At 34.4% G+C, this 62,888-nt stretch overlaps 6 protein-coding genes and 1 pseudogene across 8 annotated transcripts; 3 read left to right on the top strand and 4 right to left on the bottom strand.

The window, feature by feature from the left end:
* The first annotated feature begins 4,236 nt into the window (after positions 1 to 4,236).
* Positions 4,237 to 8,417, top strand: LOC11430656 (interactor of constitutive active ROPs 2, chloroplastic). Its single transcript, XM_003625535.4, has 4 exons — positions 4,237 to 4,402; positions 5,342 to 5,428; positions 5,954 to 6,140; positions 6,618 to 8,417. The coding sequence occupies exons 2-4, from the start codon at positions 5,409 to 5,411 to the stop codon at positions 8,241 to 8,243; spliced, it is 1,833 nt and encodes a 610-aa protein (XP_003625583.1). The 5' UTR covers positions 4,237 to 4,402; positions 5,342 to 5,408; the 3' UTR covers positions 8,244 to 8,417.
* Positions 8,418 to 9,671: 1,254 nt separating this feature from the next.
* LOC11434751 (40S ribosomal protein S23-2) lies at positions 9,672 to 11,168 on the top strand. Its single transcript, XM_003625534.4, has 4 exons — positions 9,672 to 9,824; positions 10,355 to 10,510; positions 10,619 to 10,745; positions 10,861 to 11,168. Exons 1-4 carry the CDS (start codon positions 9,820 to 9,822, stop codon positions 10,999 to 11,001), a joined length of 429 nt encoding a protein of 142 aa, XP_003625582.1. The 5' UTR covers positions 9,672 to 9,819; the 3' UTR covers positions 11,002 to 11,168.
* Positions 11,169 to 15,214: 4,046 nt separating this feature from the next.
* On the bottom strand, positions 15,215 to 19,182 carry LOC11432929 (uncharacterized). 2 transcript variants are annotated; one of them, XM_039828300.1, is made up of 8 exons: positions 18,918 to 19,182; positions 18,664 to 18,828; positions 18,299 to 18,574; positions 18,153 to 18,184; positions 17,509 to 17,607; positions 17,200 to 17,350; positions 16,460 to 17,103; positions 15,215 to 16,264 (listed from the first exon to the last, which is right to left on the bottom strand). In XM_039828300.1, the coding sequence occupies exons 1-8, from the start codon at positions 19,045 to 19,047 to the stop codon at positions 15,509 to 15,511; spliced, it is 2,253 nt and encodes a 750-aa protein (XP_039684234.1). In that variant the 5' UTR covers positions 19,048 to 19,182; the 3' UTR covers positions 15,215 to 15,508. The 2 variants fall into 2 exon arrangements, with proteins under 2 accessions (XP_039684234.1, XP_003625580.2); XM_003625532.4 differs by having other exon boundaries at positions 17,203 to 17,350; positions 18,918 to 19,181.
* Positions 19,183 to 21,859: 2,677 nt separating this feature from the next.
* Positions 21,860 to 30,760, top strand: LOC11434746 (probable DNA helicase MCM8). Of its 2 annotated transcripts, none has more exons than XM_003625530.4 (18): positions 21,860 to 22,214; positions 22,532 to 22,672; positions 22,754 to 22,871; positions 22,990 to 23,212; positions 23,320 to 23,483; positions 24,242 to 24,505; positions 25,006 to 25,101; positions 25,278 to 25,430; positions 25,982 to 26,052; positions 26,139 to 26,257; positions 26,648 to 26,777; positions 27,480 to 27,531; positions 27,639 to 27,822; positions 27,924 to 28,098; positions 28,574 to 28,744; positions 28,828 to 28,941; positions 29,126 to 29,198; positions 30,529 to 30,760. In XM_003625530.4, the coding sequence occupies exons 1-17, from the start codon at positions 22,020 to 22,022 to the stop codon at positions 29,174 to 29,176; spliced, it is 2,421 nt and encodes an 806-aa protein (XP_003625578.2). In that variant the 5' UTR covers positions 21,860 to 22,019; the 3' UTR covers positions 29,177 to 29,198; positions 30,529 to 30,760. The 2 variants fall into 2 exon arrangements, with proteins under 2 accessions (XP_003625578.2, XP_024625684.1); XM_024769916.2 differs by lacking the exon at positions 30,529 to 30,760 and adding an exon at positions 29,724 to 29,977.
* A 956-nt stretch (positions 30,761 to 31,716) lies between these two features.
* LOC11433418 (E3 ubiquitin-protein ligase UPL4-like) lies at positions 31,717 to 35,269 on the bottom strand (annotated as a pseudogene).
* A 10,012-nt stretch (positions 35,270 to 45,281) lies between these two features.
* On the bottom strand, positions 45,282 to 53,010 carry LOC11421480 (nuclear transcription factor Y subunit B-10). Its single transcript, XM_003625527.4, has 7 exons — positions 52,849 to 53,010; positions 52,500 to 52,726; positions 52,290 to 52,419; positions 52,049 to 52,054; positions 51,665 to 51,739; positions 51,497 to 51,547; positions 45,282 to 45,694 (listed from the first exon to the last, which is right to left on the bottom strand). The coding sequence occupies exons 2-7, from the start codon at positions 52,712 to 52,714 to the stop codon at positions 45,656 to 45,658; spliced, it is 516 nt and encodes a 171-aa protein (XP_003625575.1). The 5' UTR covers positions 52,715 to 52,726; positions 52,849 to 53,010; the 3' UTR covers positions 45,282 to 45,655.
* Positions 53,011 to 56,701: 3,691 nt separating this feature from the next.
* Positions 56,702 to 61,823, bottom strand: LOC11432928 (probable LRR receptor-like serine/threonine-protein kinase At1g67720). Its single transcript, XM_003625525.4, has 15 exons — positions 61,546 to 61,823; positions 60,594 to 61,125; positions 60,008 to 60,513; positions 59,684 to 59,816; positions 59,497 to 59,568; positions 59,338 to 59,406; positions 59,189 to 59,260; positions 58,936 to 59,004; positions 58,589 to 58,743; positions 58,260 to 58,501; positions 58,028 to 58,154; positions 57,885 to 57,953; positions 57,576 to 57,762; positions 57,305 to 57,440; positions 56,702 to 57,222 (listed from the first exon to the last, which is right to left on the bottom strand). The coding sequence occupies exons 1-15, from the start codon at positions 61,637 to 61,639 to the stop codon at positions 56,887 to 56,889; spliced, it is 2,799 nt and encodes a 932-aa protein (XP_003625573.1). The 5' UTR covers positions 61,640 to 61,823; the 3' UTR covers positions 56,702 to 56,886.
* Positions 61,824 to 62,888: the final 1,065 nt, after the last annotated feature.

Here is a 62,888-nt window from a genome sequence, read left to right as displayed (position 1 = left end):
ATCTTGCAAAATTAGGACTTGTAATTAAATTGTTTTAGGTTTACTTATTTATCATTCAATAAATATTATCTTTTACACCAAAAAAATGATAAATAACATAGAAAGTTGTTGTTCTTACATCCATAGTTTATTAGAAACACATGAAAATGACCAAAAAAAACTCTCAGCGGTAGTTAACTATTGTTGTCTTCAAAACAAAAAATTGATGGCAGTTAACTACCGTTAGCTTTGAAGTGTGTTTTAAGGTATTTTAACGAGTAATTGAAAGGCGATTTAAAATACACAAAAACAACTTGAGAGAAAGATGGTTTGAAGGTATGTGTATGCAGGCTACGTGGACACTACAAAATCTCTGTCAAGTTTTGTGTATACGTTATTTGACACGACGATTAATTGGGAGGCAAAACAATAATTCGTGGTGGTGGATCTACCACTCGAGTGGAGTATTTTGCCCTTATTGAAGGGATCAATGAAGCCATATGATTGAAAGAGATGATCGATGAGTTTTAAATTGCTCGAGAATGTTTGAAGATACATTTAGATATTGACTTTACAATCGATTTAAAGCCAAAGTAAAACATATAATGATCTACAGTCCCATAATACAGGTAACACTTGGGTGACATAACTTTTGGGTGATATTGGTGACATTAGTACATTTTAGATGAAATAGAATGTTAGATAAATGATTAAAATAAATTATTTAGATGAAAGAGAATAATTGATTAAAAGAGAGATATGAACAATGTCATCAATATCATCAAATACAATGTCCCAAAATAACTGAGTCATTTCACTTTTAAATACAATATTAATTACTTTTTTCCTTTTATAACTCTAATTAATACTACTTTTATTATTCTCATTTCAATATATTCTACTTTGTATTTATGATAGCGGAAAATGCACCAATACTTAACAAAAACACAACTATTTTTCTCTCTTTTTCGTTTATACATTTTTCTTAAGATGTGTGTGAAATGAGCAAATGATTCAGCCAATTCGGGAAGAAGTATTTTACATGATGAATTTTTATCATGACCCGTAACCAAGAAGCCAAGTTCAGAGCCTCGCAAATGGAAGTAAACAAAGTTTGTGAGTGCAGTCCTTGTTTGTTGGTCCCATAATAAAAGAGAATTGTTGTTCCCACATTTGATAAGGCTGAGAAACACGAATAAAATACGTTTTTGCCCCCTCGGCAGTTAACTGCCGAGAAAAATGTTATAAGAACAGAACAGACATAGGAGTTTCCAAAATTCCATTGCTACGTTTTTTGATCTCCAAGGTGCGATTTTGAGCTATTTCAAGCCATTCCAAGCCAATTTCAATCGCAAAAACAAGTAAGTTTTTTTAATCCTATTGCATTGTTGTTCTGCGGTTGAATTGTTTGTTTTTTCTTTCATTAAATTTCGATTATATAGGTTCGACTATATTGATTTATTGATGTTATGATATGTTAGGATAATTTAGGTTAGAATGGTTAGAATTGTTAGAGAACTTTTATTGAATTGTTAGGTTTAGGTTTTGATGAATCGTTGTAGAATTGTTTAGGTTTAGGTGTATGTTTTGATGATAGTTTAAGTTTAGGTTTAGTTTTTGATTTTATGATTTTATGGCATTGTTGTTTAGTTAGTTTTTGATCGCCATTTGTTTTTAATGTAGATATGTCTCAGAATCAGAATCAGGGAAACGTTCAGGGTGATGAGAAGAACAAAGAAAAATCGCCTACGACGTGGCACAGAATTGTTTGCGATGGTTCCGAAAAAAAGAAGGGTTCGAAGATGCCGGTGTACAATCACTCGAGGTTGAGGAGGAGCGGGAGGACATGCTATTTTGGTCATCAACCAAAACAAGGTGCCGCAGGGACCGTAGCAGGAAACCCGATTGACTTGTGTGACGAGGATGAATGAATGCCTAATATAGTTCATTCTAGTTATGTAATACTAATTTTATGATGATTATGGACCTAATTAACAAGTTACTTCCCTAATATAAAGTTTAAATTAAGTTCGTCTCCAAATGAGGAACCTTTGGTGACCAAAATTTAATCCGAACTTTTTTGGTTTGGATTCTTGCCAAATGCCTAATATAGTTCATTTTAGTTATGTAATACTAATTTTATGAATGTAATGACTTTTAATGCCTAATTGTTTTCGATTTTTTTTATGTTTTATTTTTGCGTTCCGCACATTTTGTTTGACATTATGGTACTTAGAATAAAATCGCATTTGGAATAATTCCGATTAAAGTCACGTTTTTAATAATTGCGTATTTGAATAAAAACTAATTAAATCTAACGTGAATCTAACTAATTAAAATTGCGTAATGAATAAATAAATTCAAAAAGTGAATAAATAAGATAATTATTGTTTCATTATAAACAAAATATATGTTATCACATTACATTGCATTACACATTACATTACATTCCGGAATGTACCTTCCAACTGCAACAATCATCTTACCACTGAATGGGGCAAATTCAAACTTGCTAACCAGCAGGACTCCAGTATTCGATCAGCATCTTGAACGGTGGTATTCAAGTGTCAAGGAATGCGGACACTTGAATACCAGCGTTCAAGACGCTTATCGAATGCTGGAGTCCTGCCAATTAACAAGTTTGAATTGCCTCATCCAGAGTAAGACAGTTGTTGCAGTTGGAATGTGCATTCCAACTTCAAATTTTGTCTTACCTTTGAATGAGATAAATTCAAACCTGTCAAACAACAGGACTCAAGTATTTCGCTCGACATTCATGTTTTCCTTTGAAAAGAATAAATTTTTGTTAGGCTTGCTTTAGATGATGATATTCAATTGCCAACGAAATGAGGTTCATTCCTTGACACTTAATACCTTCATCTAAACCAGCCTAACATGAATTTAATCTTTTCAAAGGAAAAATATGAATGCCGAGCGAAATGCTTGAGTCCTGTTGTTTGGCAGGTTTGAATTTATCTCATTCAAAGGTAAGACAATTGTTGCAGTTGGAATGCACCTTACCCTGACTAATGACGATCTTCTGGCCGAATCAAGTTGTTGATGATATCTTCAGTTGATCTCAACAACGTTACCCGCATATCGATCCACTGGAACATGTTGTGCTCCCAAAACATGCTCATCATGTTTTCGTCGTTCGTTAATTCCACCCAAGCGAATGAAACTCTCCCCTCGTCGAGCGTTGGACGTTTATACCGAAGGTGTTCCACCCTCCTTGTGTCTCTAGGGTTGACTCCTTGGTTGAATTCAATCAGTTCATCCTTGAGACCTCTTAACGTTACACCAAGGCACCGAACCTTCAACCTCTGAGGTTCTCCACCGTTGAATTGCGCATGAACGTCGATCCACCCGGTCATTGTTTCAAATCTACACAATAAGAAATTAAAAACAATCAATGAAAAACTCATTCAAACATTTCATCAAACACTTGATGTGCACATTATACATAGACTCTAAAATTCATAAAAATAACCCTAAAATTATAAATCATATACTCTTACTAAAATAAAAAAATTAATCATATAATATAACATAAATCATTCAACTTATGTTTAATCATATAATATAACATTAATCAACTAACATCTAATCTAAAAATGATTTATAACATGTAAATCTAATTAAAAACTAAAATTAAAAAATAAATATAAAACAACAAAATAAAAAATAACCGTAAAATTCTAAATTATAACACAAACATCATGCAAATATTTTAACAACATTAATCAACTAACATTCACCCTAAAAAATTCCTTCCAAAAAAAAAAAATTCACCCTAAAAATTAATTATAACATGTAAATATAGTCAAAAACTAAAAAAATAATAAATTTACTAAAAAACTAAAAAATAAAAACATTTATAACAACTAAAATATAAGTTAATAGCATTATAATTACTTACTTGTGATTTTGTTGAATAAATTTGGTTGGATTTGGTTGTGTTTTTTTAGAGAGATTTGTGAGAGAAATTTGAAGAAGATGAGATGAATAATGGATGAGAGAGCTTCTTTCAGATTTATAGCATAAGATCCTCGGCAGTTAACTACTGAGGTTTTCCTCGACAGTTAACTGCAGTCGGATTTCTAATTCCTCAGCGGGGGCAAAAACGTAAATTACTCGTGTGTCACATCCTTATCAAATGTGGGATCAACAATTCTCATAATAAAAAGAGGAGCGTGAGGAAGCGCGTGAGGAAGAGAAGGAGCGTGTAATTAACGAAAACAGAGTTCCAAAGTGTTTTTGCTGTGTTGGTTGCTATGCTATGCTACTACTCTTCTGTCTGACACAGTGAGAGTAACTCGGGAAGTGAGCTACCACAGTACATCACAATAATCCAAAACCCATCTTCACCAACCCACACTCTCTCTTTTGCTAGGGTTTCCTCTCTTCACATTTCAACACTCTTGTAAGTTTACCCTCTTCACATTTTCCTTTTCTTTTGGGTAGTTTAGTTTATTGTTCTGCATTATTGTAGTTTCTGTACTTAGTACACTTGTGTTATTTATTGTTATGGTTGACCAGTTTGTTAAATGCTTTCTTTCTTACTAGTATAGTGATGTTTTTTTTTTTTTTCCATCACCTTTTTATGAGCCAGGTTTGTGTTGTTATGACATGAACAAAGATACATTATCTTTGTTTCAAAATCTGGATTTTGTTTTTGCTATTTATTATTATATTATTAAAGATTAAAGACAACAATTTTGAGTTTATTTATTTTGTTTTTTAGTTGTTTTTTTTTTTTTGTTTAAAGTTGCTTGGTGCTTTCTCTAGTCAACACAACATGCAGACAAATTTTCCTATTTTTTTGGGTTTCTTTCTTAGAAGTATAGTAGCTTGCTTTTCATGTTGTTGTAACAGAATCTATGTTTTATTTTTCCTTTATGCATTTTATTATTCGTTCTGTTCAGTTGTTTTGTTTTCAAAGTACTTGTAGATCTGGGTCAAAGTTGGTCAAAAAAATGGAACCTTTCAAACTTGTGTATTTTCTTAGCTCTAGATAGAAAAACAGGGAAGTTCAAAATGAAAGTTAGAAAAGTTGAAGATTGTTTCTTTTGTTAAATTTATTTAAAGATGATAGTTATTTAAGGATTTTGGTGTGAGGGTTGTGTTTATTTATTTTACCTATTTATGTGTGTTTTGAATTTGGTTGGTGGTAGTGGAGTTTGTTTACTTGGAGTTTCCTTGAAGGGATTATATACATTTTGTTTGTTGCCCTTTTTTGTTGAATGCTGATTCAATGGGGTCACATAAGCTGCAAACAATTGCTTTTTCTAGTACTATATAAAGAATAAATCAAATTCCTTATTCTTTTTATTTCTTACTTAATCTTAGATTCTTATTGCAGGAATAGTAGGTCAGGGGATTTGAAGAGGTACTCTCCATTGCATTTCTATCTCCTGAGACATTAAATTATGCAGACACCAAAAGCAAGGTAAAGATTTTTGTATCTTAATTTTAACTTTTTTTATGCATACCATTCTTTGTGCTATCTTATGACTAAAATCAGCATGAATGAGTCTCTTTTATGAATCTGATTTTGATTTACCTCTTTCAGATTGTTTTGTTCCAAAAAATATATTTGAAATTGAAAAGTTAACAGTGGACAAATTTATTTGATCAGTACTCTGGTTCTATTGCATTGTGTATGTTTGTTAAAACAAATTCGTGAAGGGATTTCTCTATGTTGTTTAGTGAAGATTGAATTCCTTTAAATAAAACTTCTTAGTATGCTTGTGTGGTCCAATGTTTTGGTTTCATTTACTTAAATTGGAAAATGTGATGTTATTTAGCAAGTATAATGCTTATGAATGGCGGTGTAAACGATGTTTGTAAAAAGCGTTGCATAGCTTCCTCCAGATGATTGATTCTCCTCACTTGACCACTTCAGCGTTTTATGGTTTGGATTTATGTTTATTATACATTTTATTATTCATTCTAATTGGCTTATTGCTGGCAGATCCAGTGCTCCAGAAATGTCCCAAAGGAAATCACCTGCTGCAACCCCTCGAACTGCTCGCCAGTTGAAGACACCAAACTCTGGTTCTAACTCGGCCTCCTCCTCTCCAAATCCCATAAGAAAGACGCCAAAAGACATGAGTCCGAGAGTAAACGAACGCAGGTTATCACACAGTCCAATATCTGAGGTATTTGAAACTACTCCCTCTGAACTCAATTATTACAAGTAAAAATACATATTTTTACACTTATTATGACATTTAATTATCTTGAATTCATGTAATATAGGAAATACATTTACCAATATGCCCCTCGTTATAATAATTATCGCTTACCAACTTAATTGATTAATTTATGAGTATTTTTGGAATAATAACATTAAATGTGGATAAATTACTTGACATTTGCTTATATTTGAGTCCAACAAATTTAGGCACTCTTTTCCTAATAATGTGGATGGGTTAGTTAGACTTGATGATATTGATAGATGCTTATCGTTTAGTGGCTCTTGCATTCAAATTTTCAAGTTCGTAATTTTTTTTCCAATGGAAGTTCTTAATCTACTATCTGTGTTCTATATCTACATACAAAATCCAAAATATTTTTGATATTCATAGTTTTATTTTATTATTCACTTTATAATGTGTCTCCTTTTCTGGCTTTAGAAGAAGCGGCCTAGCAAGGTTCAGGAATTGGAATCACAGATTGCTAAGCTTCAAGAAGATCTGAAGAGTGCTAAGGATCAACTTAACTCATCGGAGTCATGGAAGAGAAAAGTTCAAGAGGAGGCTGAAGAAGCAAAGAAGCAGATACTGTCCTTGTCAAAAGAGCTGGAAGAATCCCGTCAACAGTTTTCGGACCTTTCCGCTTCCGAAGAAACACGGCTTCAAGAACTCAGTAAAATATCTCAGGATCGAGATCGTGCATGGCAATCTGAACTTGAGGCTGTCCAAAAGCAACACTCAATGGATTCATCCGCTCTGGTGTCTGCCATGAATGAAATACATAAATTGAAAAGTCAGCTTGAAAGAGCAAGCGAGTCCGAATCTTCTCAGGCTAACAACGCAAAGTCTGATCATGCTCAGATTCAGGACTTGAGGATGGATCTTAGTGAAGCTATCTCTGTTATGGAAAAACTAAGAAATGAGGCAAGTGATTGCAAAGAATCCGAATCACGAGCTTTAGAAGTGATTGGCAAAATGCAAATGCAATTGGAAACGGTAAATAAGACAGTGGAAACACTCCGATCAGATGGTCTAAAAGCAACTGAAGCTTACAAGTCCTTAGCTTTGGAGTTGGAGCAATCAAGATCTCAAGCAAAGTCCTTGGAGGAACTTGTGAGGAAACTTGACACTGATTCAACCAATGGAAAGGGACTTTCTCAGGAAAATGAGGAGATAAATGGGCTCAAAGCCGCGCTTATCTCTGCCAAATCTGAAGTAGAGCAGTTGAAATCTGCATTGGATGTTGCCGAGATAAGATACCAAGAAGAATACATCCAGAGCACATTGCAGATTAGAAGTGCTTACGAACAACTGGAACATAGAAAATCAGAATCCAGTGGGAGAGAGGCTGAATTATATGAGGAACTGAGGAAAGCTATAGCTGGTATTGAAGAGCTAAAAGCAAGCCTGATGGAAAAGGAATCTCAATTGCTGAGTTTGTCGGCGGAGAATGAGGGGTGCAATTCCAGTATCAATGAAAAGCGATCTACTGAAAGGGAATCTGAACTTGCTGCAGAACTCAAAAAAATGGATACTGATGTTGCAGAATGGAAAGCAAAATTATTAGATAGAGAGACGGAGTTGAAAAACGTAACTGAAGAAAATAGTATCCTCAAGATGGAGATAAAAGAGTTGGAGCTGAACAAAATCACTGACGAGGCTATTGAGGTTGAAGCAGCAAGGGCTGCAGAGAAAGAGGCTTTGACGAAACTTAGCTATGTAATGGAAGAAGCGGATAAAAGTAACAGAAGAGTGGCTCGTGTAACTGAACAGCTAGATGCTGCTCAGGCTGCGAATTCAGAGCTGGAAGCCGAATTAAGGAGATTGAAAGTTCAGTCTGATCAGTGGAGAAAAGCAGCTGAGGCAGCCGCGTCTATACTTTCTACCACTGGAAACAATGGAAAATGTGTAGGGAAAAACGGCGCACTTGACAGTAGTTTCAACTCTATTTCAAGCAAGACAATGAATTCACCCTATTTAGAAGACACGGATGATGAGTCCCCAAAGAAGAAAAACAAAAACATGCTGAAGAAGATTGGAGTGTTGTGGAGGAAGAATCATCATTAAGTAGATTTTAATTGTATGTTGTTTCATTGTACTCTTTATTTTTATTGGATGTTGTTATTATTCTTAGGTATTACTAGTGTCTGGTACCAACTTTCTTGAATCAAGCTGTTCAACCGTTATAGGACCCTACTGTATTTTGTTTCTACAAGTAGATCCTGTTTTATTGTCATCAAATCCTTCCGTCCTAATTTATAAGCAAAATAACACTAATTCACACTTATTAAGAAAACTAACACTTAGTGATTTGAGGTATAATTTTTTGTGTTCTCCTTGGAATAAATTTTCTGGAAAGATGTAAAAATAATTCTCATTGGTTAAAAATTATGGAGAAAATAAAAAGGAGAATAAATTGAATGCAATTTGCATTTAATTTTACATTGAAAAATATGATTTGTTTGAAAAAACATAATAATAACATAAAAGTTGGTATTTTTTGCTTATATTTTGAGACAGAAAATTATGAAAATTATGGATGAAAATGTGTTTTGAAATTGTTCTGAGACCAATGTCAGCATTATTTTCATTCAAAAAGAAAATCGATATTTTTTTTGACTCAAAACATAGTGAGTTTTTAAATATAAATAAATACATTTTAAAATGAACAAATTGAAAGGAGCGTGATGATTTTTTACTTTTTTTATTAGCTTAAATCCATGAAAAATTCATGACCATTTAATATTGTTTGGTGAAAATTTCTTACTCAACTGTGTCAATAGCATTAGCTTTGGGACGAGGAATTTGAAATAAAACATTTACAGATGTTTTCTATGAAGGAAAATAATTTAGATTAATGGGCACCGAGAACCATAGGATGTGAACGGAAGGCACAACTGTTTATATGGTTGAGTATAATAGTTCGAACTCCGGATACCTTATTTATTATCTTTGAAAAAGGTAAATTCTAGCAATTAAGCTATTTGACAAAAAAATGTTAGCATCTAAAAGTTAAGATATATTTAATCTCTCTCATATCAAGCGCATAGTTTGATGTCACATATTAAGTGATATAGTTTAACCATATGTACTATTCACATGACACCCTTTGACTATATTTTTCTACTAATATATATAAATAAATGGTAGCATATAAGTTATTGTTAGATTCATCCCGATAAATGTTTTTAATATATAATTTTTAATTGATAATTAAAGATATTAAATGTTAAAATTATGCATTGACATGTGTCATATGATGGAAGGAAAAAAATTGAAATATGAAACAATTGGTCACATTGCCAATTTAAAAAAAGAATAGAAGGATAAATAATATTGAGAAATTAATAAATTTACGTTTTATCCGAAATAAAAGTTAGTAAAGAAAAATAAGAACTAGTATATTTTTAGGTATACTAAAAATGTAGGTATAATAGTAAAACAATGGGTGTTAATAGGTGCTGTTTGATTTGAAACTCAAATCAGCTGAAGCCCAGCCCAAAAATAGAGGGTTTGGCTCAACAGTGCTTCCTTTATATAACCACAGAACTCCATCGAAAACTAGGGTTTACATTTTTACACTGCCGCTTTAGCATACTCTTCTTCTCCGATTTTCTCCAAGCAGAACTAATTCTCGATCACCATGGGGTAATACAACTTTGCATTCTTTAATTTCATTATTCTCATACTTATTTACTTGTGTTAATGTTGTTACGCCCTTCGGATTACTATGTTTGATTCTGAATCTGGATTTTTGTTCTTGTATCATCTTACTCTGTTTGCTTTCTGAGAATTTGGAATACTAAAACATGAAATTGGTAATTAGCGTAATTGATTTGTGATATTCTTATTGACTTTGTTGCTGCTTAGTATGGATCTGCGTACTGAATGCTCTCACTGCTTCGTTGAGTATGAAATTTGTATTTTTCTAGTATTAGCAAGATTGTGATTTGTGATTCGGTTCATATGAAAGTATGGTTTAGCATTGTTCATTAGTTTAATTGAAAATTTATTGTTAACTTTTTAAGATCAGTGTAATTTTTTTTGTATAAGATGAAAATTTTTAGTTAATTTTGGGCATGGTATAGATTGATTTTGCCGCACCTAATTACTAATTTATTCTTATATGCATGAGAATATTAGTGATAAAGATTTATTGTTTATCTTTTTTTCTGCAGGAAAACAAGAGGAATGGGAGCTGCCCGCAAGCTGAGGAGACTCCGGATCAAGCAAAGGTGGGCTGATAAGCAATTTAAGAAGTCTCATCTTGGGAATGAATGGAAGAAACCCTTTTCTGGTTCATCCCATGCTAAGGGAATTGTTCTTGAAAAGATGTAAGATTTATTTAACCTTTTGCTATGAATTATATCTTTTTAATTGAATGTATTGTCTTACTTGTTATGCATATGATGCTAAGAATTTGTATGGTATTTTATATGCAGTGGTATTGAGGCTAAGCAGCCCAACTCTGCCATTCGTAAATGTGCTAGGGTTCAGCTTATTAAAAATGGGAAGAAGATTGCAGCCTTTGTGCCAAATGATGGTTGCTTGAATTACATTGAGGAGAATGTAAGTGATGATCATGTTATTTGCTGTTTTGACGTGTTACTTCCTTTGATCTGTTATTTTAAGTAAACTGCAATTTACATCCACTAATAATATGGTTGTTGCTGATGGTTTGTAGGACGAAGTCTTGATTGCTGGATTTGGACGTAAAGGTCATGCTGTTGGTGATATTCCTGGAGTCAGGTTCAAGGTCGTGAAGGTTTCTGGTGTCTCTCTCCTTGCTCTTTTCAAGGAAAAGAAGGAGAAGCCTAGGTCTTGAAGTTGTGGGATGGCTATCCTCTTTTTTCTTTAGTTTCGTTTAAAAATTGTTATGAATTATGCTTCCTCAGACTAAATGAGTTCTATGGACGATTTTGTATCTGTTTTAGTACTAGTAATGTTTCTGAATTTTGTTTGATTTATATGATAAAATGTTTTATATCCTCCGATCTTGCTGGTAAATAAACTGCAACACTTGATTATTCAATTATCTTTCTAGAGCAGTCTCTAGTTTGAGTAATCAAATGCAGATTCATGTTAAGGGTTAGAGTTTGTTGATATGTACTTTTGTTTGTGACGATATCAACTATTAGGATGTCCGCCATCCTTCTTAGATACCAAAGTGCCGCCGTTATGTGTGTAAAAAAACTATTAGAGGAGGTGGTTTAAGATTATGTATTGTGGTTGCATGCAGCTAATGGTCATATGAAGAAGCAATGTCCCAATAATACTGGCATGTGGTATGAGAGAAAACGTAGCTTAAGCTGGTTTAGTGGATTCAATCAAGTCTTGCAGTTGCTATATCTTATGATAGAGAAAATGATAGACAAGGGGATGATGTTTTTTCCCACCTTAATGCTAGAAATATGGATAAGAAAATGATAGAGCTAGTTGAGGTGTTTGAAGTGGGAAGTAGCATTTAAGTTTGAACTAATGAAAGTCTAGAACTGAATCGAATGGGACTACCCTTGAGTCATGTTTATTCCTAAAATCTACCTAATTGTTTTTCACTGTTTTTGTTTCCACCAATTTCATATTACCATTTGTATCAATGTGATTGTTTATCTGCGCACAAATTTGTCATGAATTCTTTTATGTAAACCCAATTTTTTCTGGTGATTTTTCTATTCTAGTATATTTAATCTACACTGAACCGGCCTAGAAATGTTTGCATGCAAAATGTTGTGAAGGTTTCTGGTGCATCTCTCCTGGCTTTTTCAGAGAGACGAAGGACAATTTAGTATCAGAATAGTAATCTTTCCGAACTATCTTATTCACATTTCTTCTGCTACATTTGGTTGGAGCTGTATTTGATATCAACACTAGACTCCGTATCAAATAAACTCGATACTGCTGTCAGATACTGACGGGCAAACCATGTTTAAGCTGGCAGTGCTATATGAGGTTTAAGGTGGTGTATGATGGATGCTGGGTAAAGGACATGGACATACATGACTTGTTTGTCTGGATTTGCTCATGAATGCTTCAACAATCATTTAAGCTAATATCTAAACAATCTTGCTTATCCTGTTCACTAAATTAAAAATGAGTTTAAGCATTCATCAATCTAGATTCCCTTAGTAAGGCACCTCGTCCATATGGCCTTGATACATATTTTTATAGCCAGCCACTCCTAGCATGTGATCACTCGAGAATTTTAGCCTAGTAGACACTCGCAAGGATCGGGAATGGTTCGGTTCTATCCTAGAAGAGAATTTTTATTTGGACATATTTTGTTGTCGGTATAGATACTACTTTTTTTTTTTTTTTTTTTTCCTTCTTTCATGGAATCCAATCAATAGTAATGAATAATGTATTTTTTTTATATGGTGTCAAACATGTTGTCAACTTTTTTATAAATAATATCCCCTCAGAGATGCCCCTAAATCACGGTATATCATGACAAACAACATTTTAAAAGAAAATATTTGATTGAGTAAATTAAGATTTAACTTGTATGAACTAGTTTATGTAAAAATAAATTGGTAATTAGAATCTTCAAGAGAAATTTTAAGGAATACGATTAAAAATGTACTCAAACATACTACAAAGCTTTTAACGAGCTTTGTTTATCTCAACTTAAGTTATTTGTTATTTATATTTAAAAATTAAATTTTACATGTAAAGCCTAGTTCAACTGACAATGTTAAAATTGTTAGGTTAGACGTATGTTAAAATTGTTAGGTTAGACGTCTTCATCCAAGACCTTAGAGTGTGTGCGAGTTTCAATAGTCTTTACAATATTTATAAGTTATGGCTTATTACTATATACATTTTTTTTTAGGGAGCATTTATTTATTTCATGTTATTTAAAAAAAAAATATTATTTCATATACACCGCATTATAATTTTGAATACCTTAAAAAAAATTCCCAAACATATTACAAAGCTTTTAAAGAGGTTCGTTTCTCTCAACTTAAGTTATTTATTTTTTAAATTTAAAAATAAAATTTATATTTATCACACTTCATTCAACGCATAATAAGAGTTTATTATAAATTTAAAATTTTGGTTCTGCATTTTAAGTGACATGGTTTTGGTCCTTGTATGTTCATTTGATTAAGTTTAATTGTCCCCAGATTTTTTTCAACCAAGCAAGTGCCAATGTCAATATTACATGTTATTTGATAAAACAGTACTCAAATGAAGCAAATATCCCAATTGCTGTAATTGTAATAATTATAATCCAAATGAAAAAATTGTAATCCGATGTCATCTGAAAAAATTGTGATCTAAGTAGGAATATTTTAAAGGTTAAAATATGTTTTTGGTCCCTATAAATATGGCGAATTTGAATTTTGATCCCTGGTAAAAAAAAATTGAAATTCATCCCTGTAAATTTTTTTTGTTTTTTAAAATAATCTTTGACCTCACTTTACTGATAATTTGACACATTTTTGCTTATGTGGCATTAGCTGACTGTACATAAGCTTTACGCATGGCAATTACAAATTATATTAGCATTTATAAAATAAATAGGTAAAACAGAAAATAATTTTTCAATTATTTTATTAACAACATCTTGTCAAAAATTAACAACATAAATACAAAACAGAGATAATTTTTTCTTCTTCATGCTAGGTTATCCCTCTGAACCACTTCTTCTTCTTCATGTGACCACTTCTTCTTCTTGCAAAGCTTCTAAAATAATCTTGGAAAATCATTTTTGGATCTAAACTCATCATCATCAATCCATCACAAAAATCAACTCAGTTTCAGATCTAAATATAAACCCATTTTTATGAACATGAACACACCATTCTTAAACCTTAGAATTTGTGATTTTCCCAAATACTTGACTGCCAATTCCAGATTCGAATCGTCACTTGCATTCACAAGCCATGGACTTTCGTGATGAAATTGAATGGTTCAGATGTAAAAATAATCATTTTTGTGTTAAATATTGCAGATTCAAGCTTAACATAGCTACAATTTTCTATTAGAAGCATTTGTTTGTCTTATTCCGTCAAAAAAATTGTGTATTTTTTTTTTTTGAAATTTGTTTTTCGTGGATGATGATGAATGATTGGTGATGAAAAAAGTTCACATTTTTCCATAACTAATTCGAATTTTCACAAGGGTTTTCATTGATTTTCATGTAACAAACGGATCCCAAACAAACTACTGCTTCTCATAGTGGTGGTGGTTTCTTTGTTTCTATTGTTTCAACTTTCTCCAAATTTGGCACTTCTGTATCTAAATCCGTTAATGGGTATGTTTTTTGTCACTCCATAATTTTGAAGTTGTTGAGTTTATCTTCTTTTGGCACTCCTGGATTTGTAGTTTGAGGTTATTTGAGTTATTTCTTGGGAGTTTTTTCTCACTCCATAATCCGAGATTTTGGCACTTATGGATTTGTAGTTTGGGTTGATGATGAATGTTTAATATTTTTCTTTTGATTTTGTTGGGTTTTAATGGTGAATATGATGAAGGGGAAGAGAAGGAATATTTAAAAACGATTATTTTTTTAATTATTTTTCTTGTAAAAAAAAAACATATTTGTTATTTTTTAATTTCGAAAATAGATTTTCTGAATTATTAAAATAATATATAAATAATTAAAATATTTTAAATGACAGATGTTTGACACGTGTGCATGATTACACAGTCAACAAATGCCACATAAGTAAAAATGTGTCAAATCATCAATAAAGTGGGGCTAAAGATTATTTTAAAAAACAAAAAAATTTGCATGGATGGATTTCAAAATTATTTTTTACCAGAGACCAAAATCCAAATTCGTCATATTTGCAGGGACCAAAAGCATATTTTAGCCTATTTTAAATAACTCCTTATGAAAACTTAATGTAAAACTAAAACCACACAGCTTTTCCAAACTATAAAAACCAGAAATGGAATTAACCTTTTTTTCCCTTAAGAGGGGAATGAAACCTATTTAAAAACAAAGAAACTGAAAATTTAAATTTATAAAGCATTTATATGATGCACCATTCAAATACGCTACATAAAAAATTATTAAACAAAACGGCAAATAAATAACATTACATGGATTTAAATCTTCAAATGTTAAGAAAATGAAATAAGATTACAACAACACCAAGTTCATTTTCTTCTTGTTCAAAATATCCGATGCTAACAGGATTCATGGCAATGAACCCAAGGAAAAAGAGACCGCTCAAATACAAATAAATAACAGTAGAGCAAGTACTTAAAGACTTGGTATTCGTAATCTGAACACCATACATCAAGATCAAGACTTTTACAGTTGCACTTTTAGCACAAAGCGGCAAGTTAAAAAAAAAAGCAGTTCAACTTATCATATCATCTCAGTTGTTTTCTTTTGTAATGCTTTCCAGCACAGGTAAGTTGGTTGATTTTATCTCTGAAGTTGCTGGTTCTGTCAAAACAGTACAATCCATGTTGCAAAATGAATCTTTTGCTGCAAAGGGTATCCTTGCTGAAGTTGCCATATCAATGCTGGTAGGGGTGACACATTGATACGGGGTAGACAAACCTTTGCTTAATTCTTGGTTTTTAGGATAATCAAAAAGCTCCTTGTGATTTGATAACTCCATACCATTGGATTTATCTTGGAAGCTGATATCAGTCTTACAAAAAGAAAGAGAATCACCGTTGATCTTTTCCTGAGTCTTGGAATTTATGTTCACGAGTCCAACTTGTTCGATCAAACAATCAACTTGATTATAATGATAGACACTGTCCTGGTGATCGACACGGGTCAGTGGACACAAATCATAATTAGTTCTCTCCATTTCATGCGACAGTGATGTATATTCAACATTTTTAACAGCACCCTTCAGCATTTCAGAAGGGCTTTTGACGTTCTGCTCTGCACTAGATGTCTTAATTGCAACATCTAATGATTCATCAATATGATTTAGATGTGGGTTTTGCTGGTTATCTACTTTTTTGTTTGCAATTGGCGTGATAGATCTCACTGCTTGCAGCTTTGCTTTGATTTGGCCTTCACTTGAACTTCCTGCTCCATGTTTTAGCAAGCCATGAGACACAGAAGTGTGTGGTTGCGCTCCACCACGTGGAGTGCGCACTGAGGATTTCGCCTGCATAAAGAGATGAAGATTAAATTGGAAAAATGAAAAAGCCATAGTTAATAGAATCACATATTACACGTGGAAAAACCAATACATGGCTTTCAAGTGTGTCACCAAGGTCATAATGATACAAATTTCTTCAGAAAATGCACTCTCAAACTATTTTTTGACTATGTCAAACATAAAGAAGGCGGAAAAACTCACCCCATCAAAGAAACCAATCTTTGGCGAAGGCAGTCGCAGGCCTGAAGGTTTTGCAGGAGCTGGGGGATTAACTGCTGCCACAGAAGCAGTCCTTACACTTTGACTGATAATTCCATTTTGCTGAGCCTCCTGCCCTTCTAAGTTAAAATCACTCCGAGAAATCTGAGAATTTATACCTTGATCTGCATTAGTGTCTGATAAAACCTTTCTGCTGGAGTTACTATCAATGCTGGACCTTGAACTATCACACATGTGTTTAGGCATAGAAGTTGATACAGATGCCTCTGAAGACCAGTCACTAACAGAACTAGCGGGTGAAATACTAGAAGAAAGTTTGTTAGCAGAAATCAAGCTTGAGAGACTAGAATTCCCAGATTCAGTTTTGTTTCTTGAAGCGAAGCCCAATGGTGTTCTTGCGGGAAGGCGAGATGAGGGAGGCTTTGAAGTTCCAGCAATAACGTTTCTTCTTGCGGAATTAAATGGAGATTTACCAGATAAGTTGCTACCGGAAGATTTGGAAGTTGCTGATTTTGTCTTGGTTGATATTGACTGGCCAGAAGTTAATTTGGATAATATTGTGGACTTAGGCTCCGTACCCCTTGAACCTCCAATAACAGATGCTCTTGACACTAAACTGACTCTATCTGAAGAATTAAAATTTACTATAACTCAGAAAGGCATTCCTTATGCAAAAATGAGGATTAAAAAAAGAAGTAAATCATGCCAATGCAAGTACTAACAACCATTTGTGTGTTTTGCCTTGTCCTTTTCGCTTATGATATGTGGAACACTAAGCGATGCTCTCTTGGATGAAATTGTGGAATTTGCACTAGGCTTTGTTGGCACCTTCGACGGCTTTGAAATAGATGACTCCCTCCTTGCAGCGACAGGCTTTTTCAAAATAAGAAAATCAGTCAAGCGTGTGTGTAGACAATTAGACATAGCCACTTAAAAATTAATTTCACAATTTATGAGTGCTTCTGTCTTCTGCTAATCGTAAGTTAGTATAACTAGGAAAGGCATTTCGGCAGTTTAAATTAGTTGCATACCTGTGGTATTTGTGTAAAAGTAGGATTATTCTTGTTTGTCGTCTTCCCGATTACTCTCGCAACAGCTGGTAGATTCCTTGAAGCAGGTGATGCCTTCATCTAAAATCAATCGAAAGTTATTGCACACATCATTTTTATAGTTTATCAAAATGGAAGGCAATTAGGATACAGTTACACAATTTCAGTCTTCTCTTAGAGAGGACAACATGGCACCTATCCTAGAATTGATATTGCACTTCTGGGATGGGGTTACTTTGTGGACATTGATATACATTCAGGTCAAAGTTCCAAAGGTGGAATTACATCCCAAGTTTTGAAAGGGGGAATAGCCTACCCCCAGCTGAATCAGCCCATTGGGGTGGCACATCTGGCATTTTTCTTCAAGTAATCTTGAGATGAGACAGGGTTAACACTTAACAGTAGGATCATAAGGCATTACGTTACAATTTGATCAATGTAACCAATGTCACTTGGTAAGAAAATAATCACGTTGTCGCAATAAAAAGGATATGTGCGTACCGTACATGTGAGAGCAACAAAAAAAAATCTAGTTTTGGCCTTTTAAAAAAAACAAAAATATTCTAGCCACAATCATATGTGAGAGCAACAAAAATATTCTAGTCACTCTCATTAATGTAAGTTACCTTGTTGCGAGGAACCACACCAACCTTTCCAGCTGGAATAAAAAAAAAAAAAAAAAAAAAAGGAGTCAAAGAATCATCAATTGAACTAATTAAGCATAAATCAACACACTCAATTTTGAATAAGCATTATGAATACAAAGACTCACAATCTCTGGTTGGCAACCCCGGAATCCCAGAGCTAGACGACATTCTGGTAGCTGCACTAGCAATTTTGGACTTATTGCTAGATTTCTGAATCGAAGCTCGAACATCCTCAAACAAATCACCCTCCAAATCAACACTTTCAGTTTCAAAGGTTAAACTATCGCTCCCTAAGGTCGAAATGGATTCACATGATTTGTATACATCCTCTTCAATCCTTGGTAATGTTTCCTTCTCAACACCTTCAATTATACTAGTTAACTCCTCAGCATCCAAAACCCCTAAACATTAACACCAATAGAAAATAAATCAAAAACAAAATAAAACTTAAAATCCTATTTTTATGAAAATTAAAATTAAATAAAAGTACCAGCATTAGTGAAAAAAGCAGTGTCCCAAGCTAAACTCTTTCGTAAATTGAACTTAGGGTTTTTCTTCTTTGTTTCAGATGTTTGAGGTTCGTTTTCCCACTGTTCAATTTTTGTAGCAGCATCTTCAAATTTTTTTGAATTCGGAGTGTACCAAGCTTCGTTTTCTGAAAATAAAATTTTCATACAGATTCAATTGAATGCGATTGGTTTGATCTGAAAAAATGAAATGAAAAATTAGGAAAAAGATGTGAACCTGAATTTTGGTGGTAATTGGAAGACACGGGATCGAGAAGAGAATCATCGGCAGAGAGAAAGTCGATGATGCTGAGACGTCGATCTTTGACATCGTTCTTTATCGGAGAAGCGTCAGAGTAGGAAGTCATCGGCGGTGAAGGGTTCTGATTCCGCCGTGAAACTGATGGGAAGAAGTGAGTGAGAGAGCGTTTTCTGTTTCAGAAATTTGAACTTTGGAGTAGCGGCTAGTAGGATTTCAAGACAAACAAAAAAGATACGTTAAAAGTTAGAAAAAATATATATTGGAAAGAAAAATGTGACTTGGCGAATAGATGGTGATGTAATAATTCGCTTGCATGTGCTGGCTCGCTCGTTGGAAAAAATTAATGGTGTGTTTGGATTGAGGGTTTAAGAGGGGAAAGAAAGAAAAGTTTGTTTTTATTTTTAAAATTACGGACTATATAATATGTTTCTCTAAAATAAATTAAGCGTGATTAAAGTATTATATGACCTTTTATCATGTTAATATGTTAACTTTTAAAAAATATTTTATAGCATCCGTAATTTAAAAATGAAATCTAAACTCTCCCCTTCTAAATCCTCCATCCAAACACACCTAAAGATTTATTCATTACCACATAGTTTTGAGTTTATAGCTGTCTTATAATTTGTTGTAAAAAACTCATTTGAAAATAGTCATTTTGTTATGGGTTTATAATTTATTTTTATTAGTTTATTGCATTTTTTAAAAAATAATTTTTTTTGTTATATTTTTAAGCAAAAAATTATTTTTAAATTTATTGAGTACCTAATATATTTGATATGTATTATACATTAGCTATCAATAGTTCAATACATATCAAATATATAAGGTATTCAACGAACCTAAAAAAATAATTTTTTTTCTTTAAAAATATGATTGAAAGGAGTAAGCCTTATATAGTTTATATCAATTTTACCATTATAATCTTAATTGAAAACAAATTTATTTGGTGAGTTTGAATGACAAATGTTTTTATCATAAATCGCATATTTATAATATATCATTAAAAAAAATTAGATATGAGAGGGGTCAAACCAAAATACTCAAACACAAAAAAAAAAAAAAAAAAAAAAACAACAAAAAGGACCAAGAAGAAGAAAAGTCGTACATTTTCAATTCTTTAACTTAAATATTTACACATATATTTGTGTGTGAAAACGCGTATTTGTAAAAACAATAATACCCTTTCCCTAAAAATAATAATTAATACCCTTAACCCATATGTTCTTACTTGTAAAATCAATTTTCCTCGTCCCTTCGTGTAAGACATTGTTCTCACATTCATCTATAATTGTTTTACAAAATTGTCCTTGTTAATTTATCATTTGAAAATGTAGTTTCTTCCATTTATCACATTATAACCCTGTCGTTGAAAGCTAAAATTAGTTAAGGTCAACTAAGTTTCCTCAATCGTGATTCCTTTTACATCAAGCGATCGACGTTGATGGATAAACTTTATCCCTTGGTTATGGGTTCTTTACCTTATCCCGTAGAGTGATATGTACAATTGTTTTGAGGTTCAACCTACACTAAGAAATGCATAAAAAAATAGAAAGATAAATAAATAAAATTGCAAAATAAGTTTGTTTAATTGTTTGTGTTAATTATATAATGTATGAACGTAAAGTGTGACTATTGTCTACTATCCAAACGGCTGGCCTACAATGCTTAAACCTCAATTCAACTAATTTCGCGAGTGTTGTGCAATAACTCCGTATTTAGTGGGATCATGGCGTCCTACGTTCGAATTCAATTTTCTCTATTCGATATAATTTGCCGACAAGATTCTTTTGTGTGATGCTCCACTGGAGATTGTGTCTTCTCTCTCGTTCATCAAAGTGGTTATTGCCATTGAGAGCATGGATCATGAGTTTGTCGTGTCATTGTCCATTTCCACTGTATTTTGACTTGGTTATGAGCATTTAACGACTGACATTTTGAGTTAACGACCTTGAGAAAGAATCAGCTCATTCACTCAACTGTTATATTATCGCATATCCTCCCCTAGCAGTTTAATCATCTATTTGGCAAGTTTGAGTAATAAGATAATTATTCTAAGGTGCAAACAAAACAAAATGCGCACATAGAAGTTTTTTCTTTCTCAGGGAGCCTAATATCGAAACTAACACACTACAAATGTAAAGAAGTTGAGAATCTAGGATTCAAACCCCCGACCCTTGGATATCGATGTCCATAAAGCTACCAACAAGATAACAACGACATGGGTGTTTTAAAAGACTCAATTGCAGTTCTCTTTATATAAATGAAATATGAAATTTCAGCTGTGTTATGTTTTGAGGTTGTGGTAAACTTTGTCCTTTTGAAAAGCACAAATGAAATTTCAAAATTTATGAGATTTTATTTTTCAGCATACCAACTTCTCGCGCACCCTTCAAATTTCCCATTTTGCCATATATTACGAACCATTTATTCGATATTCTAGGAACAATTTAAAAAGTCAAATTACACCTACAAATTACCGTGATTCCTGCAATTATATTGGGTAGCATGGCTACCCCGACAGTCATCCCTCCCATAGCCTTCCGTATATGCTCATCATCGTTAACAATTGTCTCCTATTCAAAATTGTCCGAATTATCCTCAACCTCAACACGGTGTTGTTGGGGCTCGGGTTCAGTCTCGTGCACTAGAGATGGTCCAGATCCATCGGTACTACGACCCATGACCGCCCTACTCACTGTGCCTTTCGCTATAGGCGGCGGCATCTGCTCTCGCCTAGTGAACATAATCATGTTAGTTATGCCATTTCTAATGTGCTCTACGCGATCAACATGCAAAATAACATATATACACAATTAACTAAAATTCACAAAATAACAAAAAATAATATATAACGAAGCATCTCGGATTATATAATCCAAACAAAGAACAATTTGGTTCGAATTATATAATTTTCGAAAAAAGAAATTATTTCAATATTTGGCGGTTTGTGCAAAAAGACCCAATCGTGACTCGGATGAAATCGAATTTACCTTTTATTTCAATCTTCACATTTTCCCGCGGTTATCAATCACCGTGCACGCAAGGACACGGAGACGGAGGTAAGCCGGAAACGGAATGCACGGAACGGCGGAAGAGATGACGGAGCAGAGAATCCGATATGGTTCCGAATCACTTTCCACGAATTCATTCGAGTTAATGAATTTTTACTTTCCTCAGCAACTCTTCACTGTTGAACAAACCTGGCTCAACCTCACTTCTTCTCTTTTTTCCTTCTTCTCTTCTTCCATAGGCCAAAACATCGTTTCTCAGGTATTTCATTTTCTCCACTTCTCATTTCATTTCATGTTAGTTAGGAATTTCAAATTTCAACTATTATAAGTCAATATTAGGTTTCTAATTTGTGCAATTTTAGTCGTATTTGTTTTTAATTAGATTTTGGTATCTTTATACTGTGATCATTTGGATCTTCTATGAATAAGTGCTTATCACGTTCGGATATACAATTTTGTCAAGTGCTTATTCAATAAGTGATTATCAATTTAAGTGTCTGAAATGGGAAAGTAATTTGATTGCTGTTATCATCCATCTTTGGTGTAAGTTGTATAACTTTCAAATTACGTTGACAGGTGAGAAATGAATATGGAAACTATGTATTGTCACTTGATTTTCAGCAGCTCAAAAATACGTGTCACGTCGAGGAATTTTACGAAATGTTAACGGAGAAACCTAAAATTGCTCTCTTATGCATGAGTGTTGCCGTTCATACGGTATGTTTGAAGTCACTTCTGTTATTTTACAAATACGTGCATGTCTTACGCTTGACCAAGGTTTTCTATGACTTGAAACAGGTTTTGCTTTCTAAATGGGAGAGTGACAAGCCGGAGCTTGCTGCAAAAGTAGACATTCGTCTTCGTAACTGTCCTGAAACCATGATTGCACTGAAGAACTTAAAAGCAGCTTACATTGGTATACCTAAAACCACTGTAGTGTTTTTCCCCCTTCCCAATGCTTGCTTGCTATAGTTGAGGTTTTTCCGTTGTATAGAAAAAATTAGGCATTTTAACATCATTTGCTGATTTGACAGACAAGCTTGTCTCAGTGCGTGGCACTGCTGTGAAAGCCAGCACCGTCAGGCCTCTTGTGGTAGAAATGAGTTTTGAATGCATTAAGTGCAAACAAAGTATCACACGTATATTTCCTGATGGAAAATTTTCACCGCCATCAACTTGCAATTTGAATGGCTGCAAAAGCAAAAATTTTAATCCACTGCGATCTACTGCTCAAACTATTGATTTTCAGAAAATAAGGTGAGGCTAGATCTTGACTCATAATCTCTATTCATTTACATATTTTGGCTACCTCCTGTCCCCACTCATTCATTTTGAAACCCATTTTAAATGCACGTCCAAACTAGGGTTCAAGAATTATTAAAACATGAAGATCACGAGGAAGGACGAGTGCCTCGAACAGTGGAATGTGAACTTACCCACGATCTTGTTGATTCATGCATTCCTGGAGATGTGGTGACGGTTACTGGAATTATTAGAGGAATTAACAATTACATGGATATTGGAGGAGGTATGATTTTCCAACTGCTTGTGTTAGTTATCCTCCCTACATGCTGGCCTGTATTACAAGTTACAACTTGCTTGGATGTTTATGTGAACTGTGAAGGCATGCTAAAGTTTGTGAGCAAAGATAACTAAACTATATTAATGTCACTGTATTGTTTAGACTTTAGACAATAAATGACGAATAGCTTTGGTTGAAAACAGATTAATTTTTACTAAAGGTGAAATATGTAACATGGATAATGACAGTGTCTTAGCATCATATAATATTCTCCTGTAAAGCACACATTCTTTATGAAATCTGATTGGACTAGCTTCTGCTTAATTCATAAAGGCTACATAACTCCTTTCCTGTTGTCAAAACCTGATGCACAAGAAGTATGCTAAAATGATATAACTTTAAAACTTACAATATTATATTTTAAAGAAAATTAGTCCTATTAGCAAACCTTTATCTAAGATACATGATACCAATTATTTCATAATTTAGTATACTGGTAGATGTGGTTACACCAGTTATTTAGACTTACCTATCAATATCCGACAGTATCACTTGGCACAAGGATTTGTGTATTAATTTACTACAAAGTAATCATGTGCTTGTTCTTTATTGGGTAATTGGGTTAGTTTATACAAATATTTATCGTTAGGTCAGGCTAAGAGTTATACCTGCTTTAATTATCTCAACTACTTTAAATAAAATGTAAACTTATTCTCTTTTGAGCCATATATCGTATCTGATGTAGCTTGCGGGTATCTATTCAGGGAAGTCAAAGAACAGAAACCAAGGATTTTACTATTTGTATCTTGAAGTTGTATCCATAGTGAATTCAAAGTCGCAGTCCATACCTGATGATTCACAAGACTCTCATGCCAAAGCTAGACCAACTGAGCTGTTTGATTTGTTTTCCTTCTCTTCAAAGGATTTAGAATTTGTTGTGAAATTTGCAGAGGAGCATGGTTCAGATTTATTTCGGCAAATCCTTCACTCTATATGCCCTTCAATCTATGGGCACGAGCTTGTTAAAGGTAAATATGCATCTCATTATGAAATGTGCCTCCTCCCTCAGTCACCTGTTTGGTGAGAGGGTGAACCTTAGCACAACGACGTAATGCATCATTACTGTCTTGTGACTTGGTTCTGGTGTTCATTGGTTCTATTGCTGGAAATAGCCTCTCCATTCAGGATAAGATTGCGCACGGCTTCTTTTTCTCAGACCCTGAAGTGACAGAAGTTTCATGCCCCTGTCCACTCTTTTAGTCTCTTGTTTGGCGACATGTTTCTTATATCTTCCGTAATTGTTAGTATAGCCTTGGTAGTAAGTTCATAATGTCGCTAGCCCATCATATTTTTGTTCATTTCCATGACTTATTAATCTCATGTCTGGCATGTACATTGTTAGTAATTGTTTGGGAATAACGTGACTCAAGCTTTTTCTGATACTTCAATGTCATTTATTTGGGATATATGTTCTGAAACTGGCAATCAAGGGGGAAATCAAATAATAGTTTGCTGTTGTTTATGACAGCTGGGATAACTCTATCATTATTCGGCGGCGTACGGAGGCATTCTATGGATCAGAATAAGGTTCCTGTGAGAGGAGACATTCATGTCATAGTTGTAGGTATGCTTAATGTCTTTCTTTGCAATTTTGAATGGAATCAAACCTTCAGAAATGTTTTTTTCTTACGGAGAAGTAGATTTATTTGTATAAAAAACACTTTCTTCAATTAGAAGTTTGCAAAATGGAGACGGGATATAAATTTACAAACTGGCTGTATTGCGATTTCTGTTTTCTAGGTGATCCTGGTCTAGGTAAGAGCCAGTTGTTACAAGCAGCAGCAGCTGTTTCTCCACGTGGTATCTATGTCTGTGGTAACGCCACAACCAAAGCTGGCCTCACAGTAGCTGTAGTGAAGGATCCTATGACAAATGACTATGCTTTTGAGGCAGGTATATGCTTTTAATTTTTTTTAATGTTGCACTCAATGAAATTGTGAACTCAAGATTCAACGTGTACTGTAATATTTCCAGAATTAGTGGATAACTACTCATTGGTCATGATTGACAGTACTCTTCATGTATATGACTTTGAATTGTGTTTGTGTTACCTTTTATTGTTTATTTCTTCAAATTGTTCTTCTGTGTATGTTGAAATCTTTGTTTCTATATGATAAACGTGGATCGTAAAGAGTATATTCAATAAGTCAGGAAGCTAAGTTAGCTGCAGTTCTTTTATGGCCAATATGGGTTGCTTCCTTGGTGGTAGGCTGAATGATGACATAGTTGATAGTTTTCTGGTGCTTGTCAATATTTCCTTAAGCTCTGCAGATTTTTGTTAGTTTATCTGACGTAATGAATTTTTATGAAGTGGAGAAGAGGGGGAAACTGTTACTTTTTGTATGCTATAGATAAGGATATGATTGGGTCTAACTGATTTCGCTCTGATCGTTTGCAAAAATTAGTTATTATTTTCTGTGAATAATTATTGCAATTCCTGACAGGTGCTATGGTGCTGGCTGACAGTGGATTGTGTTGTATTGATGAGTTTGATAAAATGACATCAGAGCATCAGGTTTGTTCTCTGGTAACTGGTGGTCAATTTCTGGTTACTTTAATATATCTTAACTGAAGCGTTATTGCAAATTTCTAACTATGCAGGCTTTACTGGAGGCAATGGAGCAACAGTGTGTTTCTATTGCAAAGGCGGGATTAGTAGCAAGTTTATCATCCCGTACTTCAGTCTTAGCGGCTGCAAACCCTGTTGGTGGTCATTATAAGTAACATTTTTAACTTTCATTATCCCCTCAATTTTCCTTAGTGGTCTATTTTATTTTAGTAGCAAGATTTATATGTATGTATGTGTGTGTGTGTGTGTGTGTATATATATATATATATATATATATATATATATATATCTATATATATATTGTTGTAAGTTATATAAGTTCACTTATATCCCTTATTTCGAATTTCTCCTTCAATTGGTTGTGTAGGATGGAAAAGAGTGGAAAGGTATGGTCTGACATGATTTTTTTAAAATATAACCAGACTATTCCATTCCATCCTATACCACCACTCTAAATTTTTCCTCTTTACTATCACATAATGCCAGTCATGCAACCAAGCAAAGAATTTGTTCTGACAGTTTCCTTAAATGAAAATTGCAGTCGGGCGAAAACTGTAAATGAAAATTTGAAAATGAGTGCTGCACTATTGTCCCGTTTTGATTTAATTTTCATATTGCTTGACAAGCCTGATGAACTTTTGGACAAGCGAGTCTCAGAGCACATTATGTCAGTAAGTTTTACCATCTTCTTTCTTTGTGTTGGCGTTCACTTTTGTACATAAACTACACGACGTTCATATCTTATTCATGGTTGATGGCAATGGCTTATTTGCTTCTCATATTGATGAATTTTAATTAATGACAACTTTAGCAATGATGATTAAGTGCACTACTGACTGAGTTTTCATTAATGGTTTGACTTTTCAGTTGTTAGACGAGGCTATCTCCAAACTGTAGTTTCTTTAAAAATTAACAAGAACATTTATCTGCTTGTGTGTATTAAGGATATGAATTATTAGCTGTTTTTAATTTCATTTCTGCAAATTATTCTAGGATTTCTTGATCTAGAAGCTACTCTTCTTTTCAAGTAAATGACCTAAATCTGTAAATAGTTTTGAACTTATGGTATATTAAAGATACGGCATGGTACATACACAGATCAACAGAAAAATGCGGGAAGAGTTATAACTTATAAGAATATTGAAATAGAAAGAAATATGCCAAATGACTTAGATGCAATCATAGTGTTCTCTGCATATTTTATTTGGGTGTTTATGCCGCAGGACAATATATTTTCTCAGTGTACAAAAGCTGAATGTTTTCACATTTCTACCAAATCAATGTTGTTCTTGGTTTATTATTTTTCATTTGACCCTATGTTTCTACATGGTTTTCTGGGCACTAAAGGTTGACGTTTCAAATGTATCTTGCAGCTTCATGCTGGGAGCGGGCAACACTCACAGGCATCTAAAAAGCGACGTGGAGGTTATCTCTCCTCTCCCTCTTACATTATATTTTAGATTGGCTAGAATAGAGTATGCTGCATTTTGGCAATTCCAGATTCACTAGTGGAATATATTCTTCTTGACCAGATCCACCTTCTGATTCAAGAGCTTCTGCATCACAGAATGCTGAAGGCATAGATTTGGGTGTAAGATCTGGTTCTTTAATTTCAAGGTTGAAACTTGACAGACGAAGAGACAGTGATTTTGTTCCATTACCTGGTCAACTTCTTCGCAAATACATTGCATATGCAAGGAGTTATGTCTTTCCCAGGTGATTCAATGTCATATCTACCTTCTGACTCTGGTCTAAGTAATCCCTCAGGAAATTTTGAAGTATTTATTTTCTGCCTCTTCCTGATTTCTCTTAATAAGGATGTCCAAGCCAGCAGCAGATATCATACAAAAGTTTTACCTAAAACTTAGAGATCACAATGTTTCTGCTGATGGCACTCCTATAACAGCAAGGCAGCTGGAAAGTCTAGTAAGGCTAGCCGAAGCTCGAGCTCGGCTAGACTTGAGAGTAGAAATAACGGCTCAGGATGCAATGGTTAGTATTACATTTTAGTTTGACCTGAATAATGTTAATAGCACCAATCCTCTTTTGGTTCTTCAAGTTTAATCAAGAACTTGTAAAGGCTAACTTGGAGCTGCCAATATGCTGCCATTCATACATAGATAGATGAAAAGCTCTTCGAAAAATTAATAATCTTTGCAAAGTGTTGAAAGGGAAACAATTTTAGTAGGTTAACAAATAATAATATTTCCAGTCCTTATTTTTTTAAAAAAGAAAACTAGGAAATCAATGTATTCTGTTCATAATTAAGGTTTCAATACAACGTGGAACATGCCAAAATTATATTTCCAGCCTCTACTTTAAAGTCATACAACAATAATTTTATCGATTCCGGAATATCAATTTGAGGAGTATGTCAACAGCTGAATTGTTATGTTCATAAAGTTTAAACAACCATGTTTTTCTTGTCATGAATTCCTTTAGTCATTCCTATAATTACATCGTGCAGGATGTTGTTGAAATCATGAAGGAATCCCTGTATGATAAATATATTGATGAGCACGGGGTTGTTGATTTTGGTCGAAGTGGGGGGATGAGTCAACAGAAAGAAGCGAAACGCTTTCTAAATGCCCTCAATAAGCAATCGGAGCTGGAACAGAAAGATTGCTTTTCAGTATCTGTATGCACTTCCTATTTTTCCCTGCATTTGCTGTCGATTGTTTTTGTTCTCGACAAAAGACGTATTTGTTGTTTACTTTTCAGGAAATATACAGTCTGGCTGATAGGATTTCCTTGAAAGTACCTGATATGGATACTTTCATCGAAAATTTAAACAGCGTTGGTTATCTACTCAAAAAAGGACCAAAGACATACCAGGTGCGATGAGATTTTTACTCTCCACTCTATAGCGGTTTGTTTGATGATTTCCATCTTATTAATGTACAACTCTTTCTTACACCAAGAATCTATAATGCCTTACCTATCCCTTCCCAGCCACCTCTATAAGGGGAAGAAAAGTGTTAAAATTTTGGTGACAAGAGAATGCTTTTGACACATGCAGGTGTTATCCTCTTCGTACTCACGGAGTCAATCGTCTAGGTCAAGGGGCTAAATTAAAGTTTAGTTATGTACAGGTCAGTGATTAAATGTAAAAGCTTTTCGTTAATATGTTGTGTTTAAGAATCTGATAAAAAGGGTGTTCCTTATCTTATACCAAAGTTCCCTTTCACGAAATACTCCGAGAATGTGCTTCGTCTTATGATGATTGTCATCGAATATACAAGTTCAAGGGGACGAGAAAATTAATCTGTTAATCTCCCATGTAATTACAGGACAGTTTTGCTGTATTGTGCAATCTTTAAAGATAGACAGTCCTTTACCAATCAGATTTTTTTCATTCACAATAGTTAGAATTTGAATCTTTAACCACTTATCTATTTGTTTGCCATCAAGTAAACAACCATATAATGAAAGATGAAACAATATATTTTATCAAAAAAAGAAGAGAAAACAATATAAGTGCACTTTCAAAATATGTATTGTTGATTGGGAGTTAATGTGGCGACAGTGTCTCAATCCTTAGTCCTTACATCACCATCTCATTTTTACTCAATTTTATTTAATCTAATTATATTATTTTTACTTACAATGTTGGTTAGGAATTATGGTGACGAATATGCACCTAATCCATGCATCACCTTCTTGATCCTCACTGTTACTCAGCTACCTATAAGATGAAATGTATGTTTTGTTCCACTAAAGGAGACAAAATTGATTCTAGCAGATCTACCCAAATAAAATTTGATTTTGACATGTTTGGTTCATCTAGAGTATAATTTATTTTTCTTCAAGAATTGATTCTACTTGAAGTTAGAAATTGTAGTTTGTAAGTCTAGAATTAATTTATACACTCAAATATATTGTTCAACTCACTTTTACATGAATGTATCCAAACATAAATCACTTTACTTTCAACTCAATTTTTACTAGAATCAATTCACTCAAAATCAACTTTTGTCATGGTAGAACCAAACATTCACGCAATCTATTTTATATAGTGATGCGTTTAAGGATCTGGATCCCCTGCATTCAATTTTCCTCTACTTCATTTACATTGTGTTGTTTTTTTTCCCCTTCAAAATGAACCCTAAAACATTCTCTCTGTTTTAAACGTTGCCGATTCAACAATACCAAAAGACTCAATTCTCCTATTAAAAGCCACCTAAATAAGCTCTGAAACATTAAAAAAAAATCAATTATAATAAAATTTGCTTAAAATTTGTATAAATAATAATAGTTTTCAAAGAAGTTGCTTAAGTAACCAAAAAATAAGTTGCTTAAATAAACTAAAAAACAATCGTACGATATCTCTTATAAATTTTCAACTAATTGTGGTTGTGTTCTTATAATCATTAGTAAAACTTCAATACAATTTACTCACTACCCTGCATTGTTTATTTCTAGGAACTATGAATACAACAATGGTAACAATCGAGGGAGAGCTTTGCTGGTTAATGTCGATCTACCTAACTTGATATATATATGTATGGCTTGAGATATTAGTCTCTATCTATGAAGTATTGACAATGCAGACATTGCATTGATACTCGGTAATAATTTTTAAAAAATGAAATATTTAAATGTAATTTTGTGTCTGACTCCATAGTCTAAATATGTTTTTGATGTGAAGTATCGGTGTTACATATATCTCTTTAGTTGAATGTAGAAGATACTTGATTTATTTAATTTTTTAAAATTTAACTCGTGACTAAATGATCAATTTCAAAAAACATACTAATCTACTTAACCTCAACAAAATATATTTTTTTAAGAACTAAAAAACCAATTTCAAATAACGTATTGGTTTTACTTAAGGATAAATGCTAATGCTAATTGTTACAATGTGCAAGAATCTGTACGAATGAATCTAAGCCGTTAATTATAATGCCAACTTCATCATGATTTCCTCTAACCACAGTTTTTCCTTGCTTCAAAACAAGCTACTTGCATTTCTTTGCATTCGTTGTTCCTTTATTATTTTAACCACGTGGTTTAAAAAAAAAACATAAAACACTACCCCACCATGTATCGTATCCCGTTCCTCTAAAAAAAATACTCCCTCCGTCCTAATTTATAAGCAAAAAACATTAATTTACACTTATTAAAAAAACTAACACTTAATAATTTGAGGTATAATTTTTTGTGTTCTCCTTGAAATAAGTTTTATAGAAAGATGTAAAAATAATTCTCATTGGTTAAAAATTATGGAGAAAATAAAAAGGAGAATAAATTAAATGCAACTTGCATTTAATTTTACATTGGAAAAGATGATTTGTTTGAAAAAACATAAAAATAGCATAAAAATGGGTCTTTTTTGATTATATTTTGAGACAAAGAAAATAAGATTTTTTTGCTTATATTTTAGGACGGAGGGAGTATGTGTGTCTTGTGCCCTTTGCATCATATAGCAAGGTTCTACTTTAAATCATCGCTGGTAAGATAGTGCATGGAATTTCTAAAAATGGCATGCGAAGAATTTTCCTAAAATGAAATTATAGTAAAAATAAAATATTTACGTTGATAACCAAATGGTTAATGAGCTTTACTAAAAGATAGATCATTCGCGAGAATTTGAGTCCCATGATAGAACAATTCTTAGTAAAACTTTACTTATCTCTCGGTCGAACTTCATATTATTGTGACCACTTCTTCAAAAAACCGAAGGATCAACAAAAAAAATCTGTCTATGCATCCACGAAAAATTATAATTAACGTCGCGTCCTTAAGCAACAAAACTACTATCCATCTGACACCACATGACATCAAGAGAATGAAGTTATGAAAAGAGGAAACATCCTCGTCCCTCTGTTATGGCATACAAGAGCTTCTGTTTCATCCTTTCCTGAAAATGAATTGCAGCAAAATATTGTTAGGCTCAAACTTAAGAACTCTTTCTTTCGAATTTAAGTTGAACATAGTAAAACAAATGATAGTATACTTTTGATGAGTACGGAGGTAGCTTGAGATAGTTTGCACAAGTCATCACACTAGGCAGGTCTGTGTCTGTGTGGTTGTAGGAAATCTGTCAAAATAGCAAATGAAATCAATTAGATCAATACATTATAAAAAGTTTGTTATAAAAAAATATTAGTAAGTTAGTTTCAAAAGTTTGAATTGTGCTTAGATTAGTTGTAAGAGTTTGACTTTTGAACCTACTTCAATTCATTTATGGTTAATTGATTCAGATTTTTACTACTTTTGTGTTGAAAATAACTCTTTTATCTTTTAAAAAGTTGAATACAGAAGTTTCAAGATAATATTTATATATTTGACTGCACTTGTTAGCACTCTCTTTTTTTAAATTAAAAAACAATGTTTATGCCTGTGCTTTTTGCAGGTCCCATTCTTAATTTTTAAAATAAGACATTTACATACCTTTTGGACAACCGTTAGCTTGGGATCTAGTGATGCTAATCCTCCTGGAGGAAGTCGAGGCGACCTAGTGACAAACTGTACAAACGCTCGTCGTTCTTCATTATTAAACTCTTGAAGAATTTCTAGCAACTAAGATATTCCACAACATAATGAGATTCAAGTTAAAAACATTAATACCACACTGTACAACATAATTGTCATGCTTACATTCATGATGGGAGGACTTCTAGCAGTGTATCCATGGTCAAACTTAAAGTGCTTCAAAAGATCATTGAACTATTAACAAGACACCATTACCGTTCAGTTTGTAAAAATGTAAATGTATTTTGCTATCTACAACGTTATAGAAGAAGAATGATGCATGCACATGCAATTTGATAAAGAAAAAGGTAAAATAAAAGTTATACATACAGTCCAAGAATTTGGTTCCCCACAGAGTATAAGCTCAAGTTCTTCTTCACTAAATACGCGAAGATGTTCGATGGGGAATACCTGAAAAACAAGTATTTCATGCGTGTCATCATTTATTAGCACCATTAAACTTGAATGACAAGTATTTTGCAGAAAATGAGTAGTAATACATACCTGGTTAAAGCCAAGTCTAAAAGCTTGTAATTGACATGAAATTCCAGATCCGATGGTGGCATTCTTAAGAAGTAAAATATAGTCCTCCAAGTTACTCATATTTACCTACCAACAAGGAAAAATGAATACAAGTTTGTAATTTAATAAATACTGAATGGAAGTAGAAAAGTTTGATCATACCCAGGCAGAGAGAAATCAAGACAAAGATCCTCAATTTTGGAATTTCTAAAGGTTAAATCACTTTCCAACATGGAGTTCTCTTTACAATCAGATTCTAATTGCTTTTTCCGATTAATAAGCGCATGAAACTCCAGCAGCGTACTGCCAAGCTCAGGATCAAATGACTGAATGTCATATAGAGAGAGTTTCTACAGTGACAGTTAAATTTGGGTGATAAGTTTCTTTTGAAGGAATGTATTAGTATGTTAATCAGTCCAAATATATATCCTTTAATTATTTTTATTGTATTAACCAAAAGCGTCAACTGATATAAAATGGTAGCTTGTTTGATAGCAAACTCATATGAAGTCAAATATTAAACCATTTACCTTTCCACAAATAAGTTTATGAAAGGCTTTGGAGATATGGAGATCTAGGTGCCTACCATCTTGAATAGCTTTAGCAACAACTTGACCTAAAAGGACAAATTTCTTTTGTACTTCAGAAATCTTTAGGCCATCAGATTCATCTTGCATTTTCAACCATGGGCGAGGAAAGAGACCATACTGAGTATCCTCTCTCCACAGGCCTAAACCGGGATTTTGAAACTCCTTACAGACCAAGGTATAAAATTCCAAAGTCGGTCCGAAACCTGAGCCAACTTCACCATCATATTCCACTTCAAGAACGACTTTTCGAGAGGCATTCTGGTTCATCATTTGTGCAGCAGACTCCAAAATTCGGTCGCGAAAAACTAGACATTTCTTGCGCGGCAATCCACTGAGGCTCAATCTTCTGTCTCTCATTGTTCTAGGGTTGCTATTAGACCCTTGAGCTTGGTTCTGTGGCTGGCCATATGTCGCCAATTTAAAGAACTTGCATCTTGTCACATAACTGAATAGGAAGGGATACGAGATCATCAATTGATAACACCAAAAGGGCATAGCTCCAATGCACAATGCCAAAGGATCCCCCATTTGTTGTTCCAACTTCTCTATCAACTTCTTGTTCAAAAACTCATCCTGTTCAAAAGAAGGTAGTGGTGATTTTAGGTTACTCGGGATTTTAACTTCCCCCACAGAATAAGCATGAACTTTTTTAAGAAGAAATAAAGTAGCTGCAGTTTCAATATTAGAAACATATTCTGGAAGGATTGTGATGTTAGATTCTACAGCCCTTCTAAAGCATAATGCATGCACTTGATTCCACAGTTTAGCAACAGAAAAAGTTTTGTCTTGCTTTTGCATTTGGCATAGAAGTGTCTGATACAGCGACAATTCATGAACCAATTCTTGTCCATCAAGATAGAAAACAAGTTTTTTGTGCTTCTTTTCCAATTGTTGTCCTGCTACGTTTAACAGTTGTTCTTGCTTTGTATTATCCTGGTAGATATGATCACAAAAATTAATATATGTTAAAGTCCTCACAACATGACGAGAGTGGACAAGTAATTAATTAGGCTACAAAGATAATTAAATGGATGATGATCTTACTTGCTTAGGGTTTTCCATTCTGACCTTTGGCCACAGGTATCCTTCAATGGCATGCAAAGAAGAAAAAGGATCAACAGTAAGATACTTAGCAGGGAAGTCTTTAAGGCAAGCTTCTCTCTCATTCTTAATAAATTGGGTATTCAGGCAAGGATACGAAATGTGACAATTATTAGGGACAGTGGCAAACGAACTTGTCACTTCTGCTCCATGTGGACCACTCAGAATAACAGGGAAAGCCTCCGAAATAGTAAGTGCATTTTGAAAGTTCTTCGTTAACGAAGAAAGGGGCGTGTCTCGGATATATGCTTGGTACCAGACAAGGATGCCTAACACCTCGTTTTCCCAACTTAAAAATTTCACATATAATCACATATAAATCAGAGTATTTTCAATATAAACGGAATGTCACACTACTTTTCATAAAATCATAAACTGAATAAATAACTATTTATCAATTATTACTTCGCAGCGGAAATTATTTCAATATTTAATCTTTGGCACCAAGACCTCAACATAAAATCTCATAAAATTGTTCCAACATCATGTTCTTAAACTTCATAAATAATACGTAAGGAACAGAAAACAATAACAAATTCTCATCCCGTTACACATCAAAGCACCTAAGACACACGCGAGGGAAAGTCCACTCACGATAGCAACTAACAACAACTATTCTCGATCACCTGCAAGTTACCCATACGAAGGGCAACATTTTCAAGCAGAAGGGGTGAGATTCACAATCAATAATAATAGGTATATAAATCATCAACTGTATTTAACAACCTAATTAACAACGGATAATTCAACAGTCTTGTTTCATACTTCATCAACATTAACAACACCTACAAACTCAACCAACAACAACGACAACAACTCAACCAACAACAACGACTATGCAACGACAAATGCGACAATGCACATGCATGTGGTACCATTTTAACGCGTTTGAATGAACGAGCATTCACAGGGCATAAGCCCTCAACAATTTGAATGAACTAGCATTCATATGGCATGAGCCCTCAACAATTTGAATGACAAGGCATTCACAGGGCATAAACCCCCAACAATTTGAATGAACTAGCATTCACAGGGCATGATCCCTCAACAATTTGAATGATTAAGCATTCACATGGCATGGACCCTCAACAATTTGAATGACAAGACATTCACAGGGCATGAACCCTCAACAATTTGAATGATTAAGCATTCACAAGGCATGAGCCCTCAACAATTTGAATGACAAGGCATTCACAGGGCATAAGCCCTCAACGGTTTATGAGTATGCAATGGACTCAACTTTGTGTATATCAACATACAACTCAGCAACATCAACGACATCGTGGACAACGACAACGACAACAACAACTGTGCATAAATAATTATGCATAAATAATTATGACTTACTCCACAACTTGGTCAACTTAATGATATTAATAATCAACAACAGCAGAGACAGCAACATAAGCAACTTGCAACATAGCAATATTAATAATAACAACTTGAATGATATAAACAACGATATTTTCTATATCATACATTTTCCATATAATATAAATATCTTAAACTAACCAACAATCATTAATCATTTGATTTAGGCTCTCTGTAAGTTTATAACTTATTAACAACTTCTATTCCTATCCCAAGATCAACTCACAATATGGGTTAAATACACTTAAACACCTTAATTGAACTCATAGTACTTCTAGTTTTGAGCTTTGGAATTATCCCATAAGTTTTGGATTAACTTAGAAATGGTTATGCTGAATTTTCATAAGATTTCACTAAGACTTCCTTGGAGTATTTACATCATATCTCAAAAATCAAAAATCATTTTGAAGTCAAACCAAAGCCATTGGAAAGTTAACAAAATTATCTAAAACTTTCATGTTTACACCAAAACCCGGTTCAAAGAGGAAAGAGGTGAAAAATAGTGAAATATGAAGGATCTGGTTCATAGAAATCGTGTCACGATTTTAGAAATCGCGGCGCGTTTCTTATGTCCAGAACCACCGAACATTCTGCCATCAAAATCGCGGCACGGTTTGACAGTATCAAGTCCAGACTCAGCTTTTCAAAAAGTGCGATTTTCACCATTTCGCACGTAAAATTCAAACCGTTAATCGGATTTTGATGCTGTTTTCGCCTACACTCTCCTGACACTTGGCTCTATCATAATCTACAGCTATTTCAAGTCTCAACCACCCCAAAATCGATTTCCCAAACCTCACATAATCTCTTGTTTGCAAAAACGTTTAAACTCCGACTTTTCAAGCATAAATTCCAATTTCCATCAACCCAAACCCCAAAACTGATTGGGAACTTAGTCCGTGATTAATCTGCAATCTAAACATCCTCTATCACCCTAATCCATCAGATTACCTACTTCTTCCAACAATTCAATTCTACATTCTAACCCTAATTCCCAAATTCATAAACAACTACATGTTAAATCAATTTCAGAATTTTCATACACTATGATTATTGAGAGTTAGCCTCACCCTTACCTTAATTCTGACAAACGAAGCTCTACGATCTCTCCGGTTCTTCACTTGGCTCTTCTCCCTTTTTCTCCCCCAAAGGCTTGCTTTCACGTGAAAACTATTCTGACCTATGTTTCTCCTATTTATTTCTTCAATCTTCTTTATCTTATTTCCACTTATTCCACTAAACTCTTCTAAATTCCAAAACAACCCCCACAACTTAATCTTATTTTATTTCAAATCTTATTCTATTAAATATTAAAATAAGCCACTTTAATAAAACAACAACACCACACAAAAATCATATAAATCACATAAGTTATAAAAATAGGCTCTAAACTCAATAAAATAATCAAATAATTAAATAAGGCATTACACCTTTGCCAAACCCTCAAATTGTTTTTCCATGAGAACATCAAAATCACCAACACCTATAACTAATCTTCCATTTTCCTTCACACACTGGCCATGAACTGAATACTTAACTAATGAACCTATAATACCACTATGAACAAATTCAAAAGCAGAAACTTGTTTTTTGCAACTAAGCGTTTTCAAAATTTCACACAGTGTACCATTGATATCACCTTCAATTCGAGAGCATGTGTTGTCATCATCAACAAAAATGCTCACCAATTTACACAATTCAACAGAAAGATATCCGAGCTTCAGCGGAATATTGTTCATCGACCCTTTAAAAACATATATTGGTTCCACATATTTTGCTTTAATGTGCTTTGAAAGATTATACATAAAATCTTTGTCAAGTTTGCAAATTCGAATACTTGAAGATGCAGGAGATAGGCCATAAGAAAATGCATAACATGGACACTCAACTCTTGAATGAGAGTTTTCACGGAAATTCAATCGTGAAGATGTTTTCCCAGGTGATGAAAGTGACTTATGGCAAAATAGACACCTTCCTCAATAAACAACTTTATGAACTTGTCTGAAAAAAACTTCTGAAGGATTAACTCAACAATCTGTAAGGCTAATATTAACACATGATTATCCTTTCGAGTGAATACTCTGTCCAAACAACTGTTGTATAAACCAGATAATGTCAATTACATAAACAATTATATTTAATATTGTGACTCAAATGAACCAGAAAAGGATGCATGATTCACCTTGAAATGTTGGTGTTCTCGAGCAGTTCTACAAGCTTATCAGATTGGCTAAAATGAACTATCTTGTAAATAACAGAAAGGCATCCATGACAAACATATGTATTTGGATCTGAATTAACCACCTGTCAAGGGTGAAGTACAAATTAAAATGTAGCTTTTTATTTTTTATTTTTAGAAAAGGTCTGCGACAACAATTCATATTGCAATATCAAGGTTTTTGATGTCTCAGCGACTTTAATTGCTATTGAGTCCGCATCAACCACATTTGATCATTATTCTTCTTCTCAATATATGGCACAACCACAATTTAAAACCTTGATAATAACAAGAAAGTCAACCAACCTGGATCAACCGAGGAAGTGCATCCATCGCAAGCTTTTCTATGAGATACGGGCGATCAGCTAAAAATGATTCTTTGTCTAGCACTAGAGGATCATTCTGATTTTCAGTCACCTCAGGAAGAAGCACATTTAGCAGCTTGAGCACTTCATATCCCTAGCAAGAAAGAAACATCCCCAAATTATTCTCTTACTACAAATAAGAAAACTCACAATTCATACATGCTTAATTTTTTGTACAAGGGTATTACTAAGAAAATAAAATCACTTATAACAACTGCTATTCAGAATGAAACCAACCATAGTCATAAAAATAAATAAATCTTTTGACCCACCAAATATAATGGGGACGTGGAATTAAGACATTAAACATAAACACCAAATTCCATATGCCATATTATTGTTATTTATACATCACCAGATAATTTATCATAACTGTACAGAACCTTTACTTGAAAACATGAAATTAATCAATATTGTTATCATATTACAGAAAGATAAAACAGATACGAAGAATAAGCTGTGTTGTGAATTCGACGAAAAATCACACCAATAACAACTTGATGTGTGGAGCAAGAGATAATTAAGCAACCAAAATCAAAGCGTATGGAATAATAAAATACGAGCCAAAAGTAGAAAAACAACTGTGAGAAGAACAAAAGAAGAAGAAGAACACAAAGGAATTTGTTGACCCAGTTCGGTCCAATCTGACCTAGTCTGGGGGAGAGAGCAGCCCTCCGATCCACTATTTGATGAGTAACGTTACAAAGAGAAATCAATGGGTTACAAGAATAGTCTTCCGCCTAATTCTACCCAAAGTCCCAATCTCTTCCCGTAACCAAGAGACTCCAATCCTAATAGTGTTTCTCTCTATCTCAATCTCTCAAAGTTTGCTTTGATACAAGGTCTATATTTATAGTAAAAGTCCTGCTTAAAATCTATAACAAATCTGCCTAAAATTTGTAACAAATCTGTAACAAAAACTGTAACAAATCTGCTCCCAAAAATATGTTTTATTTTTATCCGCCAGCGCACCATCGTGCCACGATGCGACCCCATCGTGCCACGATTTTTCCAGTGCCTTGCCCAAAAAACTAAAACCTCCATCGTGCCGCGAAGCCCAGCTGTCGTGCCACGATTGTGCAGAAACCTGATTTTAAGTTAACTCTCACAATTCTCCACCTTGACTTCAAATCAGTGATGATGCCGATCATCAACCTCCTTGCTGCTCAAACCCTTGCTTCCCACTACTCCAAGTAGCTCCACAAGTTTACACCCTCAACCTCTTCAGCCATCGGAATGTCTTCCGCCTTCTCGAAGATGCTTGTAGTCCAACTACGCTAGGAATTTCAGGTAGTTCTACAAGACTATACCATAACCTCTTCAATACGAGATATCTCCCGCTTTCCTTGAAGATCTACTTATACCCAATCACCCTTGGCTTTTAGAGTAATCCACAAGTATACACCTCAACCCCTTCAGCCCTCGGAATATCTTCCGCCTTCTCGAAGGTCCTTGCAGTCCAACTACACTAGGAGTTTTAGGTAGTCCCACAAGCATTCACCATACCGTCTTCAACGCAGAACATCTTCCGCTTCCTTGAAGATCACCTTGCATCCAATCACCCTTGGCATTCTTTTAGAGTAATCTCGCAAGCCGTGCTACACATTCTCCAACTTCATGAAGAAATCCCTTGCTCACCATAGAGCATAGCACCCAAGGTCTTCATAGTCGTACCATTACCGGTGTGTTCAACTCCACCTCACGCTGAGCGTACTCTACCTCAACTAGCAAATGCGTACATCCCACTATGTCTTCAACCTTGAAACTCCACCTCAACAGGTAGATCATGAGTATTCTTACCACCGCCTCTCCAGGCTGATGTTGAGTGTTTAACGTCTCTCCAGACGACCCACCGCTCCACTAGGCATCAATCCCAAGGTGAGACACATCACCTTCTTCTTCCTCCAAACAACACCACACCATCAGAGCACCCGCATCCTCATAACCCTCAGAGACAATTTGTGCGGAATTACCATTAATCTCCGGACAATCCTTCTTGAAGTGACCCATCTTATGACAGTTAAAGCATTCAAACCTTGACTTGTTTCCACTCTTTCTCCGGTTACCTCTACCTCCACCATTCCCTCTTGTGACACTTAGGCCCTCACCGTGTTCATGAGTCAAGTCCTTGGACTTGGTCAACTCCTTGGTTCTCAAAGCCGCTTGAACTTCTTCCAAGGTAACAGTGCCTTCCTTGCCATAGAGCATGGTATCTTTGAACGATTCAAAAGATTTCGGTAGAGCACACAACAAGAGTATAGCTTTATCCTCGTCCTCAAGTTGCACCTCAATATTCTCCAAGTCATCTAGGATTTTGTTGAACTCCGTAAGTTGCTCCATGATGGCCTTTGACTCTACCATCCTGAATGAGTAGAGTTGTTGCTTTAGGAATTGCCGATGAGCCAAAGACTTTGTCATATACAAAGATTCCAACTTTGCCCATATTGATGCCGCGGTTGCTTCCTTTGCTACTTCTCTCAAAACTTTATCCCCGAGGCACAAGACAACGGCACTCCGGGCCTTGTCCACCATCTCGGTCTTCTCCGCTTGTGACATGGTGACCGGTAACGAACCTTCACCCTTCAAAGCTTTCTCACACTTCTGCTGTATTAACACCGCTTCCATCTTTACCTTCCATAACCCGAAATCGTTATCTCCGGTAAACTTCTCGATATCCCACTTTGAACCCATGGTACTTAATTATCCTTCGACCCTTTGCCCCACGGTGGGCGCCAATTGTTGTGAATTCGACGAAAAATCACACCAATAACAACTTGATGTGTGGAGCAAGGGATAATTAAGCAACCAAAATCAAAGCGTATGGAATAATAAAATACGAGCCAAAAGTAGAAAAAACAACTGTGAGAAGAACAAAAGAAGAAGAAGAACACAAAGGAATTTGTTGACCCAGTTCGGTCCAATCTGACCTAGTCTGGGGGAGAGAGCAGCCCTCCGATCCACTATTTGATGAGTAACGTTACAAAGAGAAATCAATGGGTTACAAGAATAGTCTTCCGCCTAATTCTACCCAAAGTCTCAATCTCTTCCCGTAACCAAGAGACTCCAATCCTAATAGTGTTTCTCTCTATCTCAATCTCTCAAAGTTTGCTTTGATACAAGGTCTATATTTATAGTAAAAGTCCTGCTTAAAATCTATAACAAATCTGCCTAAAATTTGTAACAAATCTGTAACAAAAACTGTAACAAATCTGCTCCCAAAAATATGTTTTATTTTTATCCGCCAGCGCACCATCGTGCCACGATGCGACCCCATCGTGCCACGATTTTTCCAGTGCCTTGCCCAAAAAACTAAAACCTGCATCGTGCCGCGAAGCCCAGCTGTCGTGCCACGATTGTGCAGAAACCTGATTTTAAGTTAACTCTCACAAGCTGCATACCATAATGTAACTTCCACAAACGAGCAGCACTGCCGACGTACTATTCGAGAGGCCAAGAAGAGGCAGTATATCTATCAATAGACTGCTTACGTTTTGATCATGTAATGTCCTGAAGGCTTTAACTGAACCCGCAGAAAGATTACCGAGAAATATTATCAATCCCTAACAGGCAAAGTTAATGGTTACCAAATCATGAATTGGAAGACCTATTTTTTGAATTGTAAATCAAATCTATTTATAACTTGTGAATACATATAATTAAAACAAGTGGCAAGCAAGCAAGTGATACGCAAAAACATTAATTGATATATTATGTATGAACGTCAAAATCATTCAAGATAAGTCACAAAACAAAATGACAAAATAAAAATTGGTGTTAGGATTCATGTCTAACAAAGATAGCTCGATTATTCATTTAGATTGAGTTTTGTTATGATTCGAAATACAACTCACATGTATATTATAATACTGATAACCAAGAATCGATTCTTATATCATATTATCATTCTCAAAATCCACAAGAAGAAGGGAAAAATAGCGAATCAAATTTTTTGCTTACGGTATAAATTAATGGAGATAAGGCTCTCTGACTCTGATTAGTTAAACTTAAGAGATGTATGACTTTTTCAATCAACCCATCCGCACAAAATTCATCCAAAATTTCAGGTGACTTAGCAGCACAGTACTTCACTGTCATAATTAAGCAGGAAACAACTTTTTCGACCAGCTGGTGAATTAAATTTTTATATCAGTAAAAATCAGAAAAGTAAAATATACTCACAAATGAGACAAATCCACTGAAAAATAATAATCTCTAATCCAATTAGTGGTACCTGAGGATCCTCATACTGAAGAAGATTGCATAATATTGGAATAGCCTCCACGCAAACTAAAGGAACGGGGCTTTCAAAGTGCAGTGTCTCTAAATATATCCTTTCCACAATAGAAACGGCCACTCTCTGATGAAAGGGTGGAAGAATAAGTAAAGCATGAATATAATTCTTATATGACTCTAACAACTAAAAGTTCAAACTAAATTGGTTATTAAAGTATGACAAGAAATCGTGATCACTTCTAATATGAAAATGATGATATACAATAATCAGTTAGAAGCTAACTTGTATTTTTGTTGAGAAGAAATCAATAGAATTCAGAATAGACATGGTAGCCCCAGCTTTTAAGCAAGCAATTGGTTGTTGTAGTGATATTTCCTCCAAGGCTTGTATACACTGCTTAAATGCAACATCAATAGTAATCTTAAATTCCTGTAATTCTATTTGAGATGAAAAATGAACATAAAGGTACTAGCAACACACTCTTAACATTCTCTCTTGAACACACTCCATTGGAGTAGGACTCAATATCAACTATCAGGAGAAAGCGTTGAAAAGAGTGTTGAAAAGTGCGTTGTTAACATTTTTAATATAAGAAAATTAGTTAGCTAGGACCAAAGTGAAGACCTGTTCGGCTACTTCTTGATACTCAAATGTATGTAATCTTTGACATAAAACAGGAAGAGCATCAAGGCTAACAAATAAACCAGCTAATTCAGGAATCTTCTCACATAGATAGGTGATGACCCTCGCAGACAACAAGATTACATCAGGGTCAGTGTCATGCTTCAGCAATTTGACAAGTTTTGGTGGAAATGAGTCAAAACTTGTGTCGCGGGTTGAACCATTTCGATTATAACATGATAAAATTCTACAAAGTTTAGTAAGTGCATCTACTCCATCCGAAGGTTCAGTCTGTGCGCTTGATATATTTTTTCCATGTTGCCTATGATCATAGCCATCTTGTTGTTGCACATCCCTTGGAGAACTTGCACAGCACAACTGTGATATTCATCAGTTTCCTGACCTGAGTGTGTGGAACTCATTTTGTTTTGAACTAATGAATTTGAAGAAATTGGTCTTAAATTTATAAATTATGCCTTGATTACCAATCAACTGTTTCTACTTCCCAATGAAAATAGACCTTCTGTATAGATAAAAAATTTAGTTAGATTTTCATTCACTGGCATAAATTCAGAACAAAAATAGTATACTGTATGTTTTGGAAGGAAAGTTCATAATTTCTATCTATAGCAACCAAACCCTATTATTAAAAACTTATCTCATAATTTAAATAGCACAACTAATCAAATTTATTGATTTTCAACACTACCCCACCAGTCAAATTAATCATCAACGTAACATAACCAAACTTCCTAAAAGAGTTCTTGGAGAAAGATCAGCCTAAACAAACCAAACACAAGAACAATGTACACACACGTATGTCATTATTAAATGAAGAAAAGGAACAAAATAATGTCCAAAGTGTAGCAAAAAAAAAACATTATTGACCACAAAAAAGGAATTCGACTCATTTAAAGCGCAAAAACTATACAACAACAACAACCAAGTCTTATGTCATCAAGTGCGGTTTACTACATGGATCAAACGACACCATAATGCTATAATAATATAATAATCTAGTTTCCGGCTACAGTGTTACTTAACTTTGAAATTGCTTTTATATAATGGTATAATAATATACACTTGTATTCCGTCTTATCTTGACACTTTTGATCTCTTAAGCTACAAAGGAAGCTTAGTTAACAATAAAAGTTGTCAAACAACAGTTAAAATATATTTACTTCAATCATTTATTTGTTAACCTTGATGCTCTTTTCTCCTTTATGTCAAAGATTATATGCTATTGGGTATCAAGAGGTAGTTGAACAGGTCTTTGCTTTGGCGTTGGCTAAACTACTTTGTTTATTTGCTAACGCTTTAGTTGAAATTGAGTCCTATCAAGTTCAATTTTCATCTCAAATAGAAATACAGGAATTTAAGAATATTATTGATGTTGCATTTATGCAGTTTATACAAGCCTTGGAGAAAAATAACCACAACATCCACTTGCTTGCTTAAAGGCCGGGGCTACCATATCAATACTGTTTAACTAAAAGTGATAAAATACAATTCACATTAGATAAAAATTTCTATTAAGCTTCACATAAAACTTTTAGAATAAAATCATACCAACACAATTCATCTTACTTCAAATGTAATTTTGATCAAATCATCAAAATCAAGTTGATTCAAAATCTCATTTAAAATGCTCACTCAATAAAAATACCACATCACTGTCATCCAAAAAAAAAAACCCAAACATCTTCATCCATTATTGTACACCAAAATAAGGATCGAAAAAATATACCAATTTATGCTTACAATCAGCTACCTAAATTCTTAAGCCTTTGCCAAGCCGCCAGAAGGAATCAAGACTAACATGGGTCCAGCACTTACAAATGTAACTTTGAAATAAATAATTTTACTCCACACATAATATACAAACCATAATTTTAGAGAGAAAAAAAATCAGGACACAAGAACCAATGTGTCTTATGCCAGTATTAACATTACATGAAATACATTCAATTATGCCGACGGCATTTAGTAAAGCTCTACCAGCACCGAACTGAAAACACCGCAACCACTGTGAGAAGATCAATTGGCTTATTACCTACTCTGGACCTTGCATAGGAACCATCATATGTTGACCCTGAGATCAAAGAATAAAAAAAGTATCAATATAAAGAAATCTTTATCCATAGAAAGTTACATCTCCTATATCAACATAAATTCCTTAAACTGATATAAAATCATAAACAGAAGAGGAAAAACATCCATATTATGATTGCTCAATATCATGTGAACACATTGTTAAGCCACACAACTCTCCCATGGTGGTTGGGTCTAGAGGAGAGACTAGTCTAAACACGTGACAAACTACGGTTCAGATCCCAACGGGAAAGACGCCTGTATTTAGTGTGTGATGCATGCTCCTCGAACATGGTTGGCCTCTTAACAGAAAGACTAAGAGACATGTGTTAACAAATAAAGGCTCTCCTACCAAATAAGTATTTTCTGGGATGGGCATACTCATAAGAGCTCAAGTCGTTACAATTTTTACCTCCAGGAAAAGTCAGCTGATGAAAAGGGGACAACCTACAAGGAAGTAAACTAGGAAAGGAATAGTCTTCAAAGAGTCGAAGTGAAAGTAATTCTAACTAGACAGCCATCATGGATACTAACTTTAAAGGTGACATCTTAAGACCGTTGGACCAGTATAATTGTTTTAATAAAAACTTGGTATCTAATTAGCTGTTTTTTTTTTGGTATGGGGTAGCAGTATATCCATTTCTAGATTTTGTGTCGCAAGTGACACTGGTTCCAATTTTTGAAGCGTATGCAATGTCATGATCCACATGGATTGAAGACGCTACATGAGCTATAGGACTATCCACCCAAAAAAACTAGTTTTTTAGGATAGGCTCTCCTTATGAGCTTGGGTCATAAACACAAGAAAATAATCAGACCAATCTGTCACATGCAGGGAAAAGCGATTACGAAAAGCACCACTTTCACCTTTAAAGGCGAGTAACAAATTATTTTCAAAACCATTGTTCCAGCACTGAAAATATAGTTATATTAGTGGCTTGGCGATATTGATATTTATTATATTTAATATAGTATGATCTTTTAGTATCATTAGAAGTTATGATAGGATTGCATTCCTATTTAGATCATATCTCATATATATAAATAGTTGGTTTTCATTCCTTTCAATATTATGAAAAATATTCATATTCAAAATGGTATCTAGAGCTAGGTTTTTCTTTGGGTTCTGCCGACAAGGCTAACCCTAGTTTTTTAGTCTGTTTGGTCTCAAGTCAGCTGTGAGAGCACAACCACCGCTGACAGTTGTCAGAGCCACCGACATAGACACTCACTCTTATTTCCTAAGGACCCTTTGTACAGAGTCCCACTTCGTGTGTTCGGCTCTACATGTTTTGTTCATGATCTCACTCCTAGTCGCGATAAATTGTCTGCACGAGCTGTCAAATGTGTGTTTTTGGGCTATTCTAGAACCCAAAAGGGGTATCGGTGTTATTCTCCATCTACACGTCGCTTTTATACGAGCTGTCAAATGTGTGTTTTTGGGCTATTCTAGAACCCAAAAGGGGTATCGGTGTTATTCTCCATCTACACGTCGCTTTTATATTTCAGCAGATGTTACTTTCTTCGAGGATACACCATTCTTTGCTTCACCTACTACAACTAGTTCTACAACAGATGTTACCGATTCTCAAGTGATATCTATTCCTCTATTTCACCCAAATATTTGAGCCACCTGTCTCTACTCAAAGTTCTCCACAGTTACAAGTTAACCCTGAGTTCCGCCGTTACGGTAATATTTATGAGCGTCGACATGTTGAAGCTCCAGAAACATCTCCTATTGATTCCTAGTGATTCAACTCCGAAGACTATTACTACTGATTCAAGTGATTCAGCTACTGCTCCAATCTCCTCTCCTGTTGTGGTCCCACACGAGCCTTCTAATGACTTACCTATTTCTCTTCATAAAGGTAAAAGGTCAACTGCTAATCCTCATCATGTCTACAACTTTGAGTTACCACAGACTGTCTCCTTCCTACTTTGCTTTTGTTTCTACTCTGTCATCTGTCTCAATTCCTAAGACAGTTCATGAAGCATTATCTCACCAAGGATGGAAACAAGCCATGATTGATGAAATGGTAGCTTTAGAATCCAACCATACTTGGGAGCTTGTTCCACCTCCTCCTGGAAAATCTGTTGTTGGTTGCAGGTGGGTGTTTAATGTCAAAGTGGGACCTGACGGACAAGTTGATCGATTAAAGGCTCGATTAGTGGCTAAAGGCTGTACTCAGGTCTATGGTCAAGATTACAGTGATACCTTCTCACCAATTGCGAAGATGACATCTGTTCACCTCTTTACAACTATGGCCGCCATGAAATGTTGCCTTTATTTCAGTTGGATATCAAGAATGCTTTCTTGCATGGTGACTTAGAAGAAGAGATTTATATGGAGCAACCTCCTGGGTTTGTTGCTCAGGAGGCGTAGTCTGGTATGCAAATTGCAGAAGTCCTTATATGGCCTGCAACAATCACCTCGGGCATGGTTTGGTCGATTTAGCAAAGCTTTGCAGCAGTTTGGGATGACCCGTTGCGAATCAGATCATTCTGTCTTTCTTAAATGTTCATCATCAAATCAATATATCTATATCTTGTAGTTTATGTTGATGATATTGTGATTACAGGTGATGATTACGAAGGTATTAAAGCATTAAAACAACACCTATTTCAAAACTTTCAGACTAAGGACTTAGGTCCTCTACGTTACTTTCTTGGGATTGAGGTGGCTCAATCAAAGTCAGGCATTGCTATCTCTCAGAGAAAATATGCCCTTGATATTTTAGAGGAGACAGGTCTTATAGATTGCAAACCGGCCGACACTCCTATGGATCCTAATGTGAAGCTCCTTCCTGACCAGGGGGAGCCTTATTCCGATCCAGGAAGATACCGGAGACTAGTGGGAAAATTGAATTATCTTACCCCAACAAGACCTGACATATCTTTTCCAGTTAGTGTAGTAAGTCATATCCTTAACTCTCCGTGTGACAATCATTGGAATGCAACCCATTTGGGGTTGGCCTAGTGGTTGGCTTGGGATCTTGGAGTTTGCTCCTCCAGAGGTCTCAGGTTCGATTCCCTCTGGTGCCAATTTCGGTGGGCTAAGTCCATACAGAGCTTGCTCTGGCTTTAAACGGGGCCCCCGCAAGTGGGCGGTGGGATTGGTCCCCTCGGATTAGTCGATTCTTGGATCGGATACCGAGTTTTCAAAAAAAAATAAATCATTGGAATGCAGTTGTTCGAATTCTTAAGTACATCAAAAGAGCACCCGGAAAAGGACTTGTTTTCAGTGATAGAGGCCACACTAATATCGTTGGGTATTCAGATGCCGATTGGGCAGGTGATGTGAGTGATAGATGGTCTACTCCTGGTTATTGTATTTTTGTGGGTGGAAATCTCATTTCATGGAAGAGCAAACAGTCGTTGCTCGATCAAGTACAGAAGTCGAGTATCGAGCAATGGCTCATGCTACAAGTGAGCTTGTGTGGTTAAAACATTTACTGCAAGAATTAAGTTTTTGCGAGGTTGGTCAGATGGAACTCGTATGTGATAATCAATCAGCTTTACACCTCTCCTCCAATCCGGTTTTTCACGAGAGAACAAAGCATATAGAAGTCGACTGTCATTTCATTAGGGAAAAGATTCTCTCTGGAGTCATCAAAACCTCATTTGTCAATTCTAAGGATCAACTTGCAGATATCTTTACTAAATCTTTACGAAGTCTTCGGATAACTTACATATGTGACAAGATGGATATGCTCCACCTTGAGGGAGAGTGTTGAGATATTGATATTTATTATATTTAATATAGTATGATCCGTTAGTATCATTAGGAGTTATGATAGGATTGCATTCCTATTTAGATCATATCTCATGTATATAAATAGTTGGTTTTCATTCCTTTCAATATTATGAGAAATATTCATATTCAAAAGACTTCAATGGCACATCAGTTTAAAATTGGTGTACTGGTGCACCACTAGCAAGAATGGCTACAGCAAGTATTGTAAGTTAATTCAAAATCCTTTATATCACAGTGCTTATAAATGATCAAATTATAAATTGGTCCTTCTAGAAATTAGGATATGACTTTGAGCATCGTGTTCGTAGAAGCTCATACAGAGGGACAGTGCACTGAAGAGATTTGAGGAATTTGGGTCTAGTTGTGGGTGAAGAGCGGTGGCTCCAATTGTTGAAGCAGATTTGGGGTGTAGTGTGTTGCATTTGTAGCGTTCTTGCTGATGATGTGCTCCACCAAGGCTGGACAATGGTGGTATGGTTAACAATGGTTGAGGTTGTTGATAACGGTTGTTGAGTAGTATGTTAGGGTCATAGCTTTTCTATGAGATGATTTTCATGGTTTTCTAGTTTCGTAGACCATAGATTGCAGGGACTTGACTAATATCTATATGTATTTTGACTTTTATATTCTAATTGACTCCTATATATGCTTTTTTTTAGGCCTCCCCGTCATAGTAATGGGCAGAATTGAAGTGCTGTTTGCAGGTGTGGCAATGGCTTTGCTGCAAGTGCATGCTGAAGTGTTTTGGTAAATTTGAAACTGATACGGAGCACATGATGACAAGTACATAAATCATTTTCAAATAATATTTTGACTTGCCTATTCAATCAATTATAAATTACTAATCATATGTCCGATGTGATCCGAAATATAGGCCAAGGGAAATTAGCAAAATCTAATGATAATGTGTTGATATCCAAGTCAGAATTCCAACAGACAAGCTTAAGATTAAATATATAGGAAACATTTGGAAGATATTATTTGGGAAACAGTTCATAAAAATAGCTTATAAATCACAATATACTCAAGCTGTTTTCATCTTACTATTCTGATAAACTCGCCAATATAGCTTATGAAAACGGTTTACGCATCTCTTCCCATTCACCCCAAAGTTTATTTTTAGAGTGAAAAAAATGTTGGAATCACATACAACTTCCAACATACATATTCAAACACAAATTAGTGTTATTGAATTTAAGCACTTGTTACATAAGTTGACATATGATAAAAAAAAAATCCCCATTCACACACCCATGTTGATTAGCTTAAAAAAACCTTTTTTTTTTCATTGGGGTGTGAACTTCTTTTATTTTGAAATGGCTAATGTTAGTATTATGTTGGGAGTGGGGATCACTACGCTCCTTAACTCCCCCACCCAAGCTACCAAACCATCCTCCCCAGCCAACAATTACAAGATCCACAAAACCTAATTTAACCCTAATACATTTTGTAAATGAATGTTTAGAAAGCCCAGGGTGGCAGGGACCATATAGCAGCATTAACATTTTTATTGTTTATAGAATTCATGTAGGAAGAAGTATTACCAAAAAAAAAAAAAATAATTCATGTAGGAAGAAGAATCTCAAACAACTCATAGAGCCCACACAACTTACTTTAATGGATGCATTGATGTGAGCTACCAACCAAAAGGGGAGAATTCATTGATAAGTTAACAGACACTTAAATTGTACCATGGACCTTTTTCTATGGGTAGATTAAAATTTCGAACCAAAACAGTAAGAGAGCAAACAATGTGTGAATCAATGTAATAAAAGCCAAGTAAAAAAAGCTTTTTATAGAAAAGGGGACTTGAACATAGAAAGTTCTGTAAAATGGAAGCATCGGTGAATCCCATTTTATTTTTGTCATGATTAATATGTGTTGTGTGCTAGTAGGGGTTGGGGGGGCAATATTTATGTGAAATCGAGAACTATAAATCATCATATTTATTCGTATGGAAATTGCAATTCATAGTTTTAGCAACAACATTGACATTTTCTTTTGTTAACATTCAATACAACAGCCTAGCATTTTAGAGAGTAGTGTTACCTGAGAATTTGTGTAGGAAACACCTTGTGAGAAAGAACCTTGATGAACAAGCTGCAATTTCAACAAAATATGACAAAATCAGATACTACTTTTCTAATTGTTTCTAGGGGTGTGTTCTCCGGCTATAAAATCACGCATAATTTGTGTGTGTGTGTGTGTGTTTACTACCTGAGGATTAGAACCTTGTTGAACGTCTTTCTTGCCAGATGTGTCTCCACCCTTGGCAGAGCCCTTAGTATCACCCTGAAACACCACAAATTGCAAAACCATAAAACATAGATCGGCGCACACCAAAAAATCACAGAAACCTATTCCAAAACATTGAAAGTGTGAAACTTTTTTACACATTAAACCAATCAAATCACGCCAGATAGATATTTGTGTAGATACTTTAGTAACTAGCCTATAAAAGTGGTACAATGACGTGATTTGGTTAGATGTATGTGTAAGAAAACTTTACACCATCAGTGCAAAAAAACTAATCTCAAACAACAACTGTTAAGCTGCAAATATATTCAAGTTCAAGCAATGAAAGAAAGGATTTGAAATTACCTCCATCTGCAACATTTCCAATCGACCCATGACAAAGCAATGAAAAAAAAAATTACCATCAGTTAAAAAGCACATGAGCAATAAAATTACTATAAAACTAAAAACTTGAAATTAATTCCGTATACATTGTCAGAGGACCCAATTCACATTAATTTTCACTGGGGACCAGAAAAGCTTATAAAGTACCAGTAAAAGTAAGAAAGTTGAAGAAAAAAAAAGTAAATTTAAGAAATGACCTAACCTCTCTGTATCTTGTAAGGTAAATCTTAAGAGGATCAATATAATCCTCAAACCCTAAAGTAGCCATCGCCCAAAGCAAATCATCACCGTTAATCGTCTTCCTCTTCTCTCTCTGACACTTATCAGAGGCCCTAAACAATTAAACATCAAATTAATGAAAATCAAACTAAAAAGTAAGAAAAGGAAAGTAAGGATGATTTGAAAATCGTACTCGCTGGTGATGAAGCTGATGAACTCGGAGACGCATTCCTGAACGGTTTCCTTAGCATCTTTAGCGATTTTACCATTAGCAGGAAGAGCTTTTTTCATGATGCGGCTGATGTTGGCGATAGGAAGGAAACGGTCTTGTTCACGGATGTTGGAACGAGGACTGTGTTCGCCGCTTTCGTGGCTGCCGCCGCCAGGACTCGCCGGAGTTTCGGACATATCGTCGGAACCCTAACATGGTGAAATTAATTATAGATCGATGAGAAAAGGATGAAACCCTAGAGTTAGAGAGAGAAGGAGAATGAGAATATAGTAGTTGTTATAGTTTTGGAGGGATAATAATATAAAGATACCTGAATATTATGTTTGTATTTGGCGCGAGCGTAGATCGGTAAGAATGGAGAGAGAATCGGACGCTGGAGAAGAAAGGAAGGAGGAGGACGATTGAGATTACAGAATGAGACCTATCACCACCGTTCGTTTTCTTTTATTATTGCCACTCTCCGAGTTCGCTTTTTCTATTCTTTTTTTAAACCTTTTTTTATATTAAAAATCTAATTTTTTTAATTGATTTTAATTATTTTAAGTAAAAAAATATTATAAATACCCCACCCCTGGCCTAAAAAGTTAAACATAAATAGAATTATTATTTTTCTTCTATTCTTAATAGAATTTTCATTAAATAACAAGATCGATAGAATTCACACCTAAGAAATTGTTACAAATGAGAATGTTTAATAAACAAAAAGAAAATTTCATTATAACTATGTGGGAAGAAATAGAATAAGTATGATGTGTAAGAAGGTGTTTGCATATTTATTTTTGTGGTGCGGTCAATATAATAATATAATCTAAGGTGAATATTAGAAATTAGAGTATGTAAACGATGTGTACAAATATATGTTGCTGGAAAGAAATATTAATAACAAAATATTAACATGTATTTTTAAGACACGTATTATTAATTTTATTAGTAGAAATTATGTGTTATAAATTGTGTCACTTTATTTTACCAAAAGTTGAACATTAATTTTTCTTGACTATAAGAAAATCTTTAAGACAAATATTGGCATGGCCGTAATAATATAAATATATGAATCATGTTCAGTATTTTTTTTTACCAAATAGATTAGACTGAATACAATACGGCTAGTAGAAGAGATATTGCAGCTGGTAGTGGGGGCTTGTTTTGCAATCATGATGAGAAGTGGCTTGAAGGTCACTCTCAAATTTTGGATCGATACAGTGTGTATAGAGTTGAACTTTTAGAAATCCTTTACAATCTTCAAATCGTTAGAGATAGAGGTTTTTCAAAGGTGGAGCTACATTTCTTTCAAAAAAAAGTGGAGCTACATGTTGATTCCAGTGTGATAGTGCATACATTGCAGTTTCGGAAGGATGGAAGTCTTGTTGGTTGGTGACTCATCCAAAAAATTCGTAGATTGTTAGCTTTGGAGTGGAAAATTAAAGTGTGTCATTCTTATCGCGAGACAAACACATGTGCAGATGCACTTGCATACATAGGGTGTGATCATGGTTTTGGTCTGCGGGTGTATGAAGCGTGCCCAGCTAAGTTTAATTTGTTGATGCTAGCTGATGTTACGGAAATAACGACCCCTAAAGTTGTCACTGTTTAGTTTTTTCTTCTGCTGGGCTTAGGCTCCTTTGTTAAAAAAAAAAAAAATAATAATGTTTTTGGCGTAAAAAAGAAAAAATAAAACACGAGTTTGAGTTTTTCCGTAAAAAAAGAAAGAGTTTGAGTTTTTTTGGGTTGAATGTCATTAATGATTCTGACAAGGTGCGTTATTCGACCACGTGTTGGCTGTTGGAACTATATGTACTCGACAAGGTGACTTTTAGGCTTGGCCGCTTCGTTTGTTTTTCACTCGATGTTCTTTGCTCCTCTCTTATTTAGAAAGAAAAAGTTCTGAAGTGTACATACACAATTATAGGTACTTTTCTGTACTCCCTTTTAAATTGAAATGAGATTATTTATAAAATAAAAATAGAAATATGTGAATTTTGGTACCTTAATAGTGTGAAATATTTTAAACTTTTAATCAGTTAAGGTCCTTATGTTAGATAGTAGATAAATATAATTAAATCCAAAAACTCGTAGCAATCCAACAGCTCCTATTGGGCATGAACACTATGTATAGCAGATTGTTGGATATAAAAATAAAATGTATAGCAAATTTAAACTATACTCCCTCCGTCCCAAATTATATGTCGCTTTGGAAAAAAAATTTGTCCCAAATTATATGTCGCTTTACAATACCAATGAAATATTAATGTTAGTTTTCCTATTATATCCTTAAGTATTAATTACTCTCTCTTCTTTTAATTATTTTATCTTTTCCATACCATTTATTAAGGATAATTTTGTAAAACAACTCATAATTTCTCTTCCCCACACAATATTAATTACATTTCTTAATACGTGTGAAATGGCCAAAACGTCATACAATTTGGGACGGAGGGAGTATGTTACAAAAAAAAAATTTAAAATTTAAAATTTACGTGGAAAATTGTAGCTTTGAACTTTATGATGCATGATTGCTTACCATAAATTTGAAATTTACTAAATGAAAAACGAAAAGGTATTGTGCGAGAAATACAAAATTAAGAATAATATTATACTATATAAGTGTATTTTAAACCTCTCTTAATTTAGAGATCGAACTTAGATCTTGAGAAAATGACACTCTTACAAACCAATTCACACGAGTTTGGTTTAACATATGTTTGATTTTAAGATTATGGCTATATGTTGCCTATATATAATTGTGTGTTGGACTAGTATGAGTCGACCTTATGAAGAACAAGCGGTTACATATTATTAGGCATACCGATTGGTGGATTATGGACCAATATAGATACACATACCATATAACTCTTAATATTTCAAGTTTACTACCCTACTCAACACTACACTAGTTTGACTATTCAAGTCATACTAGCTCACCTCGCCCGAACCAGCTAGCTTGACCATTAAAGTCATACTAGCTCACCTCGTCCACCCAAGAGCTACCACATCACTAGTATGATTGTCCAAGTCATGTCAACTCACCTCACATAGGCATATCTTACCTAAGCATTAGCTTGATTGTTCTACAGTTCAAATCATGCATAGCTCGAATCAACCACATCAAGCTTACCATCAACTAGGTTGTGAAAGTCAGATGATTATGATCCTTTTCCAAATGCTTCAATTTTTGCTTGCGAAAGTTTGTCATTCGAGTTCGACATAACTTTAGATCAATTGTAAGAAATTTGAACTTTTAAGCGATCATGAGTTCGATCCCTGGCTCTAACATATGAATAAGAAATTTTGTATGATAAGTTGACACAAGATAAAAAAGAGTGCATTTTGTGTAACTATCCATAAAGCAAAATTCATTATTGTTAGCATAAGAAATCAATTTTTATTCTTTTAACTCCAGGACATGTTGGCTTCTGCCCATAAAGAAATTGGATAGTAAAACAATTTCATATTTTCTTACTTTACTGACATTTCAGCTCGTCTTCATAAAAAAAAAAATTGGATGATTAAGCATTTTTTATCAATGTATTAAGACTTTTATTCTTTATAGATAGATTACTAATGAAAAATAGATGTCCACTCTTTTTATTACCTTAATAAAAACCGGCAACAACAGTAGAAAAATGTGATCAAAGTATGTTAGGTCAATATTATACATTGTCAAATAGATCATTTATTATAAGCCGGAGGGGGTAAACTATAAACATTGTGAGTAATGCAGATTTTTCTCTTTTTTTTTTTTCTTTCTTTTTTACCAACGGCGATCTCTCAAATACTCCCTTGCAAAAAGCAAAAAGTTTCATGCACTTCAATTGGTTGGAAAATTTCTTTTGACCAATCAATTGAAAGGAGTTAGAAAGTCTCAAAGCCTATGAAGCAAATTCTACAAAAGATGTAGAAGGCTACTTATGTTAGCCTCTGATAGGACCAATCTATACCATTTAAACACCATACTCTCCTCTTTCTATATTATAAACTCTTCCACCCCGTTTATTTTCAATTGCCTAGTTTCACTTGACCATATAATCAATGAAGATAGTTCATCCCCTGATTTGAAAAGTTTCTTGCTATTGCCAATTTCTAAGATGTTGAGCTATTGTGGTCAACTGATCATTGCATCATGGTTCTCGAAATGGCGGGTTAAGCAAGCTAGGCTGGAGAACTCGAACAATTCAATGTATACAGTGCCATTGATGCATGAAAATGTATTGCACGTAAACTCCAGCATACATACACTTCATTTGGATGACAAGGAGCATCTAATATTAATCAGACCACAATATGAACACACTCAAAAGAAATACAAAATCAGAGAAAGAAATGAATAGAAAAACATTAGAAGAGAAATCTATCTTGCTGTAGGCTGTGCAATGGATTCATCAATTGAAAGGAAACTCTCGGCTCTGCCAAGATCCATTGAACCTATGTTCATGGAAGACTGAAAGGAATTTCTTGACGCCTCATCTGAATTACCTTCTCTTAATGTTTCAGCCTCTTTCTCAATAGATATTGCATCTTGGATCTCTTTTAAAACTTCCGAAATCGATGGTCGCATATCTCCATGAGGTTGAACACACATCAATGCTTTCTCTGCTATTTTCCACATTGATTGTAGGTCATAGTTGCTACCTAGCAAGGGATCAATAATTCCTTGTATATCTCCACTCTCAATGTGTAATTTTGCCTGTGAAACAATTGATGCTCAAAAACATACTTTAATACTCCAAATTGCAAAATTATAAGCTTGCAGAAAAATTAAAACTCACCCACTGTACTATGTTTCGGCAATGAAGGCCGAAACTTTCATTTGATATTGCTTCTTGACCAGATATGAGTTCAAGAAGAATTACACCGAAACTATAAACATCACTTTTGTCAGTTAACTGTTGGGAAATATAGTACCTAGATCAAGAAAGATGGAAAAAATTAAGTGAAGATTTGAGGTTACTTGGACCATAAGTCATTAAAAAATGAGAGAGAAATAATAATCTGTTTGCTAAAACACAAATGTTCATGGAAAATAGACAAATGCCTTACTCAGGATCAAGGTATCCTACTGTCCCACGAACTATGCTTGAAACATGGGAGACTCCATCAACAGCAAGTTTGGAAAGACCGAAATCTGAAACCTTGGCTCTCATCTGTCTGTCAAGAAGAATATTGCTGGTTTTCAAGTCTCTATGGATAACTACAGGAACACAACCTGTATGAAGGTATTCAATTCCTGGACAAGCACGGGAATAATATAGTTAATAACATGTAACTTATATCATATGGGAAGGGCTATTTGATTCTATTATCTTAAATAACGCATTATTAGTGTTAAATTCTGTAAAACGTATAAACCTTTGGCAGCATCTTCTGCGATCTCAAGACGTTTAATCCAATTGATACTCCGTCCATGCTCTAAAGTGCCTGCAAGAAATTCGAAAAATTTCAAGACACTGACTACTGACTTATGTTCTTAGATTTAAATCATGCAGGCTTACCATAAAGATGTTCCTTGAGAGTGCCATTATGCATGAACTCATACACAAGAATACTATTCTCTTCTTCTCGGCAATACCCAATAAGTTGTACCAAGTTTCTGTGATGTATTCTTGATAGAAGAGTCACCTGGATCAAAGAAAGATATAACATAAATATCATATCAATTGAACAAAAATAATAAGGATATCATAATGTTGAAATACTTAGAATGGTTTATTTAATGCAAGTTACCTCATTGGAGAACTCGCGTTTGCCTTGATAGGAATTATTCCTTAGAACTTTAACTGCTATCTCTTTTCCTTCTTTCAGTTTCCCATAGTATACAATTCCAAAACCACCAGAACCGATTCTTTTCTCAAAGTTGTTTGTAGCAGTTTCAATTTCGGCTAAACTGAAGCAGTGAGCAGCTTCTGCAGGATCATCACTCTTCCAAGAATCCGGCCTTTGAGTAGGGACAGCAGAAACTATGTGATCTATAAAGAGTGTAAACAAGTAAATCATTTTTTATCATCTCAAATATCCAACAATAACGGAATAAATAATCGTGCTTAGAATCCTACCTTTCTCGTAATATCTTCTCTTTCCTTTATGTATAACCAAACAAGATATAACAGTAGCCAAAAGTAGAACAGAAGCACCAACTGCTGAACCAATAATAATATACATGTGGCTCTTTATTCTGCTTTGTTTGTGAAGGTTAGTGTTTCCTGAGTAGCTGATGATGAAAAAAAATGTAGTTGTCATTATTTAGAGGGGAATTAGAAATTTGGAAAATGCTCTAAAAAAACATAATTAATTTGAACTACTTCATAAGATGCAACCAGCCATTAAGTTATTCCACTTTCTCATATGTAATGCTGAACGGTTTCATCTTATGTTTAAGTTAGAAAGTAAAAAATGTACTCACTTTAAAATCAAATCCTTGCTTAGTAGATGTGGTGGTACTTCTCCAGATAACATATTATTTTGAACATATCTGCAAACATCACAAGCATTACTCGAATTATAACAAAAGAATAAAGCAACAAAAGAATTATTTGGTGGATAAGTATATGTCCAATTGCTAAAATCACAATTCTATGCATCAAAAGTATACTTCAAAAGTATACTAATTTCTATTTTGATACAATAATAGATACTATATGTTCCAGATAACTTACAGTTCCCTCAAACTCGGAAGGTTCGCCAAAGAGGCTGGTAGCACACCGTTGAACTGATTATTTTCAAGATGACTGTAAGAGAAAAGGATTTCAATTAACTGGATACTACATGCGTAGAATGATGAAGGAAATAAGTTATCAGAAATTACATGATCTTTAAGTCCATGCACCCGGTAAAATCTGGTATTGGGCCGGTCAACATATTTCCATCAAGCCATCTGCATCCATGAATAAAATTACACCACTATCACGATTCAAGCTTGACAGATCAAACAAGAGACAAAATTAGAAAGCAATACCAAACTTACAGTTCAACCAAACCAACCAATTTGGTAATATCTGAAGGAATATTCCCAGTCAAGTTTTTCCCGGATAACAAGCTGCCACCACAAGGGACACAAGGTAACAATTACAACACCCTTACATTTCTCCTTTACCAATAGCAGGAAATCCACATATAGGCATAATTAAAACCTCAAAAAGATTAACCTTTACATTGAAATTATTCTTGGTTGTGGATCTGAGCTACAACGGATCCATGACCATGGAACAGGAAGACATGGATCACCTCCTTCTTGTGTCCAGTTTGCTGAAGAATAGTGAGAAAGCACTCCGGAAATAGCTTCAACTGCAAAATATCCAACCCTCAACAACATGAATTATAATTTTCCAATGCTTCAAACAAGATCTAGCTCGTAACGTTTTGCATTGCATCCAACATATTTATTAAATGGATTTTCTATTCTAAACTGTTTCAAATTAGCCAAACAACATTTCATGATCATACAATCAGATTAAGCTTCTCATTGAGGAACTTACCATCTGGTGAACCGTCGTTTTTCTCAAGATACTTATTTATCTCCATCGCATTTACGAGAGGTCCCTTGGATGAATCGGGCGTCTTGGCAAATTTAAAGGAGAGTACAAAAGGTAGGGATAGATTGGTAAATCCCGGTTCATAAAGGCGATATTTCCCAAAAGCATTTTCTTCAATATTTACAATAGCCTTGCTAATTTCAGGCTGGCCTGGAAGCACAAGCCTGAACTTTCTAGACTCGTTTGGACTCAAATCTTCAATCTCTGCAAAATACGTGACTGCCCAAGCATTGCCAGGAAACCCATCCAAATTCAACCGGTATGTTAGAGATCCATTTGTACCGACTACGGCTGTCTGCATCACTTTCACTGGTGGTACATCGTCTCTATTAACTAAAATTGGTACATTGGTAGAAACTTTCTCAGTTCCAACAGCAACATCAACAAGATAATTTGCTTTCTTCACAGAATCAGACTCCCAAATTCTATCAAAAGGGTCATCAGGATACCTGAAATGGAAGAAACATAAGCCTCTTACAAGACAGAAAACTGTTTCAAAACCAGCAAGATAAAGAATGGATTAAGGTACCTGATTGGAGCATCAGTCTCCGCACCAAAATTGATCCTTGCAGAGACACTAAGGTAAAATTGTTGCTCAAATTGTGTATAATAAATTGAACCATTGAATTGTCGAAGTTCAAGCGTAGATATAAACGGCTGTCCAGTTGTTGCATTTGATAAACAAACACTCACAGTTGAACTTGAAGCCAAAAATATAAGCTCTCTCATTTCTATAATATTAGCATCAGAAATGACAATAGTAGACCAATGTGTCGCACCAACAGAAATGTCAAATTTAGGATAGACATTATTATTGTCAAAATTCCCATACAGGAAAGAGGCCCTTAATAGGTACCTTGTCCTACTGATAACATCAAGCGTGTAGCAATATTTCCTGGAATCAGCAGGAAAGTGGCGTAGTGTGGTGTATTGCTTCCGTGTCTCGTTCACAACTGATATAGTGCTAATTTCACCATAAGTAAGCTTATTATCAGGAGTCCAATCAAGTCCAATATCATCAGTGAAACTTTCTGAACCTCCACAGTCCAAACTTACAAAACCTGCTCAAAATCACATACTTTCTCACTCAACAACATAGTCTAAAAGTATCCAAGGCTCTAGTTGGAAAAACAGCTTAATTAAGTGTTTAAAGACTAAGTGCTTATGTATAAGCTATTTGTGTGACAAAACATAAAGACAGATTGTTTTTACAAAAGCTATAAGTTGTTTTAATAAGCTATCCTAAAGAACTTATGAAAATAAGTTGAAAACAATTTATAGACATGCCCTAAACTATTTCCATAATATCTCCCAAACAAACTCACAAATGGTTATAGTAGTGGATAATGTCAAATAAGCCAATACAAAGAGCACAAAATGAACAACATAAAAACAAGGGGCATTGGAGAGACACGAAAACAAGGTTGTGAAAAAAGTAAATAAATATAATAATATATTATACATAGGAGAAAGTGAAATACCTTGCATGATCTGAGAAGAGGAAAAAGGGAGGAGGAGAAAGAGTGAGAGTGGCAGAGAGGGGAAGAATAGGAAGAAAAGAAGGTTAGTCTCCATTTCCAGGAAGTGTGTGAAGATGGAGGAGAGGAACTAAACAGGGAAGATAGAAAGCCACTTTATCACTCTCTCACTGCCAACCCCAAAGGGACACTAACAATACCACCTTTTCCAAATACTACTAGTATATTACTATATTCTTGTACTCAAGTATCTCTGTCTGTTCCTATGAACAAATATACTAGTGTCGTATATTAAATTTTGCATGTTTATGGCAAATATTTCAAAACTCAGTGAGAATAAAATATTTATTTATCCTCTAATTGTCACTCTCTTTCAATTTACTACTTTCCTAAAATATAAGTCAAAGTCGCTAGTAAGAGTTTTGTCAACAAAAAAAAACAAGGAAAATGCTACTAAGAGGTTAAAAAACTAAACATGGTAAACTATTTTGGAATTTGTATAGTCAACTTTTTTAATAGGTACAAAATGTTAAACTCTCTGGTCACTAATATAAGCAAAAATCTATTTTTTAGATATATTCAATTAATGATGTATGTGGTCTTTATTATATGTCACATACATCATTAATTGAATGTATCTAAAAAATGAAATTTTGTTTATATTAGTGATCAGAGGGTGTATTTTCAATACAATAATGAGTGTCAAGAGCCACTGGTTAACATGATCAAACAAATAATTTTAATAAGTATTTAAAGTAATTATGTTGATCTAAGTGGAATTGAACTATGGTATCTAACAAGGTATGCACAGAGCCAAAAATTGGATCTCTGTCCCCAAAAAAAAATAATTTGATACCGAAGAAATGTAGTTGGAGAGAGACATGTAATATTGGTGGCAAATTTTAACATTTTAGGGACTAACAATAATTTTCATTAATAAAATTTGGAATTTATGTATTATTTTTTTTATACATTTTAAGTTCCAAGTTAGAGAAATATAATAACTCTTGTGAAAATGTTTTTTTGCATGTCTTTTAAATAGGATTGGTTTCAAATTACACAATTTTATGAATATGTACTATATATTGTGCATTTCTTAATCCACAAGAGAGGATAACAACTAAGAAAATACAATGGCAAATCACTATCAAAGACATGGATAGCTACACCTTTCTAAGTTTACAAGACAACAAGGAGATAGTTGATACGTAGGAGAATGAAACAGAAGGCATATGCCTTTTGTATCATGTTTAGTCACGATTCACTTTAATGACCTTCTTAAAAAGCACGATTAATCAACTTAGAAAAAGGATTGATCTGAACAAAAATGTTTTTAGATTTTCATG

Source organism: Medicago truncatula, chromosome 7, assembly GCF_003473485.1.
Source record: "Medicago truncatula cultivar Jemalong A17 chromosome 7, MtrunA17r5.0-ANR, whole genome shotgun sequence".
NCBI lineage: Eukaryota > Viridiplantae > Streptophyta > Magnoliopsida > Fabales > Fabaceae > Medicago > Medicago truncatula.
This window is presented reverse-complemented; position numbering and strand designations above follow the sequence as displayed.

Excerpts from the sequence above, each read along its gene's own strand:
- LOC11430656 (XM_003625535.4), top strand. The coding sequence starts at position 5,409 with ATGCAGACACCAAAAGCAAG. Across the intron at positions 5,429-5,953 it reads ATGCAGACACCAAAAGCAAG|ATCCAGTGCTCCAGAAATGT; the intron begins GTAAAGATTTTT and ends TATTGCTGGCAG. Across the intron at positions 6,141-6,617 it reads CACACAGTCCAATATCTGAG|AAGAAGCGGCCTAGCAAGGT; the intron begins GTATTTGAAACT and ends TTCTGGCTTTAG.
- LOC11434751 (XM_003625534.4), top strand. Across the intron at positions 10,511-10,618 it reads GGAATTGTTCTTGAAAAGAT|TGGTATTGAGGCTAAGCAGC; the intron begins GTAAGATTTATT and ends TTTTATATGCAG. Across the intron at positions 10,746-10,860 it reads TGAATTACATTGAGGAGAAT|GACGAAGTCTTGATTGCTGG; the intron begins GTAAGTGATGAT and ends GATGGTTTGTAG.
- LOC11432929 (XM_039828300.1), bottom strand. The coding sequence starts at position 19,047 with ATGACTTCCTACTCTGACGCTTCTCCGATAAAGAACGATGTCAAAGAT. Across the intron at positions 18,185-18,298 it reads GGGGTTGCCAACCAGAGATT|CTGGAAAGGTTGGTGTGGTT; the intron begins GTGAGTCTTTGT and ends TTTTTATTCCAG. Across the intron at positions 17,351-17,508 it reads CTTTTACACAAATACCACAG|CCTGTCGCTGCAAGGAGGGA; the intron begins GTATGCAACTAA and ends ATTTTGAAAAAG.
- LOC11434746 (XM_003625530.4), top strand. The coding sequence starts at position 22,020 with ATGCACGGAACGGCGGAAGAGATGACGGAGCAGAGAATCCGATATGGT. Across the intron at positions 22,673-22,753 it reads TGAGTGTTGCCGTTCATACG|GTTTTGCTTTCTAAATGGGA; the intron begins GTATGTTTGAAG and ends GACTTGAAACAG. Across the intron at positions 27,532-27,638 it reads ATCTAAAAAGCGACGTGGAG|ATCCACCTTCTGATTCAAGA; the intron begins GTTATCTCTCCT and ends CTTCTTGACCAG.
- LOC11421480 (XM_003625527.4), bottom strand. The coding sequence starts at position 52,714 with ATGTCCGAAACTCCGGCGAGTCCTGGCGGCGGCAGCCACGAAAGCGGC. Across the intron at positions 52,420-52,499 it reads ATCAGCTTCATCACCAGCGA|GGCCTCTGATAAGTGTCAGA; the intron begins GTACGATTTTCA and ends TTAATTGTTTAG. Across the intron at positions 45,695-51,496 it reads TTTCCTACACAAATTCTCAG|GGTCAACATATGATGGTTCC; the intron begins GTAACACTACTC and ends CTTTGATCTCAG.
- LOC11432928 (XM_003625525.4), bottom strand. The coding sequence starts at position 61,639 with ATGGAGACTAACCTTCTTTTCTTCCTATTCTTCCCCTCTCTGCCACTC. Across the intron at positions 59,261-59,337 it reads TGCATGGACTTAAAGATCAT|TCATCTTGAAAATAATCAGT; the intron begins GTAATTTCTGAT and ends TTTCTCTTACAG. Across the intron at positions 58,155-58,259 it reads AACGCGAGTTCTCCAATGAG|GTGACTCTTCTATCAAGAAT; the intron begins GTAACTTGCATT and ends TCTTTGATCCAG.